Here is a 72,089-nt window from a genome sequence, read left to right as displayed (position 1 = left end):
TTGCCATAGTTCGACTGAGGAAAGGATTATATATCAATATCTGAGTAATTCATCATATGTCCTTCCTGATTCCCTTCCTTCCTAGCTCTGAAATAGCTGTTTTAGCTGATCTAATGAAACAGCATGACAACTTTGCTGTTCTCTCACACAAAATTATTTCTTTTTAACAAACAGACAACGCTTTTAATTTATAATAATAATTGGATATGTATTGATATAAGGAAGTCATTGTTTAGAAAGTCAAAAGTTTTAATGTCAAGTTTGATTATTTCTGACGTTTTGCTTCGTTCTGTAATATTTGAAATAATAGTAAATAAAATAACTACAATTTGAGGATTAATTGCAGTATTCTTTTGAAAATAATCGACTCTACTGAACACTATCTTGTATTAAAAATTAGGATAATGCTTTTACTTTAAAAAAAATTCAGGTGTCATAAACTCCTGCACAAAATTCACACAAATTTTGTTTTTTTACTTTTCTCTAATTGGTTAGATATAGCTGCACTGATTAAGTATAAGTAAACATTAGAGTAATATAATTACTCTATCTAACCTAAGAATCTTTTGTAAAATCTAAATGCATGAAGTATATTTCTTTATCTAGAAATCCTGCATTGGGGTGGAACCTCCACATATTGAATTCAAGAGAATAACATCTCCAGATTAAAACGTCCATGAGCTACGGCGATTCCTTCATTATCAGTTATAATACCAAGAATATATTAGATATATATTTGTACAATTTATATCCAAAACAATTAATAAATGTCGTCTTGCACAAACATTGAGTTGGTTCTCTTCAGAAATTAGCTAAAAAACTCATAATTATAAATATTCTCCGTTTAGTGCAATTTCCAATGAAATTGTGAAGAAAAATATTCCAATCTGATAATCATGTTTAGTAATAAATATCCTCCGGCAAAATTATAAGTAGAAATAGTTTTTCAAAAAAAATTAAACTTTAGCGGCTTAGAAGATTCAAACTATCAAAAATCAAAATGTATAAGATTCAGGATACCAAAAAAATATATCAATATTTAAAATTAGAAACCTGAATTATGTTTTTTTTTTTTTAATATCAATAAGCTGCTATATAAAGTAATCACGTGTGTTTTTTTCTTTGACTAGTGAAGAGTTAAAAAGAATAATTATTTAGGAGTACGAAGTGTAAGTATTTGTTTTACTATGTCATTTTTTGGTTCCTTTTTTTTTGTAATAATCTTTTATTAATATTATCGAAAAATAAAAATTTATTTTTTCAATGTTTATATTAATACAAGTATTTTAAGCAACTTAATATATGTTTAAAATTATGTTGAATAACTAAATGAAATGCTACAAAATTTCAATCACTTAATCATAATCATTGTTACATTATTTGTCATGTAATTAAATATGTTAAAAAATGAATGGTTTTAATTAAATCTCCATTGATACTAATAGCCTTAAAGACTATTTTTCGTGCATTTCAATGATATAATATTGGATACAACATTTTTTCTTCCTTTTAAAATAAAAAAGTAAGATGTTTATCAAGTTTTTGAAATTTTATGTTTTCCTAGTTAGAAAAAATATTCCAGATTCACAGAAAAAAAATGTTATACTACTAAAAGTATTTTATTTTGAAAGTTTACATATTAGATAATTTCTATGCAGAAAAGATTTTCATGTTAAAGAAATAACACATTATTTTAAATGTAATGTCTTCATATCAGATCCTAAATAAATACTACATTAAAATAAATATTTTGTCAAATCAAAGAGTATATACCTAAATACCTGGTATATACGAATAAATGAGGACATGTAAATTACTAAAAAAAAAGCCTTTATATCAAATATAGAGTGTATTAATTGATGAATAATGTTATGGTTAGAATGGTGAACAGATAAGAAATTATTTTGTCGGTTATTGTAAAAATAGACCAAAATTTAATAGTCATAGATAAATACTTATTAAATTTATCTAACAGGCTATACCTAAATTGTGGGAAAATATAAAATAAATAATTGTTAACGTACCTAACATAATCTTTAAGATAGTGTCTAAATCGAACGCATAATATGTGCCGTAGAAAATATTCTTTATTGAATGAAAAAATTATGGCATATCTATAAATCTAGCAATGGCAACATTAGTTTTTCATTATTATATGGAAAGCTGCATATCATTTACAATTTTTAGTAGATTAAACCTCCGTTCGTGAACTGGGATATTATACACTTTGATATATATAAAACTGCTACTAATTCCTTTGATATTACATTTCATCATCAAAACTTTTTAGTTTACTCCTTAATTAATAAATCAGATTTTAGAAAATTCTTTCATTTTCTTAATAATCACTTTTTAGGACTTATTTGTATTTCACAATTTTTATTTGAGGTTGAGCTAATTAAATTACTGTTTTGTCTAAAATACGTTTCTTTTGGTTTATTCGACTTTTTTTTCTGTCTGAGAACTGAAATTTACAACAATAGTAATATATTATATACTTCTATATTTTTGCTATAAAAAACTGCAAACCCACATTTCAAAAAAGGTACAAAAACAGTTTATGGATGTTCTTAATGTCTCATTTCATTCTGTGTGGATCTTTGGCTGTAAGTGTACCTCATTAATAAAAAAAAAACCATCTTTTTTTGACCATGCTGTGAATGGTTAAGTAATCATCTTACAACTTTCTTAGACGATAGGATCAATATTTGTACAAGATAGCGGTCGTAGATAAACTTGTTGTTGTACGCTAGGAACGTTGAGTATTACTCCATAGCTAAATACGCAGCTACCCTGAATTCAACCTATTAATTTATGAAAAAAGGTAAACTCTGCAAGGATGTGAAAAAATTGCAACTGGCCTATGGAATAATGATAAATCATACGCCCCTTTTTCTAAACATAACATACACTTACTTTACGGTCGACGTGGACATTTTAACAATCAGTGCTCCCATAGAGATATTTAGGCTACTAATATTTTGGTAATAAGTAGAACAAACCTTTTTCTCAAATGTGGTTTACAAATAATAGGCAAGGGATTAAGTTTTGGCGTTGCCAGAGGCCAAAGTTTGGATAAGCATAATTCCTGACCCTGTTTATATTTAAAAAAAGGGTTGAGTGACCACTCATGAGTCACACGAAGCCCCATCTTTAGTCCTTAACTAATTACAAACCACAAATAGAGAAAAAAGAAACATTGTCGACCAAAAAACTTTTGTATTGAATGCTATCCTATTTTAATTTAGCGAAACCGGACAGAGGATTTATTCATCACTCCCAACTACTCACAACATTATGGGTGATTGATGTTACGTTGACATTTCCATACATCTAACACTTAGGGACAAATTTTCTGGATTCCTGAAAATTTAACTGGTACTCTTGGAACGCCCCAAACAGTTGATAGTAAATATTTTACAAAAAAGACACAATATATAATCTTTGCATACGCTTTTTTGATAGCTCAGTTAATTAAAAATAACTTTGATGTTGTTCAAGATAATATAACTATGAAAGAAAATTATTAAACTTTGTTGAGTCAGCAAAACATCTCCAAATGTTTTATCGTAAATAAATAACAGAATAAATGAAGTTTTTTATTGTTTTGTTTTTTTGTACTGAAGTTTAATAATGTATTTTACATTTAATAAACGGTGTAGGCGCGATCACTTATTCGTTTCTACAACGATACAAATTAGAGTCACAAAAAAAATTAAAAAAAATAATAATCTTTTTTTTGTTCATTCCAATATTTTATTGTAAAATATGTTTTAAAATAACTGACCATTTTGTCTTTCCTTCATACGTGTTTAAAATTGCGATTGTGCTAGAAGTAAACATAAACCAAAATTGGTAAAATTTTGGTTTTGTGTTCTACTTACCTAGTGGCAGTACCTTAATTAGGTTTTGCTGATTCAGACAAATAATTCTAATTTTTGAGGCAAACTCATCACTCAACAGTTTATAGTATATATGATTTAAGGATCCTCTCCATCATTTCAACACCGATTTTAACGTGTGAAAAACTTTAGAAAAGGACAAAATACAGATCGAATTCAAACTATTTTTTCTTTGGAGTAGGGGTAAGGGTTGTTGATTAGTTCTTAATTTTTTTTAATCAAGAATACATATTTTTCAATAAATATTTCCAATCACTTTTTTTAAATGCAAATCTTATTTTTGACAAAATGCTTTGCAAAATTACAATAAAATTCATTTTTTCATCTACACTTTATAAAATATAAGTGGTTACTTTTTTTGTCGAAATATGTCTTTTTACCCACCAGTCGATACAATACATCTAATTAAAAATTCGTGCCAACCCAATTATAAAAACCTAGGATATACAACATAAGAGTAAACATTGTAAATATGTAATGGTATAATTAATGTACACCTAACTCTTTGTAATACATATTTTAAATAGTTCAAAATGTTGTTTTATCACTTTGTAGTTGCATTGAAAATAATGCTCCAAACATGAAAAAATCGAATCATGCTTTCAGAATTTGATATGCTGACATGGCACTAACAACATTAATAATTACTATCAATTGAAGTCATTGGAAATAATAGTATTTTTCTAAGTCTTTTTATTTTATTTCAAGCCATAAGATGAATAAATATTATTATAAAAATCACATTCAAGCATGATAAGGGACGTATTTTGGGTATGGTGCAGGAGCTGGGGCTGGAGTAGTCTCAAACTGAACATCAGCAACGAATCCACTGTCTCCTTCAACGGTGTAGGTAACTGTCTTGATGCGACCATCGGGAAGAACAACCTTGTAAGATCCAGAAACAACACCATTCTCAGCAAGTTCATCAGCAGAGAAGTCAACACTGGATTCCTCATCGAGGACAGCGTAGTTGTAGGCATAGCTTGCTGGTGGAGGTGGAGGAGGTGGGGGAGGAGGGTAAGGATGGTATGGCTTGTATGCTGGAGGGGCAGGTGTGGTTGTAGTCGTCGTTGGTGGTGGAGGTGGGGGAGGATAGGGTCTGTAATAGACTGGTGCAGGAGGTGCTGGCCTGTCAGCCAAGGCACAAGTGACAGCAATGCATACAATGATAAATTTTCCAATCATTTTTGTTGATGAATCAATTGAGAACTGATGACTTATTGCTGTTTTACTACACGTATTTATAGGTATAATCCATTTATTTTAAGGCGTGTCATAAAAATACATGGCTTTTGGATCCATAAATAGACCTTTCATAACCAGTTTTCTTCTTTCATTTTGTTATTAATTCAATGTCGGATTATATCACATCCCTTGGACTTAATCTTTTTTCCTTCCTTATACATTTATGTTTGTATTACGATTAGAAAATATAGGCTTTCTATTCAGAAAAGCTAATTGATTCTATCGCATTTTCTTTAAGGGAATTTGTATTATTCTAATTTCAAATTATTATCATTCGTTATGATTATAAGATGAACAAACGATATAAATTTGAATAATAGAACAATTTTATTAAAAAAAAGATGCAATTTGTAATAGAAAAATACATATCATTCATTAGTATAATTCATCTAATAGATAAAATTATGGGCCATAGACTTATTAGTATAGTGTTTGAACTTCATTTCAATACATTACTGTATGCAACATAATAAAAAAGCTATATGGTTCCAAAAATGAAGCTAACTCGTTGTTTGCTGTGCTAAATTTTATGTATAATAACAATATGTTAACTTTATTATGTGTTTATTTATTAAAGATAGTGTAACTTGGGAAAAATATTTGTTGTAACAATCAAAACTTCGACTTTAATAATAAATTCATCAAAAAATCAAGTTTCACTGTGGAATGATCAATTGTATGCAAATTGCATTACAAAAATGATGATCTTAGGAACTGCAATTGAATATCTTCTTGATATGAAAATCGAAATTGCTTCACATTCTAAATGGTTCAAAACGGCAAGTCATTTCTTATCTTTCTACATCTCAAAGCATGGGTTTGTTGGAGATGTAGGGAAAAATTTGTACTTTATCGTTGAGTTCATTGTGAATTTTTATTTCTATATGTTTTCCGAAATAAAAGTAGATTCAAATATTTTAAACAGTCCACCACATACGTTACATCATATAAAATTTAACCTGAACATGAATATGATTGAAATTAAAGATTGAAATGTAAGGAAAAAAATGCTCAAAATTGAAAAAATAAAAAAAGGATCTTTGACGGCGTCCCTTTTTGTGACCGGTAAAAAAACACAATTCCTTTAAAAAAGTCTCATGTTCGAGAAAAAAAATATCGCTCATAGACCGAAAATAGCGGCGATACAAACGAAAATGTCAGAGTTATTTAATCATAATTATCCAGACAAGTAAAAATCTTTACATTTTTTGGATATTTTCTAATTTTTTGGTGTTATGTTAATTTGTAACTTATCTTGTAATTTATGCACTTATTTAGGAAATAAACAATTAATGACGATTACAAAAATCGAGTGTTATGGTCATTAGTATATTTTCTTTTGAAAACTTTTGACATTAAATAAGATCTACAAATTGTAAATAAAGTGGAGAAAAAGGGAAAAGAGTTGGTAAATAAAAATAATGATGACTCAGACTTAAAAAAAATTTACTAATTGATTTATTTATTATTACCATTTTACAATGCATTTTTTGGTCCATAAGTAGGTTTTTGTATCTTGAGTATAAAATTTTCCAACATAAGTTTTTCTGCTGATATAGGGATGGTAAAATCCAATTAACCTTATAGCTTATATTGAAGAAAATAAAGAATACAACAAATGGAGTTTAGTAAATTGTGTTTTTCTGAGAAGTTCCAGGAAATATAGATTTTGAAAGTACATTCTATCAAAACAATTTTATTTCGTCCCTTTGAAGAAATAGAAAACCTCTAATTTTCTAATTCATTTGTTTTTGTTCAATTTATTTATTTTATAATAGTGTTTTTTAAATTAAATTTTATTTTTTTTTATATAAAAATGTGAAACTGAGATAAATAAATAAATTATAATAAAAAATTGTTTTTAGTTTTAACAGTTTTTAATGAAAATACCAACGTATTAATACGATTAATCAATGGTAAAATTGATAAAATAGTTTTTACAATGAGTTGAAGGAAAAATAATATCGTTAACAACAACAAAGTAATAATAATATAAAAAACGATAACCAAAACAGAGTTATTTGAAAATTAGAAGAAGCCTATTTAAATTTTTCTAGGGGCAGACACCATATGAAAAAATGAGTAATAATTTAATTTTTTTACAGAAAGATGAAATAAAATTATTAAATTACTTTCTAAGCTAGTATTTTATCATAAGCGTTAATAACTACCATTAAAATACAATGAAAATAACGTAAATGGTATTCACATCCGAAGAATCAAAGAAAACTTTTCAAACATCAATGATTTATTCTTTGTGTTCTTGTAAATAAACTTTTTGTAATTTTTTTAATGGTTTATGTATGTCAGGGTTATAGAGACACTGTACTCTCTAACTATTATTACCTTTTCTTATTTGTCCCTAGACAATTCACCTCCTCATAATTTTTTATTATTTTATGAACGTTTATTTATTTAAATAAACACCAAGAACCAAAAATGTTTTTAAAAAAGAATTTCACAAATTTATGTATTAAATGTCATCCAGACAAAAATCTTGTAGTCTCGTCTATTATTAAAAGTGTATTACCTTTGACCATAGTCTGGTTTCATGTTTTTGTTTAAAAAAATATCAAAATAATCATCGCTTCTATAAATGCAGATAATTATTTAAAGACAATATTAGTGAATTATAGTGGATATATAGTATTTTAAGCAGTACTTCCTGCGTTATTAATGTTCCAATAATTGAGATATTGTTAATCAAATTTAAAAAAGCTTTCTATCCCTATTTATCTTTTGAAAGATATTACAAAGTGTTTTTATTAATTATGTGATCAGAAGTTTCTAATAAAATAACACTTAATTTTTGCCTGGTAAGTTTTTATTCAGTTCTAGAATTTATTTTTGGAAAAATCTAAAACTATTTTGTAAAACAAGGTAGATAATTTTAAATTTAGAGTACCTCAAGAATTGCATAAAAGTTAAGATATACTTATGCACTACGTAACAGATGAGTGTAAATAAGAAAAAAATAAAAAAATGTCGCCAAACAATAAATCACGGCGGCGAAAATAGTTTTTATGGGGAAAATTGTTTAATTTTTTGCTTTGCTATTAATAATCCAATGTTTCCTCAAACCCACTTTATTTAGGCATTCCAATAAACATAAAAATAAATTTGAATCATCTAAAATAACTTTTATTCATACAATTTCTACAATTTCATTGAATTTCTGAACTGAAAAAAAGTAATTTTATATTTACATTTGTACTAGTAAAAAGTGTATTAAAACTGTAAGTTAAAGCTCTATATATGTATAATGAAAGGCATTTGTGTATACCTTACACATAAATAGAGTTTGAGATTTGGATTGAAGATGAAACATGAGCTTCACATAATCTAGAAGCTAAAATAACATATAAAACTAATGTTATGTTAAAATTAGATTATTCAAACAAATGGAAATTATTTTTTTATTTTTCAAGCACAGAGAATAATAAATATAAACCAAAATTATGTTTAAGCGTGATAAGGGACGTATTTTGGGTATGGTGCAGGAGCTGGGGCTGGAGTAGTCTCAAACTGAACATCAGCAACGAATCCACTGTCTCCTTCAACGGTGTAGGTAACTGTCTTGATGCGACCATCGGGAAGAACAACCTTGTAAGATCCAGAAACAACACCATTCTGAGCAAGTTCATCAGCAGAGAAGTCAACACTGGATTCCTCATCGAGGACAGCGTAGTTGTAGGCATAGCTTGCTGGTGGAGGTGGAGGAGGTGGGGGAGGAGGGTAAGGATGGTATGGCTTGTATGCTGGAGGGGCAGGTGTTGTTGTAGTAGTCGTTGGTGGTGGAGGTGGAGGAGGATAAGGTCTGTAGTAGACTGGTGCAGGTGGTGCTGGCTTATCAGCCAAGGCACACGTAACAGCAATGCATACAATGATAAATTTTCCAATCATTTTCGTTGATGATTCAATTGAGAACTGATGGTTAATGAAGCTTGGACGTTGTCTTATATACTGTTATATATATCTCTATTCTTGCTCGTGTTAGAAAAAATGGGCGTACTTTTCTTAAAGTTGTTTCATACTTGTTTGATATGTAGTTTTTAATTTTTTAAAATTATATTTGACCGATTATATTTATATATTTATGTTTATACATAATTGTAATTTTTTATACTTACACGGTAAATATATAATTGTTTTATAATTTTTTGAAACAATAAACTTTGTTATTTTTAGACAAAAAAGATTTAAGATATATATTTAATTTTACATTAATTATTTTAATAATCATAAGATGGAAATTTCGAATTAAACAAATATTATGTAGAATATATATGTTTTGAAATGTATATTTAAGACGTATTTCCATACTCTATTCCTGTTTAAAAGTATTATTGACCTAGTTATATTATTTTTATATTCTGTCTTTAGATCATTGCTTAAAAATATATTTTTTTGCATGTGGTGTACAACAAGTTGATATTATATATATATGGTTAAATAAATTATAATTGTAAGAGATAAAAGGGTAAGAAGGGTTTATCAAAGCAGTTAAAATACTACAAAATACAAATTTAATGGTTCTTTATCATGAAAAAAAGGACTAATTCTTCATGTAAAAATCTTTTTCGATACAATCATTTTCTTGAAAAAATAAAGTTTTACATAAGGAATCAGGAACTTATACATATTTTCAGTCGTATAGTATTTATGTCTCAAATTATATTTGATATTTAACTTAAAATAAGGCACGATTTATTTCAAATAATCCACAATGTTTGATTTAATTAATGGTTTCATCATTGAAACGACATTGTATGTCTAAAATTATAACTAATTTATATAGAAAAATAAGAAAATAGTTATTCATCGAACATATACTTTTATAGTAAAAAAATATACAAAAATATTACATCAATAAAGAAATAAGTGAGATAAATATATATCAAAACTTCGTTATATAATATTAAATAAAATCGTTTTTGAAACCAAGGAAGTGCAGTTTCAAACGAAAGTGATTTTGATACCAACATGTTAATAAAGTTATAAGTAACTTACCAACAAAATACTGTCAACATTTGCTTTAGTGTCAAATAAATTACAACTATTTGCTAATCATAAAAAAATTACATACTTTTTAGAAGCTTACTTCTCAGTATAAGTTAATAACCCCAATTAAATTTCAGATCCTAAGTTATCTTAAAAAGTTGTTATTAAGGTAAAAATGACATGTACTTTGAACTGCAAATCAAATTTCTAAGTTCGATTATAAAAAGGCTACGATAATAGTTTTACAACAAATATATATTTTCTTCTATTTATATTTATGAAACTCTTTCTCATTAATGTACTCGCAACAAGCAATATAATAATTTGTGTTATATTAAATGAAGCAATCAACCAATTATAACTTTGATAAAATTTAGATTCTAGTTCATAACTTTTTGGTCCATCTACAATCTACATAGGTAAAAATATTTTTTACTTTCCCCATTTGATTTGCAAAAAAAACTCGTGGTTAAACTTTATACTAACTTGTTTCTCTAAAGAAAGATAACAATTTTTAAAAATGTACTGTTCATGTAGTCAACAAGAAACAACTTGCAAGCTAAAAAATGCTAACAATTTACATCCTTAACTACAAATTATGTCTTACCATAGTTCAACGCAAGATAGGATTATAAATCAATACCAGAGTAATTTATCCATATGTTCTTCCTGTTTCGGAAGAAACAGCATGAAAACTATGCTATTCTTTCACACAAAATTATTTATTTTTTACAAACAGACAATGCTTAGGATTTATAATAATAATCAGTTGTGTATTGATAAAAGGAAGTCATTGTTTAGAAAGTTAAAATATTTAATTTCAAGTTTGATTATTTGTCACATATTGCTTCCTTCTATCATATTTGACATAATAGAAAATAAAATAGCTACAATTTGAGCACTAATTGGAGTACTCTTTTTGAAAATATTCTTCTCTACTGAACACAATCTTTTATTAAAAATTAGGATAATCCTTTTACTTCCAATATTTTAACCCAATAAAAAAAAACTATTTTATAATAGCATTTCAATTAAATGTAATGATGGCGACGAAGAAGTGAAAATAAGCAGCATCGACATTTATTACTTTTTGTAAATAACCAGGATCAAAAACAAAATTAATTTAAAATTTTCTGAATTTGATATTAACGTGGGTTGTCATAACATATTATAACAATTATTTAGATGATATTACCTTGTTTGTGTAGAGCAATACAGTAAACTAACTAAATAATTTAATAAGGATGTAATTTATCTTTTTTTTAATTTCTTTGAAAAAGAAGACATTTATATTACGTCTCATTAATAAATCAGCTCCAGGAGTGGTGTTGAGATAATGAGATGTGTAATTTAGAATGAAAAAGAGGTAACTTAAAAGGAAACAGGAGAGAAGACCAATTGCACTAAGGGTTTAATTGGTAAAATTCCTCAAAAAATTTGTCAAGTTACGTAGTTTAATTTTCAATAACAGATAAGCTTTAATAATACCCATGCTTCGGTAGAAAAATATAAGTGGTAAAAAAAAATTCTAAGTGTCTTAAATTGACACAAATTTTTTTGTTTTTAACTTTTCTCTAATTGGTTAGATATAGGTGCACTTGCATTAAATTTACTCCATCTAACCTAACAATCTTTTGTAAAATCCGTATATATGAATTATATTTCTATGTCTAGAAATGATGTTTATGTCCTGGACATATTGAATTCAAGATAATAACTTCTCCAGATTAAAATTTCGATGAGGTACGGCGATTTCGTCATTATGAGCTATAATACCAACAATATATTAAATATTTATATATGTACAATATGTATCCAAAACAAGTTAAAGGTTGTTGTCGTCTTGCACACACCTTGAGTTGGTTCTCTTCGGAAATTAAATAAAAAATATCATCCTGATAAATTTTCTCCGTTTATTGGAACTGCCGATGAAATTGTGTAGAAAAATATTCCAATGTAATAATCAAGTTTGGTAATAGAATTTAGAAAATTGGAAAAACTGAGAAAAACAACCAACAACAGCATATATTTTATCGATGGACGATGTGGCATCTCATCAAATACTACCAAAGGAAAATTTTATTTAATTTATAATCAGCAGGAATATTTTATAAACCTTTGATCCTTTGAACACAAAAGATGAACACAAACACAACCCTTGCGTTTTGATTGTTATTGTTGTATATAAAAAGGTTAGGTATAATATAACTTTATAAACAACAAAATCGATTAATACAATTACAAGTTCGACAAAAAGTATACAGATGGAGAAAAAAATACTTCACAATTTGAACAAGCCAAAATAATATAGATTTTTACACTAACATGTCTAAATTGTGGAAAACTATATATATCACACAATTAATTATACCTAGGACATATCGTATTTTTAAACTTCAACGGCTTAGAAGATTCAAAATATCAAAAATCAAAGATTCAGAATTCGTATGAAACCAGTAATTTATATAGAGTATATTTTCCAAAGATCGAGCATTGTAAATTGTTGTTCATGACTCGAAGGTTCCTATGGAAAAGAAACATAATGATAAGGAACAAGTATCCGTAGAAAAAAATATTTATTGCCGTATTTCATTCGTTTATCATCAATAATTCTAACATCTAAAGTAATGAATATGATACAGTTTTCAATCTTCTATCCATTTAATTTATTGGAACTTTAATGTACATTGTTAAATTTGTAATGGCAAATGGGGGGAATGTATTTTTTAGTTATAGGTGTTACCATAGAAATATATTTTTTTCTTTAGTGCAATGCAAAAAAAATCATGTATGTGCTTTTGCATTAAATTCTAAACTGTTTGGTGGAGGAAATAAAAACAAGCATATGGAGGGTGTTAAAAAACAACAGTGATTGTTTTTTTGTTTTGTTTTTAATCACAGTGAAAGGATTAATTCAAGAATTTACTTGATACAAAAAGAACAGTGAAGAATGCGATCCAAACAATTGATTAATTTGCATAATCCATTGAATAGAACTTATTTGTTGATTGACTCTCTCTCTTTATCTTCTTTTACTTCAGTTTTTAGACTATAAAAATAACCTTTGAAAATAATAGTATGTTTAATTTTACTTATTCAAAAACTAAACATAAATTTTTTTTAATTTTTTCTATTTCAAGCATTTAGATAAATAATATGAACAAAAAATTATGTTTAAGCGTGATAAGGGACGTATTTTGGGTATGGTGCAGGAGCTGGGGCTGGAGTAGTCTCAAACTGAACATCAGCAACGAATCCACTGTCTCCTTCAACGGTGTAGGTAACTGTCTTGATGCGACCATCGGGAAGAACAACCTTGTAAGATCCAGAAACAACACCATTCTCAGCAAGTTCATCAGCAGAGAAGTCAACACTGGATTCCTCATCGAGGACAGCGTAGTTGTAGGCATAGCTTGCTGGTGGAGGTGGAGGAGGTGGGGGAGGAGGGTAAGGATGGTATGGCTTGTATGCTGGAGGGCAGGTGTTGTTGTTGTAGTCGTTGGTGGTGGAGGTGGGGGAGGATAAGGTCTGTAGTAGACTGGTGCAGGAGGTGCTGGCTTGTCAGCCAAGGCACAAGTGACAGCAATGCATACAATGATAAATTTTCCAATCATTTTCGTTGATGATTCAATTGAGAACTGATGGTTAATGAAGCTTGGACGTTGTCTTATATACTGTTATATTTATCTCTATTCTTGTTCCTGTTAGAAAAAATGGGCGTACTTTTCATAAAGTTGTTTCATACTTGTTTGATATGTAGTGTTTAATTTTTTAGAATTATATTTGACCGATTATATTCATATATTTATGTATATCCATAATTGTAATTTTTCATACTTACACGGTAAATATATATTTGTTTTATTATTTTTTGAAACAATAAACTTTGCTATTTTTAAGCAAAAAAAGATTTAAGTTATATATTTAATTTTAAATTAATTATTTTAAACATTATAAGATGGAAATTTCGAATTAAAAAAATATTATGTCGAATATATATGTTTTTAAATGTATATTTAAGACATTTTTCCATACTCCTGTTCAGGTCTTATAGTTAAAAAAATTATTGACCTGGTTATATTATTTTTATATTCTGTCTTTAGATAATTGCTTAAATATATCTTTTTTTTCATGAAGTTTACAAAAAGCTAATATTTATTTATATGATTAAATAAATTTTAATTGTTAGCGATAAAACGGTCAGAGGGGCCTCACAATTTTAATTCAAGGGAAGTTGTCCCTGATAAAGAAAAACTTGGTGTTGTCTTTCCTTTGTTTATCCTTCATCAGTTGTAATTCATATTCTAGAGCCGTTGAGGGCTGATACCCAGATGCCACCATTATATTGCTAAATATGGTGTTGTTGTTTTTTCTAATGGAAACTAGAGAATGAATATTGTCTGGGCTTTTTCTATTTAAAAATATATATATTTTTCAAAATGACACTGATACACATTTAAGTTTGAGACATTTAATAAAATAAGAAATTGCGATTTACGATTCTAAAATACAGTACCTTTCCATATTTTCCTAATATACCTCGTTGTAAAATGTTCATTCTAATTACATAATATACCAAAAGCTGTCATCAAAAACTTTGACTGATTTTTAATATAAATTTTACTTATTAAACGCATAATATTTGATGTATCATAATAAAAACAACTTCAAACAAAAATGGAGATACATATTTTTGCCCAATTTAGATATTTTTAAGCAGAATATATTTCAAATAGCTTGGACTTCATCTTTTATTCTGCTTTATTCATTTATGATTGTATTACATTTAAAAAATAAAAGCATTCTAATCAGAAAAGTTATTTAAATATACTTGAAGTGTAGTTTTTGATAATATATAATTATACTTTTGTATATAAATAATTATCATTTTTCCTTCCTACAGGATTTATTAGTATATGCATTCTTTATTAATATGTATTGTTGATTGTATTAGATCTTTTATAAAAAAAGTTGCATTATCTTAATATCAAATGAATCATGTTTTTTATGATTATGAAATGCACAAGTGATATAAATTCATGTAATAGAACAATTATTTTATAAATATATTCAATATGTAATACTAGAAAATATGAATACAAGTATTTCAGACGTCTTTTCATACTCCTCTTGGGCTCTGTATATCATAAGATCTTTTCTAACGGTTTATATGAATATATATTTTGTCTACGTTCCGTAAAAAAATTATGAATATACTAATTTAGGAGTAATACGTCATATTTATAGATAAACAAGTTTTTCCATTTTATGGGACACCCACGTGAATAAATATTCTTGACATTTTAAGAAATTTTTACACAAAAAACAGCTTTAAATAAAATTAGTTATGTTAATTTTTTGACAGTAAATTAGACAAAGACGAAATTTTTTGATCTGTAGCTCGATCCCACTCTGAGACATTGTATTTGAAAAAAATTAGCATTTTGTTGAATTTTGATTCGATATATCTCGTTTACCAAAAACTAATTGTTAAACATCTTTAAAAAGCTATCGGTATGCTTTACAATATTTATACATTTTTTTTTTAATTTTAAATTTTGATGAAAAATAACATCCCTGATTTACATTGTAAAACCATTTAAGAGAGCAACAAATGTATAGTTGGGACATTTATCATGTTAGGAATAATGATATAACATATAAACATTTATTGATGTAGTACAAAGAAAACAATATATAAATTTTAATAAATCACACCATTAATCCTAATATTCTATGAATATTATACTTTACAGTTTTTTTTATTTTATTTTAATTATAAGTACTTTTTTAAAACTCAAAATTATTGGCATTTTTTTTTAACAAATAGCTATAAATGTTTTATGTTTCCCATTAGCAAGATCAAAGCACCTTTTCCAATTGAATAATGGATTATATGTTTTGTGATTTTTAAAAAAAAGGTCACATTTAAGCTTCAATTTCAAGATAAAATGCTAAATATTCATATTTATTCATAGCCATAAGTAATTTTACTTTCAGTTTAAAAATTAAGCGTCATATTTAATTTGTTCTTCTTTTTTGAAAAAAATTTTATCATTTGAAAATGATCCATAGAAGTAATATAATGAAAAATAGTTATTTTTGAAATTTTTTTCTGATTACTAATCATCTATTTAATTTGCTTTTAGATACAAAATTATACCAAAATATATTAACATTAACCAAAAAAAATAAACTTGACACGTCTTTGACAAATATTTAAAAAAAAATTATGTTTGTTAAGTTGCATATGTGCACCAATAAATATTTATGGGTAAATAAGATAAAAAATATTTTTATATCTAGTTGCTTCACAAATTTCTTTTAGATAATTCTTTTAGACTTAAGCTATTTAAATGTAGGTCGTTATTATTTATTTTACCAGTCTCAAAACCTTTAAACAATTTAATAGTTTTTTATAGACATATCATGAAGAATAAACTTATTATCATGAAAAAATATTGTTCAATACAATCAATTTTTTGAGCAATTAGAGTTTAAAATAAGGAAACAGGGACATACACATTGTTTTAGTTGTATATGATTTATTTTACAATCTATATTTGATAAACCACCTACAATATTACACAATTTATATCAAATAATCTACAGAGGTTTGATTCATTCAATGGTTAAATCATTGAGACGACTTTCTATGTATAAAATTTAAAATAAATTCAACAAGAAAATGGACTTGATTAAAATTAGGAAAGTGGTGTAATTGATAGAAGTCCTACTCTGAAATAAGATATCGGATTCGTAAATAAATCCAACTCTGTGATGAAGACGTTGGCGTTTTAATTATTGATATATTGTAAAGCAATGGTCAACAAGTATGATAATCGATTAAAAGTACTGTCAATTTTATTTAAAAAATGATTTTTAATTATTTGAACATTTTAACTAGACATATAATACTCAAGAGTGCTACAATGGGCAAAAAATCTCGTGTTTAAACTTTATACTAACTTGTTTCTCTCAAAGAATGAAAAAAGAAAGATAACAATTTTTAAAAATATACTGTTCATGTAGTCAACTAAAAACAACTCGAATGCTAAAACATGCTAATGCTTTACGCGATTAACTATAAATTATTTCTTGCCATAGTTCGACTGAGGAAAGGATTATATATCAATATCTGAGTAATTCATCATATGTCCTTCCTGATTCCCTTCCTTCCTAGCTCTGAAATAGCTGTTTAGCTGATCTAATGAAACAGCATGACAACTTTGCTGTTCTCTCACACAAAATTATTTCTTTTTAACAAACAGACAACGCTTTTAATTTATAATAATAATTGGATATGTATTGATATAAGGAAGTCATTGTTTAGAAAGTCAAAAGTTTTAATGTCAAGTTTGATTATTTCTGACGTTTTGCTTGTTCTGTAATATTTGAAATAATAGTAAATAAAATAACTACAATTTGAGGATTAATTGCAGTATTCTTTTGAAAATAATCGACTCTACTGAACACTATCTTGTATTAAAAATTAGGATAATGCTTTTACTTTAAAAAAAATTCAGGTGTCATAAACTCCTGCACAAAATTCACACAAATTTTGTTTTTTTACTTTTCTCTAATTGGTTAGATATAGCTGCACTGATTAAGTATAAGTAAACATTAGAGTAATATAATTACTCTATCTAACCTAAGAATCTTTTGTAAAATCTAAATGCATGAAGTATATTTCTTTATCTAGAAATCCTGCATTGGGGTGGAACCTCCACATATTGAATTCAAGAGAATAACATCTCCAGATTAAAACGTCCATGAGCTACGGCGATTCCTTCATTATCAGTTATAATACCAAGAATATATTAGATATATATTTGTACAATTTATATCCAAAACAATTAATAAATGTCGTCTTGCACAAACATTGAGTTGGTTCTCTTCAGAAATTAGCTAAAAAAACTCATAATTATAAATATTCTCCGTTTAGTGCAATTTCCAATGAAATTGTGAAGAAAAATATTCCAATCTGATAATCATGTTTAGTAATAAATATCCTCCGGCAAAATTATAAGTAGAAATAGTTTTTCAAAAAAAATTAAACTTTAGCGGCTTAGAAGATTCAAACTATCAAAAATCAAAATGTATAAGATTCAGGATACCAAAAAATATATCAATATTTAAAATTAGAAACCTGAATTATGTTTTTTTTTTTTAATATCAATAAGCTGCTATATAAAGTAATCACGTGTGTTTTTTTCTTTGACTAGTGAAGAGTTAAAAAGAATAATTATTTAGGAGTACGAAGTGTAAGTATTTGTTTTACTATGTCATTTTTTGGTTCCTTTTTTTGTAATAATCTTTTATTAATATTATCGAAAAATAAAAATTTATTTTTCAATGTTTATATTAATACAAGTATTTTAAGCAACTTAATATATGTTTAAAATTATGTTGAATAACTAAATGAAATGCTACAAAATTTCAATGACTTAATCATAATCATTGTTACATTATTTGTCATGTAATTAAATATGTTAAAAAATGAATGGTTTTAATTAAATCTCCATTGATACTAATAGCCTTAAAGACTATTTTTCGTGCATTTCAATGATATAATATTGGATACAACATTTTTCTTCCTTTTAAAATAAAAAAGTAAGATGTTTATCAAGTTTTTGAAATTTTATGTTTTCCTAGTTAGAAAAAATATTCCAGATTCACAGAAAAAAAATGTTATACTACTAAAAGTATTTTATTTTGAAAGTTTACATATTAGATAATTTCTATGCAGAAAAGATTTTCATGTTAAAGAAATAACACATTATTTTAAATGTAATGTCTTCATATCAGATCCTAAATAAATACTACATTAAAATAAATATTTTGTCAAATCAAAGAGTATATACCTAAATACCTGGTATATACGAATAAATGAGGACATGTAAATTACTAAAAAAAAGCCTTTATATCAAATATAGAGTGTATTAATTGATGAATAATGTTATGGTTAGAATGGTGAACAGATAAGAAATTATTTTGTCGGTTATTGTAAAAATAGACCAAAATTTAATAGTCATAGATAAATACTTATTAAATTTATCTAACTGGCTATACCTAAATTGTGGGAAAATATAAAATAAATAATTGTTAACGTACCTAACATAATCTTTAAGATAGTGTCTAAATCGAACGCATAATATGTGCCGTAGAAAATATTCTTTATTGAATGAAAAATTATGGCATATCTATAAATCTAGCAATGGCAACATTAGTTTTTCATTATTATATGGAAAGCTGCATATCATTTACAATTTTTAGTAGATTAAACCTCCGTTCGTGAACTGGGATATTATACACTTTGATATATATAAAACTGCTACTAATTCCTTTGATATTACATTTCATCATCAAAACTTTTAGTTTACTCCTTAATTAATAAATCAGATTTTAGAAAATTCTTTCATTTTCTTAATAATCACTTTTTTAGGACTTATTTGTATTTCACAATTTTTATTTGAGGTTGAGCTAATTAAATTACTGTTTTGTCTAAAATACGTTTCTTTTGGTTTATTCGACTTTTTTTTTCTGTCTGAGAACTGAAATTTACAACAATAGTAATATATTATATACTTCTATATTTTTGCTATAAAAACTGCAAACCCACATTTCAAAAAGGTACAAAAACAGTTTATGGATGTTCTTAATGTCTCATTTCATTCTGTGTGGATCTTTGGCTGTAAGTGTACCTCATTAATAAAAAAAAAATTTTTTTTGACCATGCTGTGAATGGTTAAGTAATCATCTTACAACTTTCTTAGACGATAGGATCAATATTTGTACAAGATAGCGGTCGTAGATAAACTTGTTGTTGTACGCTAGAACGTTGAGTATTACTCCATAGCTAAATACGCAGCTACCCTGAATTCAACCTATTAATTTATGAAAAAGGTAAACTCTGCAAGGATGTGAAAAAATTGCAACTGGCCTATGGAATAATGATAAATCATACGCCCCTTTTTCTAAACATAACATACACTTACTTTACGGTCGACGTGGACATTTTAACTCAGTGCTCTCCCATAGAGATATTTAGACTACTAATATTTTGGTAATAAGTAGAAAAAACCTTTTTCTCAAATGTGGTTTACAAATAATAGGCAAGGGTTAAGTTTTGGCGTTGCCAGAGGTCAAAGTTTGGATAAGCATAATTCCTGACCCTGTTTATATTTAAAAAAAGGGTTGAGTGACCACTCATGAGTCACACGAAGCCCCATCTTTAGTCCTTAACTAATTACAAACCACAAATAGAGAAAAAAAGAAACATTGTCGACCAAAAAACTTTTGTATTGAATGCTATCCTATTTTAATTTAGCAAACCGGACAGAGGATTTATTCATCACTCCCAACTACTCACAACATTATGGGTGATTGATGTTACGTTGACATTTCCATACATCTAACACTTAGGGACAAATTTTCTGGATTCCTGAAAATGTAACTGGTACTCTTGGAACGCCCCAAACAGTTGATAGTAAATATTTTACAAAAGAGACACAATATATAATCTTTGCATACGCTTTTTTTGATAGCTCAGTTAATTAAAAATAACTTTGATTTTGTTCAAGATAATATAACTATGAAAGAAAATTATTAAACTTTGTTCGAGTCAGCAAAACATCTCCAAATGTTTTATCGTAAATAAATAACAGAATAAATGAAGTTTTTATTGTTTTGTTTTTTGTACTGAAGTTTAATAATGTATTTTACATTTAATAAACGGTGTAGGCGCGATCACTTATTCGTTTCTACAACGATACAAATTAGAGTCACAAAAAAAATTAAAAAAAATAATAATCTTTTTTTTGTTCATTCCAATATTTTATTGTAAAATATGTTTTAAAATAACTGACCATTTTGTCTTTCCTTCATACGTGTTTAAAATTGCGATTGTGCTAGAAGTAAACATAAACCAAAATTGGTAAAATTTTGGTTTTGTGTTCTACTTACCTAGTGGCAGTACCTTAATTAGGTTTTGCTGATTCAGACAAATAATTCTAATTTTTGAGGCAAACTCATCACTCAACAGTTTATAGTATATATGATTTAAGGATCCTCTCCATCATTTCAACACCGATTTTAACGTGTGAAAAACTTTAGAAAAGGACAAAATACGGATCAAATTCAAACTATTTTTTCTTTGGAGTAGAGGTAAGGGTTGTTGATTAGTTCTTGATTTTTTTAATCAAGAATACATATTTTCAATAAATATTTCCAATCACTTTTTTAAATGCAAATCTTATTTTTGACAAAATGCTTTGTAAAATTACAATAAAATTCATTTTTTCATCTACACTTTATGAAATATAAGTGGTTACTTTTTTTGTCAAAATATGTCTTTTTACCCACCAGTCGATACAATACATCTAATTAAAAATTCGTGCCAACCCAATTATAAAAACCTAGGATATACAACATAAGAGTAAATATTGTAAATATGTAATGGTATAATTAATGTACACCTAACTCTTTGTAATACATATTTTAAATAGTTCAAAATGTTGTTTTACCACTTTGTAGTTGCATTGAAAATAATGCTCCAAACATGAAAAAATCGAATCATGCTTTCAGAATTTGATATGCTGACATGGCACTAACAACATTAATAATTACTATCAATTGAAGTCATTGGAAATAATAGTATTTTTCTAAGTCTTTTTATTTTATTTCAAGCCATAAGATGAATAAATATTATTATAAAAATCACATTCAAGCATGATAAGGGACGTATTTTGGGTATGGTGCAGGAGCTGGGGCTGGAGTAGTCTCAAACTGAACATCAGCAACGAATCCACTATCTCCTTCAACGGTGTAGGTAACTGTCTTGATGCGACCATCGGGAAGAACAACCTTGTAAGATCCAGAAACAACACCATTCTCAGCAAGTTCATCAGCAGAGAAGTCAACACTGGATTCCTCATCGAGGACAGCGTAGTTGTAGGCATAGCTTGCTGGTGGAGGTGGAGGAGGTGGGGGAGGAGGGTAAGGATGGTATGGCTTGTATGCTGGAGGGGCAGGTGTGGTTGTAGTCGTCGTTGGTGGTGGAGGTGGGGGAGGATAGGGTCTGTAATAGACTGGTGCAGGAGGTGCTGGCCTGTCAGCCAAGGCACAAGTGACAGCAATGCATACAATGATAAATTTTCCAATCATTTTTGTTGATGAATCAATTGAGAACTGATGACTTATTGCTGTTTTACTACACGTATTTATAGGTATAATCCATTTATTTTAAGGCGTGTCATAAAAATACATGGCTTTTGGATCCATAAATAGACCTTTCATAACCAGTTTTCTTCTTTCATTTTGTTATTAATTCAATGTCGGATTATATCACATCCCTTGGACTTAATCTTTTTTCCTTCCTTATACATTTATGTTTGTATTACGATTAGAAAATATAGGCTTTCTATTCAGGAAAGCTAATTGATTCTATCGCATTTTCTTTAAGGGAATTTGTATTATTCTAATTTCAAATTATTATCATTCGTTATGATTATAAGATGAACAAACGATATAAATTTGAATAATAGAACAATTTTATTAAAAAAAGATGCAATTTGTAATAGAAAAATACATATCATTCATTAGTATAATTCATCTAATAGATAAAATTATGGGCCATAGACTTATTAGTATAGTGTTTGAACTTCATTTCAATACATTACTGTATGCAACATAATAAAAAAGCTATATGGTTCCAAAAATGAAGCTAACTCGTTGTTTGCTGTGCTAAATTTTATGTATAATAACAATATGTTAACTTTATTATGTGTTTATTTATTAAAGATAGTGTAACTTGGGAAAAATATTTGTTGTAACAATCAAAACTTCGACTTTAATAATAAATTCATCAAAAAAATCAAGTTTCACTGTGGAATGATCAATTGTATGCAAATTGCATTACAAAAATGATGATCTTAGGAACTGCAATTGAATATCTTCTTGATATGAAAATCGAAATTGCTTCACATTCTAAATGGTTCAAAACGGCAAGTCATTTCTTATCTTTCTACATCTCAAAGCATGGGTTTGTTGGAGATGTAGGGAAAAATTTGTACTTTATCCTTGAGTTCATTGTGAATTTTTATTTCTATATGTTTTCCAAAATAAAAGTAGATTCAAATATTTTAAACAGTACACCACATACGTTACATCATATAAAATTTAACCTGAACATGAATATGATTGAAATTAAAGATTGAAATGTAAGGAAAAAAATGCTCAAAATTGAAAAAATAAAAAAAGGATCTTTGACGGCGTCCCTTTTTTGTGACCGGTAAAAAAACACAATTCCTTTAAAAAAGTCTCATGTTCGAGAAAAAAAATATCGCTCATAGACCGAAAATAGCGGCGATACAAACAAAAATGTCAGAGTTATTTAATCATAATTATCCAGACAAGTAAAAATCTTTACATTTTTTTGGATATTTTCTAATTTTTTGGTGTTATGTTAATTTGTAACTTATCTTGTAATTTATGCACTTATTTAGGAAATAAACAATTAATGACGATTACAAAAATCGAGTGTTATGGTCATTAGTATATTTTCTTTTGAAAACTTTTGACATTAAATAAGATCTACAAATGGTAAATAAAGTGGAGAAAAAGGGAAAAGAGTTGGTAAATAAAAATAATGATGACTCAGACTTAAAAAAAATTTACAAATTGATTTATTTATTATTACCATTTTATAATGCATTTTTTGGTCCATAAGTGGGTTTTTGTATCTTGAGTATAAAATTTTCCAACATAAGTTTTTCTGCTGATATAGGGATGGTAAAATCCAATTAACCTTATAGCTTATATTGAAGAAAATAAAGAATACAACAAATGGAGTTTAGTAAATTGTGTTTTTCTGAGAAGTTCCAGGAAATATAGATTTTGAAAGTACATTCTATCAAAACAACTTTATTTCGTCCCTTTAAAGAAATAGAAAACCTCCAATTTTCAAATTCATTTGTTTTTGTTCAATTTATTTATTTTATAATAGTGTTTTTAAATTAAATTTTATATTTTTTTATATAAAAATGTGAAACTGAGATAAATAAATAAATTATAATAAAAAATTGTTTTTAGTTTTAACAGTTTTTAATGAAAATACCAACGTATTAATACGATTAATCAATGGTAAAATTGATAAAATAGTTTTTACAATGAGTTGAAGGAAAAATAATATCGTTAACAACAACAAAGTAATAATAATATAAAAACGATAACCAAAAGAGAGTTATTTGAAAATTAGAAGCCTATTTAAATTTTTCTAGGGGCAGACACCATATGAAAAAATGTGTAATAATTTAATTTTTTTACAGAAAGATTAAATAAAATTATTAAATTACTTTCTAAGCTAGTATTTTATCATAAGCGTTAATAACTACCATTAAAATACAATGAAAATAACGTAAATGGTATTCACATCCGAGAATCAAAGAAAACTTTTCAAACATCAATGATTTATTCTTTGTGTTCTTGTAAATAAACTTTTTGTAATCTTTTTAATGGTTTATGTATGTCAGGATTATAGAAACACTGTACTCTCTAACTATTATCACCTTTTCTTATTTTTCCCTAGACAATTCACCTCCTCATAATTTTTTATTATTTTATTAACGTTTATTTATTTAAATAAATACCAAGAACCAAAAATGTTTTTAAAAAAGAATTTCACTAATTTATGTATTAAATGTCATCCAGACAAAAATCTTGTAGTCTCGTCTATTATTAAAAGTGTATTAACTTTGACCATAGTCTGGTTTCATGTTTTTGTTTAAAAAAATATCAAAATACTCATCGCTTCTATATATGCAGATAATTATTTAAAGACAATATTAGTGAATTATAGTGGATATATAGTATTTTAAGCAGTACTTCCTGTGTTATTAATGTTCCAATAATTGAGATATTGTTAATAAAATTTAAAAAAGCTTTCTATCCCTATTTAACTTTTGAAAGATATTACAAAGTGTTTTTATTAATTATGTGATCAGAAGTTTTAATAAAATAACACTTAATTTTTGCCTGGTAAGTTTTTATTCAGTTCTAGAATTTATTTTTGGAAAAATCTAAAACTATTTTGTAAAACAAGGTCGATAATTTTAAATTTAGAGAACTTCCAGAATTGCATAAAAGTTAAAATATACTTATGCACTACGTAACAGATGAGTGTAAATAAGAAAAAAATGCCGCAGTGCTACTTTTTTTAGTCGCCAAACAATAAATCACGGCGGGGAAAATAGTTTTTATGAGGAAAATTGTTTAATTTTTTGTTTTGATATTAATAAATCAATGTTTCCTCAACCCTACTTTATTTAAGCATTCCAATAAACATAAAAATAAATTTGAATCATTTAAAATTATTTTTATTCATACAATTTTTACAATTTCATTGAATTTCTGAACTGAAAATGAGTAATTTTATATTTACATTTGTACTAGTAAAAAGTGTATTAAAACTGTAAGTAAAAGCTCTATATATGTAAAATGAAATGTATGTGTGTATACCCTACACATAAAGAGAGTTTGAGATTCGGATTAAAGATTAAACATGAGCTTCAGATCATCTAGAAGCTAAAAATAACATATGGAACTGATGTTATGTTAAAATTAGATTATTCAAACAAATGGAAATAATTTATTTATTTTTCACGCAAAGACAGGAATAAATATAAATCGAAAATTATGTTTATGCTTGATAAGGGACATATTTGGGGTATGGAGCAGGAGCTGGGGCTGCAGTAGTCTCAAACTGAACATCAGCAACGAATCCTCTGTCTCCTTCAACGGTGTAGGTAACTGTCTTGATGCGACCATCTGGAAGAACAACAATGGTTTAATTCAAGAATTTACTTGATACAAAAAGAAATGTGACGAATTCCATCCAAACAATTGATTAATTTGCATAATCCATTGAATAGAACTTATTTGTTAATTGACTCTTTCTCTCTCTCTTCTTTTACTTCAGTTTTTAGACTATAAAAATAACCTTTGAAAATAATAGTATGTTTAATTTTACTTATTCAAAAACTAAACATAAATTTTTTTTTAATTTTTTCTATTTCAAGCATTTAGATAAATAATATGAATAAAAAATTATGTTTAAGCGTGATAAGGGACGTATTTTGGGTATGGTGCAGGAGCTGGGGCTGGAGTAGTCTCAAACTGAACATCAGCAACGAATCCCTGTCTCCTTCAACAGTGTAGGTAACTGTCTTGATGCGACCATCGGGAAGAACAACCTTGTAAGATCCAGAAACAACACCATTCTCAGCAAGTTCATCAGCAGAGAAGTCAACACTGGATTCCTCATCGAGGACAGCGTAGTTGTAGGCATAGCTTGCTGGTGGAGGTGGAGGAGGTGGGGGAGGAGGGTAAGGATGGTATGGCTTATATGCTGGAGGGGCAGGTGTTGTTGTTGTAGTCGTTGGTGGTGGAGGTGGGGGAGGATAAGGTCTGTAGTAGACTGGTGCAGGAGGTGCTGGCTTGTCAGCCAAGGCAGAAGTGACAGCAATGCATACAATGATAAATTTTCCAATCATTTTTGTTGATGATTCAATTGAGAACTGATGGTTAATGAAGCTTGGACGTTGTCTTATATACTATTATATTTATCTCTATTCTTGTTCCTGTTAGAAGAAATGGGCGTGTTATTCATGAAGTTGTTTCATACTTGCTTGATATTTAGTTTTTAAATGTGTAGAATTATATTTGACCCATTATATTAATATATTTATGTATATACAAAATTGTAATTTTTTATACTTACACGGTAAATATATAAATGTTTTATAATTTTTTGTAACAATAAACTTTGTTATTTTTAGGCAAAAAAGATTTAAGTTATATATTTAATTTTACATAAATTATTTTAATTATCATAAGATGGAAATTTCGAATTAAACAAATATTATGTAGAATATATACGTTTTAAAATGTATATTTAAGACGTATTTCATACTTTATTCCTGTTTAAAAGTATTCTTGACCTGGTTATATTATTTTTATATTCTGTCTTTAGATCATTGCTTAAAAATATATTTTTTTTGCATGTGGTTGTACAACAAGTTGATATTATATATATGGTTAAATAAATTATAATTGTAAGAGATAAAACAGTAGGAAGGGTTTATCAAAGCAGGTAAAATACTACAAAATACAAATTTAATGGTTCTTTATAGACATATCATGAAAAAAGGACTAATTCTTCATGTAAAAATCTTTTTCGATACAATAATTTTCTTGAACAAATAGAGTTTTAAATAAGGAATCAGGGACTTATACATACTTTCAGTCGTATATGATTTATGTCACAATCTATATTTGATATTTAACCTAAAATAAGGCACAATTTATTTCAAATAATCCGTAATGTTTGATTTATTTAATGGTTTCATCATTGAAACGACATTGTATGTCTAAAATTATAACTAATTTATATAGAAAAATAAGAAAATAGTTATTCATCGAACATACACTTTTATAGTAAAAAAAATATACAAAAATATCACATCAATAAAGAAATAAGTGAGATAAATATATATCAAAACTTCGTTTTTAAAAGCTTACTTCTCAGTATAAGTTAATAACAGGAACTGTAATTAAATTTGAGATCCTAAGTTATCTTAAGAAGTTGTTATTAAGGTAAATATGACCTATACTTTGAACTACAAATCAAATTTATAAGTTCGATTATAAAAAGGGCTACGATAATAGTTTATATCAAATATATATTTTCATCTATTTATATTTATGAAACTCTTTCTCATTAATCTACTCGCAACAAGCAATATAATAATTTGTGTTATATTAAATGAAGCAATCAACCAATTATAATTTCGATAAAATTTAGATTCTAGTTCATATTTTTTTGGTCCATCTACAATCTACATAGGTAAAAATATTTTTTACTTTCCCCATTTGATTTGCAAAAAAAACCTCGTGTTTAAACTTTATACTAACTTGTTTCTCTTAAAGAATGAAAAAGAAAGATAACAATTTTTAAAAATATACTGTTCATGTAGTCAACAAGAAACAACTCGCAAGCTAAAAAATGCTAACAATTTACACCCTTAACTATAAATTATGTCTTACCATAGTTCGACACAGGGTAAGATTATTAATTAATATCCGAGTAATTCATCCATATGTTCTTCCTGATTCCCTTTCTCCTTAGCTCTGAAATAGCTGCCTTAGCTAATAAAATGAAACAGAATGACAACTTTGCTGTTCTCTCACACAAAATTATTTTCTTTTTACATATATAGACATTGCTTAGAATTTATAATCATAATTGGATATGTATATTTATTGATATAAGGAAGTCATTGTTTAGAAAGTCAAAAACTTTAATTTCAAGTTAAAAAAAAATAACTGCACTTTGAGCATTAATTGCAGTGCTCTATCTTGTATTAAAAATTAGGATAATGCCTTTACTTTAAAATATTTTAACCAAATATGAGGGCTATTGTATAATAGCATTACAACTAAATATATTGATGGCGACGAAAAAGTACAAATAAACAGTACATATTTTTATTATTTTTTGGAAATAACCAAGATCAATAAACAAAATTCATTTAAAGTTTTCTGAATTGGGTATTTACGTGGGCTGTCATAGAATATTATAGACAAGTATGAAACTCATGTTAATTGGTTTGTGTAGAGCAATACAGTAAACTTACTCAATAAGCAAATAAAGATATAATTTATCTTTTTCTTTAATTGGTTAGATGTAGTTGCATTTGCATTAAATTTACTCCATCTAACCCAGGAATCTTTTGTAAAATCCATATACATGAAGTATATTTCTATGTCTTGGAATTATGTCTATGTCCTGGGCGGGAACCTACGCATATTGAATTCAAGATAATAACTTCTCCATATTAAAATGTTCATAAGCTACGGTGATTCCTTCATTATCAGTTATAATACCAAGAATATATTCGATATATATTTGAACAATTTATATCCAAAAAAAGTTAAAGGTTGTTGTCGTCTTGCACAAACCTTGAGTTGGTTATCTTCGGAAATTAGCTAAAAAAACTCATCATGATACATTTTCTCCATGTATTGCAACTGCCGATAAAATTGTGTAGAAAAATATTCAAATTGAATAATCAAATTCAGTAATAGATAGCCTCAGGCAAAATTTAAAGTAGAAATATTTTTTCAAAAATTTAGAAAATTGAAAAGACTAAGAAAAACAACCAACGACGAAAGATATTTTATCGATAAACGATGTGGCATCTCATCAAATACAATCAAAAATGAAATTTTTATTTCATTTATAAATTTATGAATATTTTATAAGCCTTTGATGCCTTGACCAAAGAAGATGAACATGAACATAACATTGCGTTTTGAAGGTTATTGTTGTAGGCAAAACCCCTATAATACAACTTTATTAACAAAAAAATCGATTAGTACAATTATGAATTCGACGAAAAGTATACAGTTGAAAAAAAAAACTTCACAATTTCAACCAGCAAAAATGCTATTAATTTTTAAACTAACATGAATAAATTGTGGAAAACTACACATATCACACAATTTATTATACCTAGGATATATAATATTTTTAAACTTCAACGGCTTAGAAGTTTCAAAACATCAAAAATCAAAATGTGTAAGATTCAGAATTCGGATGAAACCAGTAATTTATATAGAGTATCTTTTCCAAAGATCGAGCATTGTAAATTGTTGTTCATAACTCGAAGGTTCATATGGGAAAGAAAAATAACGATAAGGAACAAGTATCCATAGAAAAAATATTTATTCCCGTATTCTGCGTTTATCATCAATAATTCTAACATCAAAAGTAATGGACATGATACAGTTTTCAATCTTCTATGCTACCAAATAACAGATCCATTTAATTTATAAGAACTTTAATGTGCATTGTTAAATTTGTAATGGCAAATTGGGGGAAGGTATTTTTTATTTATAGGTGTTACCATAGAAATATATATTTTCTTTTAGTGCAAAAAAAATAATGTTCGTGTTTAAGAATGAAGTTCTAAACTGTTTGGTGGAGGAAATAAAAAACAGCATATGGAGGGTGTTAAAAAAGAACAGTGATTGTTTTTTTGTTTTGTTTTTAATCGCAGTGAAAGGATTAATTCAAGAATTTACTTGATACAAAAAGAACTGTGACGAATGCAATCCAAACAATTGATTAATTTGCATAATCCATTGAATATAGCACATTTGTTGATTGAATCTCTCTCTCTCTCTCTTTCTTCTTTTACTTCAGTTTTTAGACTATAAAAAAAACCTTTGAAAATTATAGTATGTTTAATTTTACTTATTCAAAGAATAACAATACATTTCTTTTAATTTTTTATATTTCAAGCATAGAAATGAATAAATATATATCAAAAATTATGTTTAAGCATGATAAGGGACATATTTTGGGTATGGTGCAGGAGCTGGGGATGGAGTAGTCTCAAACTGAACATCAGCAACGAATCCACTGTCTCCTTCAACGGTGTAGGTAATTGTCTTGATGCGACCATCGGGAAGAACAACCTTGTAAGATCCAGAAACAACACCATTCTCAGCAAGTTCATCAGTTGAGAAGTCAACACTGGATTCCTCATCGAGGACAGCGTAGTTGTAGGCATAGCTTGCTGGTGGAGGTGGAGGAGGTGGGGGAGGAGGGTAAGGATGGTATGGCTTGTATGCTGGAGGGGCAGGTGTGGTTGTAGTCGTCGTCGTTGGTGGTGGAGGTGGAGGAGGATAAGGTCTGTAGTAGACTGGTGCAGGAGGTGCTGGCTTGTCAGCCAAGGCACAAGTGACAGCAATGCATACAATGATAAATTTTCCAATCATTTTCGTTGATGATTCAATTGAGAACTGATAGTTAATGAAGCTTGGACGTTGTCTTATATACTGTTATATTTATCTCTATTCTTGTTCCTGTTAGAAGGAATGGTGCGTGGTATTCATGAAGTTGTTTCATACTTGCTTGATATTTAGTTTTTACATGTGTAGAATTATTTTTTACTGAATGTATTTATATTTGTATAAATGGATAATTATAATTTTTCAAACCTACAAGGTTTGTATATATTTATTTTTGTATTATTTTTTGAGACAATAAACCTTTTTATTTTTAGGTAAAAAAAGATATACTTTATATATATTTAATTTCAAATTAAATTAATTTGGTCATCTTAAGATTGAAATTCGAATTAACAGTAATTATAATGTCACGTCGATTTTATCAGCCAAATTTCATTTTATCCCGACAAAAAAAAAAAAAAAATTTTAACTGTAATACGGATATTTTTAATACCTGCATCAATTTTTGGACATTCTGTATATATTTACTTTTTTGGTGGGGTTGTCTCAACAAAGGACTAAAATACTAAATAAAAACCAATCCTTTTTATATACAGATCAAAATGCTCTGGTACAATATAAATATTAATAATAAATATAATAAGAAATTATCACTCAAAAGGGATTAAGCGAAAATTTGGCACATAATTTATTTGACCGGAAAAACTAATTTAGTTTTGATTATTTGGATGTGTAGTTCAATCCAATTTTCAGTTTTGAGATCTTAAAGATAAAATGTTTGGAATTTTGATTCGATGTATGTCGTAACAAAGGCAATGATAGGCACATATTATTATAAATTGAAAATTTTATATTTACATAAATTATTACTTATAAATACCATTAAATTAGAAAATTCATTCTATGCAGTTATTTATATCTATAAAATAATAATGCAATAATTGAAAGGGAAATTGTTATCATTTAAAACAGGGAATTCATCATTTTATGGTCAACAATAAATAAAAAAGATAAGAAAAAGAAGACTATAGTAGCTCCCTTTATTACTTGGCTGTTTGACTATTGGAGATGATTTGTTTTTCAGAATACATATCAAAAATATTGCATCATTTAAATAGAAATTACAGAAATGAAGTACAATGCACGTAAAGATATTTTGAATATTCTTTCGGGTTTCAAATTTCGGCATTTCTATAAATCAAAGATAATCAAATTTACTATTTATTAGTGCATTGAATTGATTAGTTCCTATGGCCAATCCTTATCACTCAAAGCAGTAGTTGTTGTGAGCTCTTTACAAGTGTAAAATTATCTGAAAAATTACAATTAAGGTTGAACAATCTTTTTTTATATATTTTCAAACTACGTATAATCAAAATACTCTATGCATTACATCATGGCAAAACTTTTAATTATGAAACATTTTTTTTCATTTTCATGTATAGATTGTTTATACTATATTTTTAAACATAAGTTTTTATGTTTATTTTTTTGAGTAATCACAACATATATATAAATTTACATAAAAGTGAACGGGGATTATTGCAATAGGCCTTTTTTCAAAATAAAAAAATAAAAAATGAGACTGTAAAATATTAATTATAATTGTGGAAGATAATGCAGATTATTGGGAAAAAAATCTTGTATTAAGGTATTTTTGAGGAATAAAAATAATTATTTGAAATTTAAATAATGTAATAATAATGTCGTCAATTTTTTTGTTTTAACGTACCTTATAAATTTAAAAAATTATTTATTTGGTTATGAGTATATACTATTTTATCAAAATTCAAAACTATTTCAGAAACGATTAACTCAAGACTTATAATTACTTAAAAAACTATTTTTATTTTTAAAATAAAGAAATATATACCCAATAATATCTCGTAAATAAATTGCCTAGCGACACCACTAAGCAGATTAAGTATTTTGCAAAAATCAATAATTATACTTATATTATTTTATATATTGAGACTTCACAACAAACAATTATATCTCCTATGGAAAATCACTTAAAAGTGGTGTGAAATAAATGCAATACTGACCAATGATAATCAATATTACACTTTTTATGTTATAATATATTGAAAAGTAAAAATTATTTAACTTTCAAAGGATGAGTTATCAAATTTTCTCTCAAAAAAAAAAAATCTATTTTTCTCAATTTCACACGCAAACTTACTTTTTCGGCACAAATTCCACATATTACAGATCGCCTGCAAATGTGGTAAAATATTGGCAGATATATATTTTGCATTGTTTCAAACAATCGTAAAATGTTAAGTTATGTAGAAATTGGACGTGTCATAAGCATTACTTAGACATTTATGAAGATGATACTACCTTTTTTTGTGTAGATTAATACACTTAACCAACATAATTGCCAAATCAGGATGTAATTTCAGTTTTGCTCTAAATTTAAAAATGTTTTAGTATTGAAAATAAAGAAAGAAGACGACGGTTGAAGTTATAGAAGACTATAAATTGTTGAATGCAAAAAAAATGTCGATTTACGTTTGTTAGCTAAAAAGACGGATAGGCCTTTATGATAGATAACATATTCTGTTGACACATTATAAAGGTTAAGATTAAAAGTCATGCTTTAGAGAAAAAAAAGGAGTGACAAGAAAAACTATTCTATATGTCATAATTTTCTAGTCAGAAAAGTCACAAATGACAATCTCAGAGGGTGTCTGACAACATTCTCAGTTATAATAACCATAATGTATTATCAAAATATTTTTACAATTAATATTCAAAAGAAGTGAAAGACAGTAATATTACAATTTTTTTAGCTCAACCTTAATCTTCGGAAATGACCTTAAAACTCGTATTAAACAGTTATTCCATTTATTGGGACTCCCAATGATATTTTGTAGAAAAATACCCCAAACTATTAAAAAGTTCAGTAATTGGTATATTTTGACAAAATTTCGAATTAAAGTTTTTTTTTTTAATTTATGAAATTGTAACGAATGAGAAAAAGAACAAAAGACGATAATTATTTTATCGATAGACGATGTGGCATCTCATTAAATACCCTCAAAAGGGAAATTGTTATTTCATCTACGGAGAACAGAAATGTTTCATAAACCTTGATTCTTTAACCACTGAAGATGAAGACAACCTTTTAAATTATGAAGAGTTAAATAAAATTAGTAAAAACCAGCAATGCAATTTGTTTAAATTTTATATATTTCAAGCATTGTGATAAATAAATATTAAGTTTAAGCGTGATAAGGGACATATTTTGGGTATGGTGCAGGAGCTGGGGCTGGAGTAGTCTCAAACTGAACATCAGCAACAAATCCACTGTCTCCTTCAACGGTGTAGGTAACTGTCTTGATGCGACCATCGGGAAGAACAACCTTGTAAGATCCAGAAACAACACCATTCTCAGCAAGTTCATCAGCAGAGAAGTCAACACTGGATTCCTCATCGAGGACAGCGTAGTTGTAGGCATAGCTTGCTGGTGGAGGTGGAGGAGGTGGGGGAGGAGGGTAAGGATGGTATGGCTTGTATGCTGGAGGGGCAGGTGTTGTTGTAGTAGTCGTTGGTGGTGGAGGTGGAGGAGGATAAGGTCTGTAGTAGACTGGTGCAGGAGGTGCTGGCTTGTCAGCCAAGGCACAAGTGACAGCAATGCATACAATGAGGAATTTTCCAATCATTTTTGTTGATGAATCAATTGAGAACTGATGACTTATCCCTGTTTTACTACGCGTATTTATAGGTATAATTTATTTATTTTAAGGCGTGTCAAAAATATCACTCATGGATATCTTGTTTTTTTTATCATTTTTTTTTTTTTTTTTGATTCAATTGAGACTTATTTAATGTAACTTGGATTTAATCATCTATATTGATTTATTCAAAATGTCTGTTATATTAATAGAAATTGTTTTCAAGAGTATGTCCATCCTTCTTTTTCTTAAAATAATTATCAATAGTCCTGAGAGAAATCTGTAACCATTGATCAACGTCTCTCTGGCTTGATCCAATCTCTATCATGCTGAAAGCCTTTGTGCCCGGTCTCAAAAAAGTGATATCTTACCATTTATGATATTGAATTTCAGCTAATGTCCTGTGGTATTTGATTGTATGATTGTGTAAGCCAAATTTCATTTTATTCCGTATAAAAATATATTTTTTTTACTATAAAACGGATATTTTTAATACCATGATTAATTTTGGGACATTCTATATATATGTATGTTTTTTTGGGGGATTTCTCAAAAATGATTAGAAACAAAATAAAAACATATCTTTTTATATACAGATCAAAAAGCTTTGAAACAATATAAATATTAATGATAAATATAATAAGAAATTATCACTCAAAACGGATTTGGCAAAAATATGGAACATAATTTATTTGACCGGAAAAATAATTTCGTTTTGATAATTTGGGTGTGAAGTTCAATCCAACTTTCAGTTTGGAGGTATTAAAGATAAAATGTTTGGAATTTTGAATCAATGTCGTAAACAAAGGCAATGATAGGCAAATATTATTATAATTTGAAAATTTAATATTTAGCTTAATATATATTTACATATTTGGTGTTTTCAGAAATAAAAAAATCTTAAATCATATTGTCAACATTTAAATTATACAACCTGAAATGTTTTTAATAGAAAAATGGCATCGTAGTTTTTAACAGAAATACAATTAATATTTTAGTTAAATTATTGTTTTTGGTGAGAAATAAATCATATAATTTATAATTCATGAGCAAAAATAGAACACAGCAATGGTTGTTGAATCATAGAATTTTGTTTACTTGATAACAATAACAAAATTAAAATCATTATTACTTATAAATACCATTAAATTAGAAATTTCATTCTATACAGTTATTTAGATCTATAAAATAATAATGCAATAATTGAAAGGGAAATTGTTATCATTTAAAACAGGGAATTCATCATTTTATGGTAAACAATAAATAAAAAAGATAAGAAAAAGAAGACTATAGTAGCTCCCTTTATTACTTGGCTGTTTGACTATTGGAGATGATTTGTTTTTCAGAATACATATCAAAAATATTGCATCATTTAAATAGTACAATGCACGTAAAGATATTTTGAATATTCTTTCGGGTTTCAAATTTCGGCATTTCTATAAATCAAAGATAATCAAATTTACTATTTAGTAGTACATTGAATTGATTAGTTCCTATGGTCAATCCTTATCACTCAAAGCAGTAGTAGTTGTGAGCTCTTTACAAGTGTAAAATTATCTGAAAAAATTACAATTAAGATTGAACAACCTTTTTTTATATATTTTCAAACTACGTATAATCAAAATACTCTATGCATTACATCATGGCAAAACTTTTAATTATGAAACATCTTTTTATATTTTCATGTATAGATTGTTTATACTATATTTTTAAACATATGTTTTTATGTTTATTTTTTTGAGTAATCAAAACATACATATAAATTTACATAAAAGTGAACGGGGATAATTGCAATAGGCCTTTTTTCAAAAAAAAAAAAAAAAATGAGACTGTAAAATATTAATTATAATTGTGGAAGATAATGCAGATTATTGGGAAAAAAATCTTGTATTAAGGTATTTTTGAGGAATAAAAATAATTATTTGAAATTTAAATAATGTAATAATAATGTCGTCAATTTTTTTGTTTTAACGTACCTTATAAATTTAAAAAATTATTTATTTGGTTATGAGTATATACTATTTTATCAAAATTCAAAACTATTACAGAAACGATTAACTCAAGACTTATAATTACTTAAAAAACTATTTTTATTTTTAAAATAAAGAAATATATACCCAATAATATCTCGTAAATAAATTGCCTAGCGACACCACTAAGCAGATTAAGTATTTTGCAAAATCAATAATTATACTTATATTATTTTATATATTGAGACTTCACAACAAACAATTATATCTCCTATGGAAAATCACTTAATAGTGGTGTGAAATAAATGCAATACTGACCAATGATAATCAATATTACACTTTTTATGTTATAATATATTGAAAAGTAAAAATTATTTAACTTTCAAAGGATGAGTTATCAAATTTTCTCTCAAAAAAAAAAAAAATCTATTTTTTCAATTTCACACGCAAACTTACTTTGTCGCCACGAATTCCACATTTTACGGATCGCCTGCAAATGTGGTAAAATATTGGCAGATATATTTTTTGCATTGTTTCAAAAAATCGTAAAATGTTAAGTTATGTAGTAATTAGACGTGTCATAAGCATATCTTAGACATTTGTGAATATGATACTACCTTTTTGTGTGTACATTAATACACTTAACCAACATAATTGCCAAATCAGGATGTAATTTCACTTTTGCTCTAAATTTTAAAATGTTTCAGTATTGAAGATGAAAAAGAAGACGACGGTTGAAGTTATAGAAGACTATAAATTGTTGAATGCAAAAAAATGTCGATTTACGTTTGTTAACTAAAAAGACGGATAGGCCTTTATGATAGATAACATATTCTGTTGATGCATTATAAAGGTTAAGATTAAAAATCATGCTTTAGAGAAAAAAAAAGGAGTGACAAGAAAAACTATTCTATATGTCATAATTTTCTAGTCAGAAAAGTCACAAATAACAATCTCAGAGGGTGTCTGACAACATTCTCAGTTATAATAACCATAATGTATTATCAAAATATTTTTACAATTAATATCCAAAAGAAGTGAAAGACAGTAATATTACAATTTTTTTTTAGCTCAACCTTAATCTTCGGAAATGACCTTAAAACTCGTATTAAACAATTATTCCATTTATTGGGACTCCCAATGATATTTTGTAGCAAAATACCCCAAACTATTAAAAAGTTCAGTAATTGGTATATTTTGACATAATTTCGAATCAAAGTTTTTTTTTTTTTAATTTATGAAATTGTAACGAATGAGAAAAAGAACGAAAGACGATAATTATTTTATCGATAGACGATGTGGCGTCTCATTAAATTCTATCAAAAGGGAAATTGTTATTTCATCTACGGAGAACAGAAATGTTTCATAAACCTTGATTCTTTAACCACTGAAGATGAAGACAACCTTTTAAATTATGAAGACTTAAATAAAATTAGTCAAAAACCAGCAATGCAATTTGTTTAATTTTATATATTTCAAGCATTGTGATAAATAAATATTAAGTTTAAGCGTGATAAGGGACATATTTTGGGTATGGTGCAGGAGCTGGGGCTGGAGTAGTCTCAAACTGAACATCAGCAACAAATCCACTGTCTCCTTCAACGGTGTAGGTAACTGTCTTGAGGCGACCATCGGGAAGAACAACCTTGTAAGATCCAGAAACAACACCATTCTCAGCAAGTTCATCGGCAGAGAAGTCAACACTGGATTCCTCATCGAGGACAGCGTAGTTGTAGGCATAGCTTGCTGGTGGAGGTGGAGGTGGGGGAGGAGGGTAAGGATGGTATGGCTTGTATGCTGGAGGGGCAGGTGTTGTTGTAGTAGTCGTTGGTGGTGGAGGTGGGGAGGATAAGGTCTGTAGTAGACTGGTGCAGGAGGTGCTGGCTTGTCAGCCAAGGCACAAGTGACAGCAATGCATACAATGATAAATTTTCCAATCATTTTCGTTGATGAATCAATTGAGAACTGATGACTTATCCCTGTTTTACTACGCGTATTTATAGGTATAATTTATTTATTTTAAGGCGTGTCAAAAATATCACTCATGGATATCTGGTTTTTTTGATCATTTTTTTTTGTTGATTCAAATGAGAATTATTTAATGTAACTTGCACTTAATCATATATTGATTTTTTTTAAATGTCTGTTATATTCATAAAAATTGTTTTCAAGAGTATGTCCATCCTTCTTTTTATTAAAATAATTATCAATGGTCCTGAGAGAAATCTGTAACCATTGATCAACGTCTCTCTGGCTTGATCCAATCTCTATCATACCGAAAGCCTTTGTGCCCCAGTCTAAAAAAGGTGATCTCTTACCATTTCTGATATTGAATTTCAACTAATATCCTGTGGTGTTTGATTGTATGATTGTATAAGCCAAATTTCATTTTATTCCGACTAAAAAAAAATTTTTTTTTACTATAAAATGGATATTTTTAATACCATCATCAATTTTGAGACATTCTGTATATATGTATGTTTTTGGGGGGATTCTCTCAAAAAATGATTAGAAACTAAATAAAAACATATCCTTTTTTGAACAGATCAAAAAGTTTTGATACAATATAAATATTAATGATAAATATAATAAGAAATTATCACGAAAAATGGATTTGGTGAAAATTTGGAACATCATTTATTTTAGCGGAAAAACTAATTTTGTTTTGATAATTTGGAGGTGTAGTTCAATCCAATTTTCAGTTTTGAGATCTTAAAGATAAAATGTTTGGAATTTTGATTCAATGTATGTCGTAAACAAAGGCAATGATAGGCAAATATTATTATAACTTGAAAATTTAATATTTAGCTTAATATATATTTACCGAAATGGTGTTTTCAGAAATAAAAAAATCTTATATTATATTGTCAATATTCAAATTATACAACCTGAAATCTTTCTAATAGGAAAATGGAATCTTAGTTTTTTAACAGAAATACAATAAATATTGTAGTTAAATTATTGTTTTTTGGTGAAAAATAAATCTTATAATTTATAATTCATGAGCAAAAATACAAAAAGGCAATTGTTGTAGAATAATAGAATTTGGTTTACTTGATAAGAATAATAAAATTAAAATCATAATTACTTATAAATACCATTAAATTATAAATTTCATTCCATACAGTTATTTATATCTATAAAATAATAATGCAATAATTGAAAGGGAAATTGTTATCATTTAAAACAGGGAATTCATCATTTTATGGTAAACAATAAATAAAAAAGATAAGAAAAAGAAGACTATAGTAGCTCCCTTTATTACTTGGCTGTTTGACTATTGGAGATAATTTGTTTTTCTGAATACATATCAAAAATATTGCATCATTTAAATAGAAATTACAGAAATGAAGCACAATGCACATAAAGATATTTTGAATATTCTTTCGAGGTTTCAAATTTCGGCATTTCTATAAATCAAAGATAATCAAATTTACTATTTAGTAGTGCATTGAATTGATTAGTTCCTATGGTCAATCCTTATCACTCAAAGCAGTAGTAGTTGTGAGCTCTTTACAAGTGTAAAATTATCTGAAAAAATTACAATTAAGATTGAACAACCTTTTTTATATATTTTCAAACTACGTATAATCAAAATACTCTATGCATTACATCATGGCAAAACTTTTAATTATGAAACATCTTTTTATATTTTCATGTATAGATTGTTTATACTATATTTTTAAACATATGTTTTTATGTTTATTTTTTTGAGTAATCAAAACATACATATAAATTTACATAAAAGTGAACGGGGATAATTGCAATAGGCCTTTTTTTCAAAATTAAAAAAAAAAAAAAATGAGACTGTAAAATATTAATTATAATTGTGGAAGATAATGCAGATTATTGGGAAAAAAATCTTGTATTAAGGTATTTTTGAGGAATAAAAATAATTATTTGAAATTTAAATAATGTAATAATAATGTCGTCAATTTTTTGTTTTAACGTACCTTATAAATTTAAAAAATTATTTATTTGGTTATGAGTATATACTATTTTATCAAAATTCAAAACTATTTCAGAAACGATTAACTCAAGACTTATAATTACTTAAAAAACTATTTTTATTTTTAAAATAAAGAAATATATACCCAATAATATCTCGTAAATAAATTGCCTAGCGACACCACTAAGCAGATTAAGTATTTTGCAAAAATCAATAAATATACTTATATTATTTTATATATTGAAACTTCACAACAAACAATTATATCTCCTATGGAAAATCACTTAATAGTGGTGTGAAATAAATGCAATACTGACCAATGATAATCAATATTACACTTTTTATGTTATAATATATTGAAAAGTAAAAATTATTTAACTTTCAAAGGATGAGTTATCAAATTTTCTCTCAAAAAAAAAAAATCTATTTTTCTCAATTTCACACGCAAACGTACTTTGTCGCCACGATTTCCACATTTTACAGATCGCCTGCAAATGTGGTAAAATATTGGCAGATATATTTTTTGCATTGTTTCAAAAAATCGTAAAATGTTAAGTTATGTAGTAATTAGACGTGTCATAAGCATATCTTAGACATTTGTGAAGATGATACTACCTTTTTGTGTGTAGATTAATACACTTAACCAACATAATTGCCAAATCAGGATGTAATTTCACTTTTGCTCTAAATTTTAAAATGTTTCAGTATTGAAGATGAAGAAAGAAGACGACGGTTGAAGTTATAGAAGGGTATAAATTGCATTAAAGTTATAGAAGGGTATAAATCGTTGGATGCAAAAAAATGTCAATTTACTATGGTTGACTAACAAGACGGATAGGCATTCATGATACAAAACATAATCTGTTGACAATGACAATCTTCACATTCTCAGTTATAATAACCATATTGTATTATCAAAATATTTTTACAATTAATATTCAAAAGAAGTGAAAGACTGTAATATTACAATTTTTTCTAGCTCAACCCTTTTCTTCGGAAATGACCTTAAAAACTCATTTTAAACAGTTTCTCCATTTATTGGGACTCCCAATGATATTCTATAGAAAAATACGCCGAACTATTAAAAAGTTCAGTAATTGGTATATTTTGACAAAATTTTGTGCAAAGTATTTTTTTTTTTTATGAATTTGTAACAAAATAGAAAAAGAACAAAGGACGATAATTATTTTATCGATAGACGATGTGACATCTCATTAAAGAATATCAAAAGGGAAATTGTTATTTCATCTACAGAGAACAGAAATGTTTAATAAACCTTGATTCTATAGTCACTGAAGATGAAGACAACCTTTTAAATTATGAAGAGTTAAATAAACTTAGTCAAAAACCAGCAATGCAATTTGTTTAATTTTATATATTTCAAGCATTGTGATAAATAAATATTAAGTTTAAGCGTGATAAGGGACATATTTTGGGTATGGTGCAGGAGCTGGGGCTGGAGTAGTCTCAAACTGAACATCAGCAACGAATCCACTGTCTCCTTCAACGGTGTAGGTAACTGTCTTGATGCGACCATCGGGAAGAACAACCTTGTAAGATCCAGAAACAACACCATTCTCAGCAAGTTCATCAGCAGAGAAGTCAACACTGGATTCCTCATCGAGGACAGCATAGTTGTAGGCATAGCTTGCTGGTGGAGGGGAGGGGGGGAGGAGGGTAAGGATGGTATGGTTTGTATGCAGGAGGGGCAGGCGTGGTTGTAGTCGTCGTCGTTGGTGGTGGAGGTGGGGGAGGATAAGGTCTGTAGTAGACTGGTGCAGGAGGTGCTGGCTTGTCAGCCAAGGCACAAGTCACAGCAAGGCATACAATGAGGAATTTTCCAATCATTTTTGTTGATGAATCAATTGAGAACTGATGACTTATCCCTGTTTTACTATGCGTATTTATAGGTATAATTTATTTATTTTAAGGCGTGTCAAAAATATCACTCATGGATATCTTGTTTTTTTTGATCATTTTTTTTTGTTGAATCAATAAATGAAACTTGTACTTAATCATTATAATGTTTTTTTTTCTTCATCCTACTAAAAAAATTTGTTGTTCTATTTTTTTAAAATATTTTAAACTTACTGAAAGTGCTAATATTATAACATTACTGCGTTTTTGAATTATTAACATTTTTCACACGGACAAGATTTTTAAAATATATTTTTAATTAATATACTTTGATTGATTTTATCCTATTTTCTAAGAGTAAAGGTGTATTATTTTAATCTCAAATTATTTTACTTCATTACGTATATAAGATGAATAAGGGATATCAATTTGATTAATATAATCAGTGTACTTTAGATATATTCAATTTGTAATATAAACAAATATTATAAACGTCTTTCATACTCCGATAGAACTTGCAAAATTAGAAGATGTTTTTAAATTGTTTAATCTTATTCAATATTCTTGAGTAATAAAATTATGAATTTTAACTTGATTAAAATTTGGCATGGAAGTTTTTTCACAAATTTTTGAAATTTTGGATAGGTAGCTCTATTTAATAATGTGTCTTGAAGACTAAAGATAAATAAATTGCAATTTTGAGGAATTTTTGATGACATACAGGATAGGGCAGCAAAACATGGCCTGGTCATTACTGTTGTAAGTTTTAGTGATTATTTTTTTTATATTAGTTTTTCACCATCCTTTTTATATATAAAAATTATACTTATCACACAATCATTTCATCATTACGAGCGAGCAATAAGCAAAAAGGCAGTACATCTGAGACCTCTAAGATACTTTAGTTGAAATAATACATATTACGGAAATAGTTAATATTTAAAGGTGACTGGTTTTTAAATTACATTGGGTTACCTCACCTAATATATGGCCCAACAATGGTTCTTGGCGTTGTTAACTCTGATGGAAAGAAGATGCCTCTGTTTTTTTCAAGGCTAGACAGAAAATTTGCCAAGAGGCCTACTAAAATGTGCTTACGCATACCAACTTGCCATGGCTGAACTCCAACTACCCGGAGGGTAACCACGTGTGGAATCAGGACGGCACCCCATCTCATATGTCCACCAAGTGCCAAAAGTTATGTATATACAATATGGCTTGATTGTGGTCCAAAGAGATATGGCCCCTTTACTTACCAGATCTGAACATACGGGACTTTTCCATATAGGGCACTTTGGAGAGGGAACCCAACAATATCTAATACCAAATATGGACTCACTGAAGTCCTCCATAGTGGCTTCATTGGACAATTTGTCAAAGGGAATATGTCATCAACTCCTACATGGCCTTCAGGCGATATGTAAAGACTGTGATTGATAATCAAGGTGACCATATTGAGTGAAAAAGTTTGAGAAAATCTTGTCTACATATTTTGTTAACATCATTTTTGCCTATTATTGAAAATATCAAATTATTGATGTATTTCTAAATCCATTCTAGAGTCCACGTGCTGTTGCCCTACCCTGTGTATCTCGTAAACCAAATCAATTATAGGCAGTCTAATACATCTTCGAAAAATTAGAAAAAAAAAATTCTGTTTCATTTGTTTGTTATTAAATATAGAAAAAAACGATGGCCCTGTTTTTTCGCTTAAAATATGTAAAGTATATAAGCTTTTTTTTATATTTAAACTTATTGAGATAAAACCTATATGATTTTTAAAAAAATAAGTGAAGAGTGAGAAATTCATGGAATTAGGAATAATGGTGTGATTTACTTTTTATCCATTGTTTAAGGAAAAAAGGTTTCATCGAACACATACTATTATTTGAATATGTTATAAAATTACAAGAAGTACACAATAAATAAAGTTATGTTTTTTGTAGGTCAAACATTTTTCTAATTTTATGAATTTTCCACTCTAGATTATTTTTTTTTATTTTAAATTATAAGAACTCTATTAAGGTTGAAAATTACTTTAAACTTTTTAGCAGAGAAAAACTTAAATGTTAGATGTCTTTCATTGACATAAAATTATTGACAAAAAGTCATTCATACACTTCAAAATTACAAAATTTATTTCATAATAAAATGTTCAAATATTCATATTTATACATAAAAATTAATAATATTATTTCATTTTTAAGAATTATATGACGTTAAACATAATTATTGAATTTCTAGTTGGAACACAATTTTTGTGTTGGTAAATAGGTATATAAATACCTAAAAGTACTTAATTATTTTTAAACAATTCTAAAACCTGAGGTTCTTAAATTATTATTTATTGAAAAAGGACTAATGTTTATTTATGATACTATTATAAAGATAAAAGTTAATAAAATATAGTGTGAAATAATAATTCAAAGCAGATGAAATATTATAAATACAGTTTTAATTATTGGTTATAGAATATTATTAAAAGAGATGTCTATTTTTAAATGGAAATTCTTTGTCGAGAATGTAATTTCCTTGAATTTAAAGGGTTAAAAAACTCAACAAGCACTTATAAATATGATGAAATGTGTAATATTATACAAACTGGTTTCTTAAATCCAATAAAAATACAGTTTCAATCGGTATACCAATAGTAAAATGAATAGGTAATATCTATAAATGGTTGGACAACATGATAAATAAAATATACTTAATATTTGAATTACAGTGTTTTTTTACTGTTCAGAACCGTACTCATCAGTTTCTTCAAAAAAAAAAACTCCAATAAAATGTGAAATCTTAACTCGTTTAAATAATCTTGTAGTCCAAACTCTTTTTTAAATTTTGGTTTTGATTACCAAAAAATTTGATTTACTCAAGGATTAAATAATTGAGACGACATTTTATATATTGGTATATATTTATTAATAGTGCCACAAAGAAATAAAATATGGAATCCGTAACTTGATCAAACTCAGAGTATTTATAATTTAATTTTGGAAGAACTGAAAACTATTTGGTGGAAAAAAATATAGTTTTGGTTTATTTCATGTCAACTTTTTTTCAATTTAAGGCATGATCATCTCCGATGTTGATGATTTATGTAGGTTTGGCTTTTCTGCATAAAATAAGAGAGTGAGTGAAATATTAAGGTCGTTTTAGGCCCTCTTAAAGTTGTACTTAATGCATTGGACCAGTGTTGATTAGAAGGACATTATTGTGCTCAAAGTGGCCCAATTAAAAAAAAAATACGTCAAAGGATGCATACAAACACAAACTGTCACTTATCGGCTACTACCAAGCATAAAAATTGATTTTGTAGAACATTTATCATTATATGTTTTCAATCATATCCAAAATTTAGAGTATTATCTTAATGGGATAACTTCCAAAAAGAGCATTAATTAGAGTAGGTAGAGCAGCCTTTATAGTATATTGGTATAACTATTAATAGGTATCTTCAAAATGCACGTATCAATTGAAATACAATACTGCATTTCCATGTTTTAATTATTTAATGTGTAACAAAACTATGTGGGGAGTCAAAGTACATTGAGTACGTAATTTCCTTGTTATAAATACTAACTCTATCATAGTGTCAATTTTATTATTTTATAAAAATCAAAACTTTCAATGGTATTAGGTATATTAAAATCCTAATTTATATGCTAGTGGGGCAGGTGTGGTTGTAGTCGTCGTTGGTGGTTGGAGGTGGGAGAGGATAAGGTATGTAGTAGACTGGTGCAGGTGATGCTGGCTTATCAGCCAATGAGCATGTGAGAGCAATGCATAGAATGATAAAATTTCTAATCATTTGTGTTTATGAATCAATTGAGAACTGATGGTTAATGTAGCTTGAACTTAGTCTTCAATACTGTTATATTTATTTCTTTTCCTTTTCCTGACAGAAGAAATATGTTTGGAATTATATTTGACCGAATAATTTTCATATTTGTGTATATACATCTTTATAATTCTTCATACCTACAAGGTGTTTATCAATATTTTTCCCTACAGTAAACCTTATTATTTGTAAGTAAAAAAGAGTTATCTTATATATTCTCTGATTGGGGTTAGAGGAGGTGGGGGAGTAGGGTATGGATTAGGGTTCCAAAAAAATCACTTTATGTGAAAAATTAAAAATATGAGGCCTCAAATACGATTGACAAAATTTGATCAATTTCTATAAATATTAAGGATAGTTCAACAACGGCTCTGTAGTTTTGAATTTTTACATATTTTGGGGAAATGTTCTTCTGATAATGTTTTTTAAGAAGTGGCAGCAATTTCATTAAATTTTTTTATATTTTTCATTTCCTTCAAATGTTCAAATTTTGTATATATCAAAAGTAACTAGGTAACCATGATCAGTATTTAAACACCAAGTGTTAGATAAAATTGGGTAAATTCGGACACTCTGCTTGAAACCATGTATATTAAAATATTTGCTTCATCACGAGAAAGTGACTCTATAGGTGCAAAATGTTCCATGCATTTTTAATATAGATGTCTGATTAAAGGTCAAACGTAAATTTCTCAGTCAGTCCAAGAAAGAGTTGTCGGTAAATTGAATGAATTACATATATATTTCAATTTGATATCTTGTCATATATAGCGATAAAGCTGGGTTTCTGGTAATGGAAGAGTTTATCCAGAACATTCTTCGTGCAAATAGAGGATCAATACTAGATGCGATCAAAATTGCAATAAATACTTTCGTTTCATTTTCTGTGGTGACGAAATCCGCTTTTCCCTTATAGTTGGCATAAATATTTGTCTGATTAACATGAATTGTCCATAAATCCTTATAAAAACAATTCCAAAATTTAAACAGTAAATAAGTTTCTATCGTTCTAATAATTTACCTCAGGAAATCCCAAGTCTTTGGGGGGTGATAGAAGTCCCATAAATCCATTCAGGAGTCTTAAAGCTATTTCTATTCCAAATTTTATAAGATTTACCATCATTGTCATTGGTTAGCTTTACATCAGATAAAACAACTTGACATTGCCAGTCAATTGCCTCCCAGATAAATTGTCCACAAGTCGACTTTCAGCCTCATCAGAAGAGTCTTCATCAGTTAACGAGCTAGGATTATTAGGCGACTTATATACTTTTGCATCACATTCTTCTTCTTCTAAGATTGTTAGAAGGCATGTACATTTAATATTTACGTGTAATAGCAAAACGAACCATATATGGTACAGTATATAAAAAGTTAAAAATAGATCGAGAAATACTTTTCTTGGGAAGCCATTTCTAGTAATTAAATGTATGTGGTCTTTTTAAAGTGACATCAAAACACAGAATGAAGCTCAAGAGGGGTGTTAGTCATCTTAAATAGTTTCTACATGATTAGTGTACTTTCACATATAAAAAATTTGATAAATTTCTAAACCTGACATAAGATTTTGACACAATATTCAAAGATACACTAATGTACCATATATGTACCGCTAGGAGGATCAGTATTTTAATATTTTGAAAATATATTTGTACATATTTATAAATATACAAAATCATCTTTTGTCATACTGATAGGATTTAAAAATATTTATTGTTTTTTATAAATTTTGATATATTTTTTAGTATAATTTAACAATAATATTTTCAAATTATTATTATTTTTTAAGTGAAAGTGATTTTATACTGTAATCAATAGGTAATAAGTGTACAAATAGTAAAAAAATTATATTAGGTATATATTAGGGTGATGCAGTTGTCCCAACATTATCAGAATCAGCATAACTTAATTTTGGTACTGTAACTAGGTAAGTAGAACACAAATACAAAATTTAAGCATATTAGGTTAACGTTTACTACTAGCACAATAACAATTTCTAAACGTGTATGACAAAAACTTGTTTTTATTGGTTTTATACAAATATGTTGATAAATAACATACTTTTATAATCTTATAGAGCTTATTGACTAATATTACTAATAAACTATGCTTGCCTTGTGATTATAAATATGTCAATCAATAATACCAACTTGAAACAAAAAAATAATACTCATGTATTTGACGCATGTACAAGTAACTGTGTCTGTATTTGCGTTCGACCGACGTTGTTGTAGTACTATAGAAATACCATCTGATTCAAACGATCATTTATAATTTACAGGGGGGGAACTGCAGCAATGTAAATGTGCTTACTTTTCTAGTTAGAAAATAAATACAATTTTGATATTCTAAATTTATTTTATATTAAAATGATAATTAATAAGAAGAAAATAAAGAAAGGTTTTCCAATTTTTATTTTATGTACTGCATTTTAATTATGTCTATTATATTTAATAAACAGTCTAGACGCGATCACTCATTGTTCTGTAGTATCAAGGAAATTAGACTCACAAACAAAAATTTTAAAACATCCTTACCTTTTTTTGTTTATAAAAATATTTTATTGAAAAAAGTTTTGCTTGGTACGTGTTTATAAATTTTAAATTGTGCTAGTGGTAAACCTTAAAAAAATTTACTAATATTTTGAATAAGTATTTTACCTGCCTAGTTATAGTATTAAAATTAAGTTCCACTGATTCTGACAATGATTTATAATTACGGGGAAACTGCATCATCTTAGTATAAACGCCTATATTATAACGTTATATAAACAAGTATTTCAGACGTCTTTCCATTCTCCTATTGAGCTTTCTAAATCTTAAGATATTACTTAATTGTTACCATTGATTTCTTTGATCTTTTTAACAAAATAAAATTTTCTAAATAGATGTACAGGATGTATTTGGATTTAATTATAAATATTATTGATTAAAATATAATTTTTAAAACATATTAACTTTACCCTTTTAATAGCAATTATATTGTTTGTGCAAAATAGTAAAATGATTCAACTGGTAAAAATTAACAATTACTTCATAACTTTTTTCTTTTTGCGAAATCTTTGGACTGTTTAATATTCCCAAAAGATTTTTTGACAACGTTTTAATGAATGTAGTAAAATTAAGCAAATTATTTAGCGCAGTATATTATACAAAAATTTATTTCTTTTGTTTCAAAATTGTTATCAAAAAACAAATTTTATAGAACTAGGACTTAATTCCAGTTCGATAAACAGGGTATCATATCAATGACAAAAGTCATATAAAAATCTGTAAAAGTTCCTGTTGTAAAATATTTGAGACTCCTATTGAATTGGTCTTCTTTGTTTGAAAATTTTCATAGATGATAATTACTTGAAGGGCAATAAGTTTTTGCAATGCAGTGTGGGTGGGACATTCAAATCTCTGTAATTGGCTTCTTAAGGTGGTTAAAAAGTTGACAAATTGTTGATTTTGGAATTGTTATTCATAACAACAGATCCTACAAGTCCCAATATCTTTGTCACCGCAACCAATAATTTATATCCAAATTTGACTGGTTTGTTTTGAATATACAGTTTACATCTATGACACCCATAATACGGCACAATTGATTCAACGGTACTTATATTTCTTTCTACAATAAAATTCTTCATTTAGTTTTTGCTCAGATACAATACGGTAATTAATTATTTCAACTCATCAAGCTCAATTCTATAATTGTGATTTCCTTTTTGAGCAGCGTACCTATTCTTTTCCTTGAAAAGCATACTCAACTATTTCGTCTACCATGATAAAATCAAATAATGTATTTGGAAACTCATGGACATTTGGAGTAGGAGCAAGATTGGGGCCATGAGTAAAAAATCATATCATTTTGTATGTCTTGTTACAGCCACTCATTTTTATACTTTCTTCTTTTTTTGCCTTCGGTTCATGGGTATATTTGGCTTTGAGGGAGAGGACCTTTCCGTTTTATGAGAAAATCATAAGTACGTAAGTTCTCCTTATGTTGTTCTTCGTCATTACATATGGATCTGTTATAATTCTTCACCAAGAGAGACACTTGTGCCAAGAATTGATTACTTTCTAAGTTATTCATGTTTGGATCGGCTGGATGAATATATTACTCACTCTTCCATTTTCGATACTGAGATCATTTTGTCAATTTCATCAAAATATTCCAAAACCAGAAACATTTTTTTTTTTCCAATAGTCCATAATAATAGAATGTATTGATAAACACAAATGTTGTAATATACTTATAAGTTAGGTATGTTACACAGTCTAAAAAAAGCATAATATGAATTTGAAAAAGGACTCTTACGTTGTGCATGGAGTGTTTCTTTCCACTACTATACTTTATTATAAGACCACAAAGTACTCTCCCACCACTTTTGTCCTCTAATACTTCACTATGAACGTAGACATAAAAATTCAATTATGAATAAAACTTGTACCCTCCTGTTACCAACTTCAGCTTAAATTGACGCTCGAAAACATTGATTTTTGGAGCTTATGCTGTTTGTATTTAGAAAATTTCTTTTTTGAAGAAACAATATAGATTATAATTAATATAATTTTTTATATTAAAAATTAACATTTATCATATTTAAAAAATCAATTGAAATTTGTATAAATAATTTTTCGTTTCCCATAAACATTTGTAAATATCAATTACACAATATAATACTTTTTAGATAAAAAAAACTCAATTATTGGGAATTGAATACAATATAATTAAATATCAATCTGAAATTTAAAGTCGTATGTTTAAAAAAATATATAAATAAAACCGATCAAAGACATGTTAGTAAAACTGAAAGTGGGAAGATATGGGAAATTATAAATATTATTTCCATGGAAAATCATCTATCTTCAAATCATATTACCTCAATTGTTTAGTTATTAAAATAGTAGCTTGGTTTTCTATTTAGGGGGCTTTAACTATTTTTTGAACTACAGTTGACTGTAAATACATCTAATAACCTGTAAAAAAAGAAAAGAAGTATTTTATTGTACACATGCAAGTAAATCATATGAAACTTTCAAATAATGTTAATAAATAAATAATTTCAGTACAATTTAGTTTTAATAATTTAATATAAACCAATTATGTTAATTCATTTTATAAACACAAATGGAATGTTTTACACAAATCAATCTCGTATAAAAGTTAAAAAATCATTTAAAACGCAATTTTGATATTATGATTTTACAACAAAATAATAAGACTTATTATACAAAGAATATTTTCAACTTCTCTTTAACTACAAAAAATTATTTGATTGATTACCGTACAGTGTTATAACTTTTTTATTTAATGAAAATTTTTTATATTTAAAGCAATAATGATATTCACAAAAATATAAAATTGAAGCAAAAGTTGAAAACTTATAGTTTTGTCATGTCATGTGTATATTTGTCATTCAAATTTTTTCTTTAAATATATAAATGGTAATAATTAAATATTTTTTAACAAACTCTTTAAAACTAATGCAACTTTTAATTTTTAGTATCACTCCTAGGAATTAATATATACAATAACACGTGTGAATGTAAATTGAATTAAATGTAAATATTAGATACCTACGCAACATAAAGTAATCAAACATATGAATTGTGCAACTATCCAGTACTTTGTTTCTGAAATGTATATGAATTCATTATTTTACAATTGTATATAAGATAAATGAAAAGTAATTTTTTCAATTTTGTAGAAAAAAAATTACGGCTGTCACGTTTATTTTATAAGCCTTTTTCTACAAAAACTTTGTTTGTGTGACTAATTAATGATAGAAAAAAGTGCCATTTTAAATGAGTCGGTATGTAAATCATAAATAATTTATATTTCTTATTGATATCAAAGCATTTGAAAAAGGAGTAGAATTAGTTTGGATATCCTGGCTACCGAAAGAAACATCATCACAAGCCTGTTTCATTTTTAGGACAAGAGTACTCTAGTCTTGAGTTAACCCAGAAGAATATTCCTTTTAAATATCGGAATTATCTGGTGAAGTATCATCCTTAAGTTTCATTATGTTTCATCCATTATGTTTTTGGATGGACTCAATTCGTCATTATGGATTGAATCAAAGCTACTTTCATTTGACGAAAAATGAAGCATTTTCTGCGAATTAGAAAATATAGGCGAAGGAAACAAGGATTCGCTCTTGTAACTGTTCCCGATATTTTCACAACAAAGTATTTCAGGCCTCAATCACATCTTTTGTTACTATTGAACAGAAACATAATCATAATGTTAACTCGTTCATCACATTCTATTTGTGTCACCTAAACTGACAGAATCGAAAGAGAAACATTTTTTTTTCGAAGACTAAATATGTTCAAGATGGTTATAAAAGTAAGTTAAGCATTAGTTTGAATATATCGTTTAAAAAATATATATTTTTAACTAGTCACAGCCGCTGCAGAGACTAAGTAGACAATAATTTAACAATATATATATTTATGACGTCCTCACTATAGTGTTGAGAAATATTTTTCTCACACTCAGTGTGAAATATGTGAAAATTATAATTTATCAAATAATAATTTCCATTCATGGCTTAATGAAAAATGCGATTATTATGTTATTATGGTAATTTAAATTTGAAAACAAGCTTATGCAAAACAAAACATAAATAAGTTCACACCGTCAATAGTCCTCACCACTTCCACATAAGGCTCTATGAGAAATGGAAAGGGCTGCCTGTTGGCTTTTTGCTACCTCATGATGACAATATATATATATATTAGTTTTTTCTGCAAAAATTATGTATGTGTTTTAGGTCAAAAAAATAATTACTAAACCTTCCTATATCAATGTAAAAATTAACATTAATTTAAAATCCATTTTGGCTGGACAGACCTTTAGGTATAAAAACTTTCATAGTTACAAATATAAATTATTCAATTTATTTAGTAGACGACCTGAAGGGACCTAATTGTACACTTTTTGTATTACAAATCATTCATATTTGACAAAATATATTTTTGTCAAATATATATACTCTTTATTTGGTTTAAAGTTTCTGGTAGTATGAAACAAGAAAACTTTAATTTTCCAAAATTTAAACAATTAAAAACATATTTTTAAAAAAAATAGTTGTTTATTTAATATGATAAAAAAATCAAATTTACTTTTTATTTTATATAGCTATAGTTAAACAAGATTTTGTCCACAAAAAAAATGGAGTGTGTATTCTTTTGACACGCCCTCGTTACATATAAATATGTTGATGAAAGGTAAAAGAGTCATCAGTTCTCAATTGAATACTCAACGAAAATGATTGGAAAATTCCTCATTGTATGCCTTGCTGTCACTTGTGCATTGGCTGAAAAGCCTGGACCTCCTCCACCCGCACCAGTCTACTACAGACCCTATCCTCCTCCCCCTCCTCCACCCACTACTACTACAACAACACCTCCTCCACCACCACCAGCATACAAACCATACCAGCCTTACCCTCCTCCTCCACCTCCCCCACCACCACCAGCTAAGTATGCCTACAGCTACGCTGTCCTTGATGATGAATCTGGTGTTGATATTGCTGCTGATGAACTTGCTGAGAATGGTGCTGTTTCTGGATCTTACAAGGTTGTTCTTCCTGATGGTCGCATCAAAACTGTTACTTACACCGTTTTGGGAGACAGTGGATTCGTTGCTGATGTTCAGTTTGAGACTACTCCAGCCCCTGCACCTGCACCATACCCAAAATATACCCCATACACTGCTTAAGGAATTATGTTTCTTGTTAATAAATCTTTTATTTATTCTACAAATAAAGTTGCTTAAAAATATGATTCATGTAAAATTTTATTTCATACATAATTTAGATACATATGTATGTATATATCATTGACTTTGACAAATATACATTGATTCGTCTTTTGTAGGAAGTTGATAACTGCATCATATGTATATAAAACAAACAAAAAAAGTCTTTGAAAGAAAGTTCATAATTAGTACTTTGCATTTTAACAAGGTTATGTTTAATTATTATTGATATTTAATGAACTTTTTAGAATAGCATAAAGAAAGCCATTAAAGCATCAGCTTTTGCAGAATATTCTATGAAGTTTGAATAATATATCTCTCTCATATCTTTTCTGTCGATCTTGCAACAAAAGCACAAATAATAAGACATGTTATTACCATATTAACACAAACATTTAAAGTGTAATTTATTCTCTACTGGACAATGTTGTTACTTTTTATGCTAGACTTTTATTAAAATTCGGTCGGAAACTTTACGTCAGATCCCCAAAAGTCAAAGTTTCCGACCGAATTTTTTTGTCAGTATTGGTTTTTTATGATGTCCTGACATTGAACTATACATTGGTATTAGTTTTATTCATACTCCTTATGGTTAAAACACCCATCGAGAGGATTTTTTCATGGGTGTCTGCAGGCCAGACCCAGCAGGGGCGGTCAGGCTGACAAAAAATAATTCAACCTAAGTTATGTCAGGGGGTCAAACCTTTTTAACCTTATGGGTTAAAATCTTCCAAGGCAGGCTTTTGGGGATGGATGTTGACGTCCTTGCGTTGGCTCTATTATGAGTTACTCTGGTATGGCTGTACGTTTAGAATTTGGCTCCCCCGAAAAATACGTGTGGAATTCAAAAAAAATATTGATACTTTTTTGCACCAATTTATTATATAAACTTTGTATAATAAAGGTTTTGCAATATCGGCTGGATGAATATATTACTCACTCTTCCATTTTCGATACTGAGATCATTTTGTCAAAATCATAAAAATATTCCAAAACCAGAAACATTTTTTTTCCAATAGTCCATAATAATAGAATGTATTGATAAACACAAATGATTTAATTACTTATAAGTTAGGTATGTTACACAGTCTAAAAAAAGCATAATATGAATTTGAAAAAGGACTCTTACGTTGTGCATGGAGTGTTTCTTTCCACTACTATACTTTATTATAAGACCACAAAGTACTCTCCCACCACTTTTGTCCTCTAATACTTCACTATGAACGTAGACATAAAAATTCAATTATGAATAAAACTTGTACCCTCCTGTTACCAACTTCAGCTTAAATTGACGCTCGAAAACATTGATTTTTGGAGCTTATGCTGTTTGTATTTAGAAAATTTCTTTTTTGAAGAAACAATATAGATTATAATTAATATAATTTTTTATATTAAAAATTAACATTTATCATATTTAAAAAATCAATTGAAATTTGTATAAATAATTTTTCGTTTCCCATAAACATTTGTAAATATCAATTACACAATATAATACTTTTTAGATAAAAAAAACTCAATTATTGGGAATTGAATACAATATAATTAAATATCAATCTGAAATTTAAAGTCGTATGTTTAAAAAAATATATAAATAAAACCGATCAAAGACATGTTAGTAAAACTGAAAGTGGGAAGATATGGGAAATTATAAATATTATTTCCATGGAAAATCATCTATCTTCAAATCATATTACCTCAATTGTTTAGTTATTAAAATAGTAGCTTGGTTTTCTATTTAGGGGGCTTTAACTATTTTTTGAACTACAGTTGACTGTAAATACATCTAATAACCTGTAAAAAAAATCATTAGAACAAGATAAATTCAATATATTATTTTACAAAAGAAAAAATTCAGTCTATAAGCTTGCGATGTATGAGAAATTTAAAAACTGTTTAAGTTTGTAGCAATTATTTAAAGAATTAGTATATAGTCTCTCAACTGTATATTTCCCTTTAGCCAAAAGGAAACAAAAAATTTTAGACAAACTTTCTGTACAACTAATTTGGAAATGATCTTATGATATTCCTTAGATAGGGCAGAAAAATTTCCAAGCAAATAGGCTTCATGACTTTAATGGAAAAATGAAAACGTTTCGTGGCTAAACTAATTAAAACAAGCAGTTTTATTTACAAAATTATCCAGAGGCTTCAAAAAACAACAACAACCATTTTTGAGGAATATTTTAATTCTTTGTCATTCTTCCACATCCACAAAATGTACCCTTTCCATGTTATGATGATTGTATATCAAAACATCGCTAAAAGATTGAGAACAAATCTAGAAACTCATGATAATATTAATATAATCACAATAATAAAAAAAATGAGGACGTCAAAAAGTTGAAAATTATTATAAATAAAAACTAAATTTTAGATGAGCCAATCAAGAACCTAATCATACCAACATCAATATGTATTCTATGCAAAAATACAATTTTGTCCTTTATTATCTTTGAGAATATATATTGGTTTCATCAATGTATTAACCTTATTTTAAAATCCATTAAGATTAAACTACAGATTCTAATAAAAATAGCATGTCCTTTTTTTATGAAATTTTTTATCTGTACTATTTAAGTGGAATCGAATTCATCTATATACACTTATTGTATATATTCACTATATATTACAAACTAACATATAAAAATTTGAGTGAAATTGAAAATAGGCATGTATGATTTTTTTAAGTTCAAGATATTGACTTCCTGACCTTAATTATAAAAACTCATTCTGTTAGCTTATACAATTAAATACAACAAATCAATGAAATAATTATTTATTAAATAGTTATTAAAGTTGATCTATATTTTCAAAAACATTTCAAATACTGCGATTTTTAAATAGGGTAAGTGGCATGGAGGCCTAAACTCTAAACTGAATTACAAAAAAAAAGATTAAATTTGGTGATTTTTGGGTTGTTAACTAATATTAAAATATATTCCAAATTTGAAAAAAAAAAAATGGATAATGCTGTTTTTGAGTCATTGATTGAGCTTGAGATGAACACGATAATATTTCTTTTAATAATATTTTCTTCCCCACTAACAAGTATAATTTATTCAACCTAATAAATAATATTAGTTTTGTATGACCCACATCAAACAAAAAAAAAAAATGTAAAATCGAATAAAAAAACTATCTATGAATTGAAGAACATATCAGAGCCGTTCAGGAATAAAATAAAACTAAAAAATCTCAAAAGAATTATGGAAAGACGTATAAAATACATTCATTCTTCAAAGTGTTTTCATTTTTGGTTTATTCAAATTTCAATCACATGTTGATCATAAATATTAATTAGAAATAAAAGATATATTTAAATCATATATAACTTGAAAATGATGAGGTCTATTTTTTCGAGATCTAATAAGCAGTATATATAAACCTGTATTTACAAAGAATGATAATTATACATAAGTACATCAAATATAATTCTAAAATATTAAAAACTAAATATCAAGCATGTATAAAACAACTTTTATGAATAGCACGCCCATTTTTTCCGTCAGGAACAAGAGAATAAATAAATTTAACAGTATTTAAGACTAAGTCCAAGTATATTAACTATCAGTTCTAAATTGAATCATAAACAAAAATGATTGGTAAGTTCCTCATTGTATGCCTTGCTGTCACTTGTGCCTTGGCTGACAAGCCAGCACCTCCTGCACCAGTCTACTACAGACCTTATCCTCCCCCACCTCCACCACCAACGACTACAACAACAACACCTGCCCCTCCAGCATACAAGCCATATTATCCTTACCCTCCTCCCCCACCTCCTCCACCTCCACCAGCAAGCTATGCCTACAACTACGCTGTCCTCGATGAGGAATCCAGTGTTGACTTCTCTGCTGATGAACTTGCTGAGAATGGTGTTGTTTCTGGATCTTACAAGGTTGTTCTTCCCGATGGTCGCATCAAGACAGTTACCTACACCGTTGAAGGAGACAGTGGATTCGTTGCTGATGTTCAGTTTGAGACTACTCCAGCCCCAGCTCCTGCACCATACCCAAAATACGTCCCTTATCACGCTTAAACATAATTTTTTGTTCATATTATTTATCTAAATGCTTGAAATAGAAAAAATTAAACAAATTTTGTTGTTGTTGTTTGAGTAAGTTAATTTTAAAAATTAACTAATTGCCAAAGGTTATTTTTCCATTCTATAAACAGAAGTTAAGGAAAAGAAGGAGTCAATAAATCAATGCGTTAGATTCAATGGACTATATTAATGAATCAATTGTTTATATATATTTAGAAGTAGCTTAAAGACTCTAAAGTTTTGAAATTTTACGATTTTTTTCGAAAGAAAGGGTCTTGCCATGTATATCAACTAAACTAACATAGTAAATTTTGTAAAATAAATACAAAGTCAAAGAATTAATTTTTTTGCTAAAGTTTGGATCTAATAGATCAAAAAGAGCAATGAGACGCATAACTTGCATTTTTTACTATATGTTAATTTGTCTGCTCGTAAAATATGAATATTATTCTTATTTCCAAAAATTATGGGAATAGACAATTTATTACTTGAAGCAGACAAAACAGGTAAAAGTTCCATATATTTGATCTGGTACTGATTTTTTTAAAAATTAAATTGATTTAAATTGCCTAAGAAAAACAATTCATGTTATATATTTGAAACCTTCGTAATGGCCATAATTAAGAACTAGTATGTGATAGTTTTACTGAATAATTAAAAAATTTTTTTTACTTAAAATTTTTAAATTTTAAATCATTTAAAAGCAAGATTATTATAGGATAAACATAAAAATTACTAAAAATATCAAGGAAAAAAAAAAATTCAATAATCAAACTTTCACATAACTTCTATAATTTATTATTTATCTAAATTTTGAATAAACCCTAAAAAAGTTATAGTAATTTATATATTTATTTTTAAATGAAATTTTATAAGAAATTTTTTCATTGAATCAAGGACTTAAATGTTTTTATGATTTTATAAAACTTGGATGAGGAATTGGAAATTCGAATCATCAGATGGTAGTAGACCACTATACTTTTTAATGAGACTAACTCCACTCTCAGCAAGACTATTAAACAACTTTTAAATGAAAGATCATATCAAGAGGTATTTTAATTTCGAAAAAAACTCTGTTGAAACTTCCCCACTCTTCCATAAAAAAATATATATAAATCATATAAATAATGAATTAATTTGATTTAAAAATCAGCATATGGTCAAATATTAGTAAGAATTACCTGATGTATTTGTATTATTAAAATTTAGAAGTCATAATCATTCAAATGGTTGAATAATATATTAAATCCAAAATTTACAATACACAAACAGACCCATATATTATAATGGGTCTGTTTTTGTAGTATAAAGTGTAGGGTTTGTTGCAGATGTTGAATTCAAGGATCCTCCAACCCCTGCTCCATACCCCAAATATGTCCCTTATAATGCTCAAGTTTTTTTAATATAATTTTATATTGATTAATCGGGAAACAATTATATAATTTTATTTCGATTATTACATTTTATTGTACACATGCAAGTAAATCATATGAAACTTTCAATTAAGGTTAATAAATAAATAATTTCTGTACAATTTAGTTTTAATAATTTAATATAAACCGACTATGTTAATTCATTTTATAAACACGAATGGAATGTTTTACACAAATCAATCTCGTATAAAAGTTAAAAAATCATTTAAAACGCAATTTTGATATTATGATTTTACAACAAAATAATAAGACTTATTATACAAAGAATATTTTCAACTACTCTTTAATTACAAAAAATTATTTGATTGATTATCGTACAGTGTTAAAACATTTTTATTTAATGAAATTTTTTTATATTTATGCAATAATGATATTCACAAAAGTATAAAATTGAAGCAAAAGTTGAAAACTTATAGTTTTGTCATGTCATGTGTATATTTGTCATTCAAATTTTTCTTTAAATATATAAATGGTAATAATTAAATATTTTTTAACAACTCTAGCTCTTTAAAACTAATGCAACTTTTAATTTTTAGTATCACTCCTAGGAATTAATATATACAATAACACGTGTGAATGTAAATTGAATTAACTGTAATTTAAATAAATGTAAATATTAGATACCTACGCAACATAAAGTAATCAAACATATGAATTGTGCAACTATCCAGTGCTTTGTTTCTGAAATGTATATGAATTCATTATTTTACAATTGTATATAAGATAAATGAAAAGTAATTTTTTCAATTTTGTAGAAAAAAAAATGACGGCTGTCACGTTTATTTTAAAGGCCTTTTTCTACAAAAACTTTGTTTTAATTTTAATGTACAAAAAGTGCCATTTAAATGAGTCAATTAAGGTATGGAAATAATAAATAATTTATATTTCTCATTGATATCAAAGCATTTGAGAAAGGAGTAAAATTAGTTTGGATATCCTGGCTACCTAAAAAAACATCATCACAAGCCTGTTTCATTTTTTAGGACAAGAGTACTCTGGTCTTGAGTTAATGAGAATAATATTCCTTTAAATGGCGGAATTATCTGGTGAAGTATCGTCCTTATTTGGATAAAGAAATTTCATTTTTCATATGTTTTTTTTGTTTATCATTATGTTTTTGGATAAATTCGTCATTATGGATTGAATCATAAAGCTACTTTCATTTGACGAAAAATGAAGCATTTTTGCGAATTAGAAAATATAGGGAATGGAAACAAGGATTCACTTTTGTAACTGTTAGATATTTTGACAACGTTTATTTCAGGCCTCAATCAAATCTTTTGTTACTATAAAAAACATAATTTTAAATAATGTTAAATCATTAATTTATATTTCTCATTGATGTCAAAGCATTTAAAGTAAAATTAGTTTGGATATCCTTGAAAAAAACATCAACAAGCCTGTTTTTTTTAGGACAAAGTACTCAAATATTCCTTTTAAATGCGGAATAAAAGTATAAGTTAAGGCATTAGTTTGAATATATCGTTAAATGTTTTATATCAATTTTAACTAGTCAAAGCCTTTCATTTGACGAAAAAGATTTTCTAATTAGAAAATATAACGAAGGAAATATATATATTTTCACAACAATGATTTCAGGCCTCAATCTCACTTTTGTTACTATTGAGAAACATAATTTTTCATCACATTCTATTTGTGTCACATAAATACAGTGAAACATTTTTTATAATATGTTCAAGAATAATAAGTTTCCATTCAGTTTGGCTTAATGTTTAAAAAATATATTTTATGTTATTATGGTAATTTAAATCCATTCATGGCTTTGAAAAATGCAATGTATATATTTGAAAACAAGCTTATGCAAAACAAAACATAAATAAGTTCACAACGTCAATAGTCCTCACCACTTCCACATAAGCCTCTATGAGAAATGGAAAGGGCTGTTGGCTTTTTGCTACCTCATGATGACAATATATATATATATATTAGTTTTTTCTGCAAAAATGATGTTTGTGTTTTAAGTAAAAAAAATAATTACTTAACCTTCCTATATCAATGTAAAAATTAACATTAATTTAAAATCCATTTTGGCTGGACAGACCTTTAGGTATAAAAACTTTCATAGTTACAAATATAAATTATTCAATTTATTTAGTAGACGACCTGAAGGGACCTAATTGTACACTTTTTGTATTACAAATCATTCATATTTGACAAAATATATTTTTGTCAAATATATATACTCTTTATTTGGTTTAAAGTTTCTGGTAGTATGAAACAAGAAAACTTTAATTTTCCAAAATTTAAACAATTAAAAACATATTTTTAAAAAAATAGTTGTTTATTTAATATGATAAAAAAATCAAATTTACTTTTTATTTTATATAGCTATAGTTAAACAAGATTTTGTCCACAAAAAAATGGAGTGTGTATTCTTTTGACACGCCCTCGTTACATATAAATATGTTGATGAAAGGTAAAAGAGTCATCAGTTCTCAATTGAATACTCAACAAAAATGATTGGAAAATTCCTCATTGTATGCCTTGCTGTCACTTGTGCATTGGCTGAAAAGCCTGGACCTCCTCCACCCGCGCCAGTATACTACAGACCCTATCCTCCTCCCCCTCCTCCACCCACTACTACTACAACAACCCCTCCTCCACCACCTCCAGCATACAAACCATACAAACCTTACCCTCCTCCTCCACCTCCCCCACCACCACCAGCTAAGTATGCCTACAGCTACGCTGTCCTTGATGATGAATCTGGTGTTGATATTGCTGCTGATGAACTTGCTGAGAATGGTGCCGTTTCTGGATCTTACAAGGTTGTTCTTCCTGATGGTCGCATCAAAACTGTTACTTACACCGTTGAGGGAGACAGTGGATTCGTTGCTGATGTTCAGTTTGAGACTACTCCAACCCCTGCTCCTGCACCATACCCAAAATATACCCCATACACTGCTTAAGGAATTATGTTACTTGTTAATAAATCTTTTATTTATTCTACAAATAAAGTTGCTTAAAAATATGATCCATGTAAAATTTTATTTCATACATAATTTAGATACATATGTACGTATATATAATTGACTTTGACAAATATACATTTATTCGTCTTTTGTAGGAAGTTGATAACTGCATCATATGTATATAAAACAAAAAAAAAAGTTTTTTAAAGAAAAGTTCAAAATTAGTACTTTGCATTTTAACAAGGATTTGTTTAATTATTATTGATATTTATGAACTTTTTAGAATAGCATAAAGAAAGCCATTAAAGCATCAGCTTTTGCAGAATATTCTATGAAGTTTGAATAATATCTCTCTCACATATCTTTTTTGTCGTTCTTGCAACAAAAGGACAAATAATTAGACATGTTATTACCACATTAACACAAACATTTAAAGTGTAATTTATTGTCTACTGGACAATGTTTTTACTTTTTATTCTAGACTTTTATTAAAATTCGGTCGGAAACTTCCCGTCAGATCCCCAAAAGTCAAAGTTTCCAACCGAATTTTTTTGTCAGTCTTGGTTTTTTATGATGTCCTAACTGACATCATACTATACATTGGTATTAGTTTTATTCATACTCCTTATGGTTAAAACACCCATCGAGAGGATTTTTTCATGGTTGTCTGGAGGTCAGACCCAGCAGGGGCGGTCAGGCTGACAAAAAATAATTCAACCTAAGTTATGTCAGGGGGTCAAACCTTGTTAACCTTATGGGTTAAAATCTTCCGTGGAGTGCTCTCGGACTTTTTGGGGATGGATGTTGACGTCCTTGCGTTGGCTTTATTATGAGTTACTCTGGTATGGCTGTACGTTTAGAAATTGGCTCCCCCGGAAAATACGTGTGGAATTCAAAAAAAATGTTGATACCTTTTTGCACCAATTTATTATATAAACTTTGTATAAGAAAGGTTTTGCAATATCCTCATTCCAATAGTTTTTGCTACTTTATCTAGATCTCAAATAATCGTTGAATATGGAAATTGAAGTCTAAGAATTTAGAATTGACGTACAATTAAGAGGTCCATACTCCGCTTTAGTTTTCATAGCGTGCACAAAGAATTCATAATCTTCTGAATAACGGGTTTTCATAAATGCTAGACTTAAGTTATGTGTATTGGGTACGATATGTATGGAATTAAGAATATTTATTGACTGTCTATCTTTTAGGATTTTCTGGGTGCAAATACTCTGAGCAACCCAACACCAGACCAAGAAATTTGTTCAGAACATATTTCAGTACCCAGTTCGGATGAAGAAAATGATGAATAGTACAGCAATACAATATGGGCAAAATTTTAGACATGTAGATGAACGAGATCCTATTTAGGAGTCCCTCAAAGATTGGCCACTTCGAAAAACCTTCTTATTTGAGTATCCGATAACTGCATGGACAACATGCATATTTCATTTTTTTTAGATTATAATATTATTAAGAGTACGAACTGCAATTCATGTATTATATCAAAATGGCATATTTGCAATATATTTTATTAACACATTATTATAAATCATAAAAAATTTCGCCAAAGCCATCCTTCAAAAAAGTTCGTCAATTTTGGGCCGTTTAACCTACTCAAAGTATTTCTGTGTCCACAAAATTACAGTCAGATCTCAATTGGATCACCTTCACTCAGGACTAGAACTAGAAAAGTTCCTAATTGTCATCATAGTAAATTTTGTCTTATTTATGATGTATTATGTACATATATTAATTTTTACAGGTTTTGTAATACATATAAGTCTATTGTACTTTTTCAACTTGTATTATTGTAATATATACTCGCATTTGTGTGGGTTTTCCTTGTTCTATCCTATTTGATCATAATTAGGTTGGATGTATAGCGTGAATTTTATAATTTATTAGTATTCATGGTTAAAAATAATTTTAATAAATGCATTTACTTGTTGAAATTTATTATCATTTTTTGTTAATTATATATAGACTCATTCGTCTTTGAAACTTAGTAATAAAATAAAGTATTATAGAAATTAATATAAAGGGAATTGTTTGTTAAACTATAATCGTATTAAATTGCTAATTTACACCATAATTAATATGGTTTTTTCAAAAAAGAAAAAGAAAATACTTCAAAAATATTGTGTAGATCTTACAAACATATTTCAGAAAATATTTCCAAAAAGCATTCGAGCCTTTGTTGTGACAATTTCCTTTGTTACTAAAGCCTAAGAACAGTTTTGTTCTGGATGTAGAAAAAATCTCCCCCGAATAAAAAATAATGACTAACATTAATCTACAATATCAACGCAGTAAATTATTAGCTCACCTGAAGATTTATGAGTTGCAACAAATGAAACATCTTCTACAGACGACGAAGTGTTTGAGAAGAGAACTGAAATTTAAAGTTCATTGCTTGTACTCGGAGAAATTCTATTAGATCTACGAAAAACTGCCAAGTCTAAAAACTATGCTCAAACTCAAAAGAGAACAGAGTAAAGGTAAATGTAAAAATGAGACATGACTTCATTCCTGGTCCCAGTGTGATATATAGCCCCAGTACTCTATTACGTCAGAAAAATTGGATGCCTCAAGTCATTAGGGTACTCCAAAAGAAATACCAGCAGTCAACAAATACCGTACGGGTATAGATACTGACAATATTCGCTGCAACAACGAGTGTTAGAGCAATGATACAGTATTTTAGCCACTCACAACGAATGGCATTACAGGCAAAGAAATTGATTAACGAGAGAGCTATGTGAGGATCTCCTAACCAAAAGAAGGGAAAGGAAATTCCAATTGATGTAGTTAATGAAGTTGTTAAATTTTATATTTTTGATTAATCAAGCAGAAAATTACGGTGGAAAGAAGACTGCGCCGTTGTACGAAAACAGACTGGTAAAATTACAGTACCGAACTGTTAATTTTGAAGAATTTAAGAGAAGTATTGCCTAATTTGAAGGAGAGTAATGGGTTCTTGATTGTGCAAATGGGACATACAGTACATGAGTTTGTAATATTCATCAAAACGTAAAACTTATGATCCTATAATTGAGAATGCCGGAGATAACGGAATATCACTTCTGCCGTTATATATTATCGTATTTAGTTTGTAATCCTACATTACCCTATTGTTTCATTCGTGAATGTGAAAATTTCTGGATAACTGACTTAGTCAAGGTTAAATTGCTCGTCCAGTTTGAGGAAAATGATGAATGACAATTTCATCAGTGGATAGGTCAGAGCTTACTAGTAGAGTAATTTCAATTAGTCGACTATAATTTTGAATATATTAAAGGTCACCTTCAACATACAGAACGACGAGTAAATACTTGTAATAATGGTAGCAAAACTCGCCCGTGTATACAATAAGAAAAAACGACAACAATATCAAAATGAGACATATTAAAAAAAAAGGAATATAAATGATGCACGGAAACACCAATATAACTAAGACAATGTTACGACTTTGCTATCCAATACATGACTTTATTACTAATGCACAGAGTAATTTTCTGAATAGTAAAAAATTTGAAATTATTGAAGGTGGATTAATTGTAATTGTAGATTTTTTTGAAAATTAAAGCTTTGTTGTAGAGGAAGCTGCTGAAGGTTTTCATTGGAATTCCTCACAGGCAACAATAACCCTTGGGTCTTTTACTAAAAAAATCTGAATATTTGTCATGATTCATTTACAATTATTTCCGACTACAACTGCGATGATGTAGTTTTAGCATATCTGTTCCAGCGCAAACCAATAAGATATTTAAAGGTCATGTTCGTATTTATAAAATAAGATGAATTACTTTTCTGACGGCAGTACAGGTAAATACAAAAATTGTAAAACATTTTTAAACCTGATATGTTACAAAGGGGATTTTTATATCCCTGCTGAGTTGTATTCTTCCCAACTAGTCATGACTTTATTTATTATTTGAAACAGACAGAATAGGTAAAAGTCCATATATTTTATTTGGTACTGATTTTTTTAAATTAAATTGATTTAAATTGCTTAACAAAAAAAAATCACGTTAATTATTCGAAATTTTCGTAATGGCCATAATTAAGAACTAGTATGTGACAGTTTTACTTATAAATTTAATTTTTTTTTACTTAAAGTGATTAATTTTTAAATCATTTAAAAACAAGATTATTATAGAATAAACATAAGAAATACAAAAATGTCAAGATTTTTTTTTTTTTTTCAATAATGAAACTTTCACATACTTTCTATAATTCATTATTTTTCTAAATTTTAAAGAAAGTCTAATAGAGTTATAGTAATTTATATATATATTTTTTCAATGAAATTTTATAAGAAATTTTTTCATTGAATCAAAGACTTAAAATTTTGTATGATTTTAGAACACTTGGATGAGGAATTGGAAATTTGAATCATCAGATGGTAGTAGACCACTATACTTTTTAATGAGACCAACTCCACTCTCAGCAAGACTATTAACAACTTTTAAATGAAAGATCATATCAAGAGGTATTTTAATTTCGAAAACAACCCTGTTGAAACTTCCCCGCTCTTACATAGATATATGTATATATAAATCATATAAATAATGAATTAATTTGATTTACAAATCAGCATATGGTCAAATATTAGTAAGAATTACCTGATGTATTTGTATTATTAAAATTTAGAAGTCATAATCATTCAAATGGTTGAATAATATATTAAATCCAAAATTTACAATACACAAACAGACCCATATATTATAATGGGTCTGTTTGTGTAGTATAAAGTGTAGGGTTTGTTGCTGATGTTGAATTCAAGGATCCTCCAACCCCTGCCCTATACCCCGAATATGTCTCTTATAATGCTCAATTTTTTTTTAAATATAATTTTATATTGATTAATCGGGAAACAATTATATAATTTTATTTTGAATATTACAATTTATTGTACATATGCAAGTAAATCATATGAAACTTTCAATTAAGGTTAATAAATAAATAATTTCAGTACAATTTAGTTTTAATAATTTAATATAAACAGAATAAGTTAATTCATTTTATAAACACGAATGGAATGTTTTATACAAATCAGTCTCGTATAAAAGTAAAAAAGTTATTTAAAACCCAATTTTTTACAACAAAATAATAAGTGTTATTATACATAGAATATTTTCAACTTGTCTTTAATTAAACAAAAATTATTTGATTTATTACCGTACAATGTGAGACTTTTTAATTTAATAAAAAAATTTAATATTTAAAACAATAATAATATTCACAAAAGTATGAAATTGAAGCAAAAGTTGAATATTTAAAGTTTTGTCCTTTTAACTATGATTGAGTGTATCTTTGTCATCCAAATTTTTTTTTAAATATATAAAATGGTAATAATTAAATATTTTTTAACAAATGTAGCTCTTTAAAACTAATGCAACTTTTAATTTTCAGTATAACTCTTAGGAATTAATATATTTAAAGTGATGTGTTGTGAATGTAAATTGAATTAACTTCACTTTAAAAAAAATTAAATATTAGATACCCACGCAACATAAAGTATTTCAAACATGTGAATTGTGCATCGATACAGTACTTTGTTTCTTAAATCTATATGAGTTTATTTTTTTACAATTGTCGATATGATAAATGAAAAGTAATTTTTTCAATTTTGTAGAAAAAAATGACATCTGTAATTATTAAACTGTCACGTTTATTTCATAGCCCTTTTACTACTAAAACTTTGTTTGTTTGACTAATTTATAGTAGAAAAAAGTGCATCTTCCATGAATCTTTTTCCATTTTCTTTCTTTTTTCTTAAGTGTCTTTTAATACAAATTTACCCTTAATACAGTTAAAAGATTCAAATCTTTTAAAAACTGCCAACCACACATGTAGAAAATAAATGATTTATCGGACATATTGTGTCCCTTATTCTTGTAAATTGTCCCAGTTCTAAATATCTTTGAAAAGAGTCATCTGCTTCAACTAACTGAATTAAGCACGTGCAGAGAGGTCAAGAGTAGTATGCTCGTAGTATCATGGATAACATAGTAACAGTGTGTCCTCTTCATCAGGCCGTTCTAAGGGTAGTTCCGTAAGATCTTTAAACCCAGCTTCAGGTGCTTAATCCGAAAATGGAGAAACTTCAGTAACAAATTCATAAAGACAGACACTCAGTCCACATCAATCAACGGCTTTACGGTTAGGTTGACCAAGTAGAAGTTTTGGAGGAAGGTAGTTTAGAGTTCTAAGGATTCTTGTGTCCTGTTCTGTTTCTTGCTCTAATGCATGAAGCTGAGTTCCTTTTCTTAAGCTTTTGGGAGTTCAGAATGGAGTTACTGGACGAGGGAGTACAAATGAGTGAGGAGGTTTTGTTCCTAACAAAGCTGGCGAAAATGTGTCTTCACAACTCATATCGACGGTAGAACTATCAATTTTAAATGAGTCGGTATGGAAATCATAAATAATTTATATTTCTCATTGATGTCAAAGCATTTGAGGAAGGAGTAGAATTAGTTTGGATATCCTGGATACCGAAAAAAAAATCATCACAACCCTGTTTCTTTTTTAGGACAAGAGTACTCAAGTCTTTATTCCTTTTAAATATCGGAATTATCTGGTGAAGCATCATCCATAAAGGATAAAGATGAACTTCATCTCCTTTTTTGTTTACCATTATGTTTTTGGATGGACTCAATTTGTCATTATGGATTAAATCAAAGCTACTTTCATTTGACGAAAATATCTGCGAATTAGAAAATATAGGCGAAGGAAATAAGGATTCGCTCTTGTAACTGTTCCTGATATTTTCACAACAAAGTATTTCAGGCCTGCAATCACATCTTTAGTTACTATTGAACAGAAACATAATCACAATGTCAACTCGTTCATCACATTCTATTTGTGTCACCTAAACTGACAGAATCGAAAGAGAAACATTTTTTTAAGACTAAATATGTTCAAGATGGTTATAAGAGTAAGTTAAGAATTAGTTTGAATATATCGTTTAAAAAATATATTTTTAACTAGTCACAACCGCTGCAGAGGCTAAGTAGACAATAATTGAACAATATATATATGAAAACAAGCTTACGCAAAACAAACCATAAATAAGTTCACTACGTCAATAACCCTCACCACTTCCACATAAGCCTCTATGAGATATGGCAAGGGCTGCCTGGTGGCTTTTTGCTCCCTCAAGACGACAATATATATATATATTAGTTTTTTCTGCAAAAAAAAATCATTACTAAACCTTCGGATATGAATGTAAAAATTAACATTTATTTAAAATCCATTTTTGCTGGACAGACCTTTAGGTATAAAAACTTTCATAGTTACAAACATAAATTATTCAATTTATTTAGTAGACGACCTCAAGGGACCTAATTGTACACTTTTTGTATACCAAATCATTCATATTTGACAAAATATATTTTTTAGCATACATATACTCTTAATTTGCTTTAAAGTTTTGGGTAATCTATAACAAGAAAACTTAAATTTTCCAAAATTTAACAAATTAAGAAAATATTTAAAAAGAGTTGTTTATTTAATAAGATGAAAATATCAAGTATTTACTTTTAATTTTATATAGATATAGTTAAACAAGATTTATGTCCACAAAAAAAATGGAGTGTGTATTCTTTTGACACGCCCTCGTTATATATAAATATGTTGTTGAAAGTAAATAAAGTCATCAGTTCTCAATTGAATACTCAACGAAAATGATTGGAAAATTCATCATTGTATGCCTTGCTGTCACTTGTGCAATGGCTGAAAAGCCTGGACCTCCTCCACCCGCACCAGTATACTACAGACCCTATCCTCCTCCCCCTCCTCCACCCACTACTACTACAACTACACCTCCTCCACCACCACCAGCATACAAACCATATAAACCTTACCCTCCTCCTCCACCTCCCCCACCACCAGCATACAAACCATATAGCCCTTACCCTCCTCCTCCACCTCCCCCACCACCAGCAGCTAACTATGCCTACAGCTACGCTGTCCTTGATGAAGAATCTGATGTTGATATTGCTGCTGATGAACTTGCTGAGAATGGTGTTGTTTCTGGATCTTACAAGGTTGTTCTTCCTGATGGTCGCATCAAAACTGTTACTTACACCGTTGAGGGAGACAGTGGATTCGTCGCTGATGTTCAGTTTGAGACTACTCCAGCCCCTGCTCCTGCACCATACCCAAAATATACCCCATACACTGCTTAAGGAATTATGTTACTTGTTAATAAATCTTTTATTTATTCTACAAATAAAGTTGCTTAAAAATATGATTCATGTAAAATTTTATTTAATACATAATTTATATACATATGTACGTATATATAATTGACTTTGACAATTAGACATTTATTGGTCTTTTGTAGGAAGTTGATAACATCATCAAATAAATACAACAAAAAAAGCAAAAGTCTATTTAAGAAAACCTCAAAATTAGTAATTTGCAATGTTCTTGGACTTTTAAGGGATGGATGTTCTAGTTCTTGCGTTGGCTCTATTATGAGTTACCCTGGTATGGCTGTACGTTTAGAAATTGGCTCCCCAAAAAAATGCGTGAGGTTTTCCAAAAAGATGTTGATACCTTCTTACACCAATTTATTTTATAAACTTTGTATAAAAAAGGATTTGACAATTTTCTCATTCCAATAGTTTTTTCTGCTTTTGTTTGATCTTACACAATTGTTGAATAAAGAAAATTGAAGTATAAGATTTTATGATTGACGTGCATTTAAGAGGTCTTTGCTCCACTTTAATTATTATTTCGTGCACAAAGAATTCATAATCTTCTGAATAACGGTTATTTATAAATCTTAGACTTCAGTTATGTGTAGTGGGTCCAATATGTATGGAATTAAAAATATTTATTGAGTGTCTATCTTTTAGATTTTCTGGGGGCAAAGGCTCTGAGCAACCCAACACTAGACCAAAAAATTTCTTCAGAACATATTTCAGTACCCAGTTCAGATGAAGAAAATGATGATTAGTACAGCAATATAATATGGGCAAAATTTTAGACATGTAGAGGCGCGAGAGCCCGTTTGGGAGTCCCTCAAAGTTTGGTCACTTCGAAAACCTTCATACTTGAGTATCCCATAATTCCATGGACAAAAAGCAGATTTCGTTTTTTTTAGATTAAAATATTATTAAGAGTACGAACTGCAATTCATGTATTATATCAAAATGGCATATTTACAATATATTTTAATAACACATTATTATAAATCATAAAAAATTTCGCCAAAACCATCCTTCAAAAAAGTTCGTCAATTTTGGGCCGTTTAACCTACTCAAAGTATTTCTGTGTCCACAAAATTACAGTCAGATCTCAATTGGATTACCTTCACTCAGGACTAGAATTAGAAAAATTCCTAATTGTCATCATAGTAAATTTTGTCTTATTTATGATGTATGATGTAATATATTAATTTTTACAGGTTTTGTAATACATATAAGTCTATTGTACTTTTCTAACTTGTATTATTGTAAGATATACTCACATTTCTGTGGGGTTTCCTTGTTCTATCCTATTTGATCATAATTAGGTTGGATGTATAGCGTGAATTTTATAATTTATTAGAATTCATGGTTAAAAATAATTGAATACTTGTATTCACTTTTTGAAATTTATTTTCAATTTTTGCTAATTATACATAGACTCATTCGTCTTTGAAACT

General features: G+C 27.8%; 9 protein-coding genes and 4 pseudogenes across 9 annotated transcripts; 4 read left to right on the top strand and 9 right to left on the bottom strand.

Annotated features, from left to right (window-relative positions):
• Positions 1-4,577: 4,577 nt before the first annotated feature.
• Positions 4,578-5,102, bottom strand: LOC121129402 (larval cuticle protein A3A-like). Its single transcript, XM_040725125.2, has one exon. The coding sequence runs from the start codon at positions 5,085-5,087 to the stop codon at positions 4,647-4,649; it is 441 nt and encodes a 146-aa protein (XP_040581059.1). The 5' UTR covers positions 5,088-5,102; the 3' UTR covers positions 4,578-4,646.
• Positions 5,103-8,549: 3,447 nt separating this feature from the next.
• Positions 8,550-9,069, bottom strand: LOC121129401 (larval cuticle protein A3A). Its single transcript, XM_040725124.2, has one exon. The coding sequence runs from the start codon at positions 9,048-9,050 to the stop codon at positions 8,610-8,612; it is 441 nt and encodes a 146-aa protein (XP_040581058.1). The 5' UTR covers positions 9,051-9,069; the 3' UTR covers positions 8,550-8,609.
• Positions 9,070-13,258: 4,189 nt separating this feature from the next.
• LOC121129400 (larval cuticle protein A3A-like) lies at positions 13,259-13,792 on the bottom strand (annotated as a pseudogene).
• An 8,011-nt stretch (positions 13,793-21,803) lies between these two features.
• LOC121129399 (larval cuticle protein A3A-like) lies at positions 21,804-22,328 on the bottom strand. Its single transcript, XM_040725122.2, has one exon. The coding sequence runs from the start codon at positions 22,311-22,313 to the stop codon at positions 21,873-21,875; it is 441 nt and encodes a 146-aa protein (XP_040581056.1). The 5' UTR covers positions 22,314-22,328; the 3' UTR covers positions 21,804-21,872.
• Positions 22,329-25,506: 3,178 nt separating this feature from the next.
• Positions 25,507-26,713, bottom strand: LOC121129398 (larval cuticle protein A3A-like; annotated as a pseudogene).
• Positions 26,714-30,484: 3,771 nt separating this feature from the next.
• Positions 30,485-31,023, bottom strand: LOC121129396 (larval cuticle protein A3A). The gene has a single exon (XM_040725118.2). It carries the CDS (start codon positions 30,987-30,989, stop codon positions 30,546-30,548), a length of 444 nt encoding a protein of 147 aa, XP_040581052.1. The 5' UTR covers positions 30,990-31,023; the 3' UTR covers positions 30,485-30,545.
• A 3,131-nt stretch (positions 31,024-34,154) lies between these two features.
• On the bottom strand, positions 34,155-34,637 carry LOC121129393 (larval cuticle protein A3A-like). The gene has a single exon (XM_040725115.2). The coding sequence runs from the start codon at positions 34,628-34,630 to the stop codon at positions 34,190-34,192; it is 441 nt and encodes a 146-aa protein (XP_040581049.1). The 5' UTR covers positions 34,631-34,637; the 3' UTR covers positions 34,155-34,189.
• Positions 34,638-38,062: 3,425 nt separating this feature from the next.
• On the bottom strand, positions 38,063-38,562 carry LOC121129392 (larval cuticle protein A3A-like; annotated as a pseudogene).
• Positions 38,563-41,916: 3,354 nt separating this feature from the next.
• LOC121129391 (larval cuticle protein A3A-like) lies at positions 41,917-42,444 on the bottom strand (annotated as a pseudogene).
• Positions 42,445-53,508: 11,064 nt separating this feature from the next.
• On the top strand, positions 53,509-54,059 carry LOC139904719 (uncharacterized). The gene has a single exon (XM_071893401.1). The coding sequence runs from the start codon at positions 53,526-53,528 to the stop codon at positions 53,976-53,978; it is 453 nt and encodes a 150-aa protein (XP_071749502.1). The 5' UTR covers positions 53,509-53,525; the 3' UTR covers positions 53,979-54,059.
• A 3,538-nt stretch (positions 54,060-57,597) lies between these two features.
• On the top strand, positions 57,598-58,112 carry LOC121129228 (larval cuticle protein A3A-like). Its single transcript, XM_040724936.2, has one exon. It carries the CDS (start codon positions 57,613-57,615, stop codon positions 58,051-58,053), a length of 441 nt encoding a protein of 146 aa, XP_040580870.1. The 5' UTR covers positions 57,598-57,612; the 3' UTR covers positions 58,054-58,112.
• Positions 58,113-61,942: 3,830 nt separating this feature from the next.
• On the top strand, positions 61,943-62,484 carry LOC139907159 (uncharacterized). The gene has a single exon (XM_071893343.1). It carries the CDS (start codon positions 61,970-61,972, stop codon positions 62,420-62,422), a length of 453 nt encoding a protein of 150 aa, XP_071749444.1. The 5' UTR covers positions 61,943-61,969; the 3' UTR covers positions 62,423-62,484.
• Positions 62,485-70,102: 7,618 nt separating this feature from the next.
• Positions 70,103-70,685, top strand: LOC139904728 (uncharacterized). The gene has a single exon (XM_071893291.1). It carries the CDS (start codon positions 70,120-70,122, stop codon positions 70,621-70,623), a length of 504 nt encoding a protein of 167 aa, XP_071749392.1. The 5' UTR covers positions 70,103-70,119; the 3' UTR covers positions 70,624-70,685.
• Positions 70,686-72,089: the final 1,404 nt, after the last annotated feature.

This window comes from Lepeophtheirus salmonis, chromosome 14, assembly GCF_016086655.4.
Source record: "Lepeophtheirus salmonis chromosome 14, UVic_Lsal_1.4, whole genome shotgun sequence".
NCBI classification, from domain to species: domain Eukaryota; kingdom Metazoa; phylum Arthropoda; class Copepoda; order Siphonostomatoida; family Caligidae; genus Lepeophtheirus; species Lepeophtheirus salmonis.
Note: the sequence above shows the minus strand (reverse complement) of the source record. Positions and strands in the feature narration are given on the sequence as shown.

Bases quoted from the DNA above. Each gene is read 5' to 3' on its own strand.
- LOC121129402 (XM_040725125.2), bottom strand. From the start codon at position 5,087: ATGATTGGAAAATTTATCATTGTATGCATTGCTGTCACTTGTGCCTTG.
- LOC121129401 (XM_040725124.2), bottom strand. From the start codon at position 9,050: ATGATTGGAAAATTTATCATTGTATGCATTGCTGTTACGTGTGCCTTG.
- LOC121129399 (XM_040725122.2), bottom strand. From the start codon at position 22,313: ATGATTGGAAAATTTATCATTGTATGCATTGCTGTCACTTGTGCCTTG.
- LOC121129396 (XM_040725118.2), bottom strand. From the start codon at position 30,989: ATGATTGGAAAATTTATCATTGTATGCATTGCTGTCACTTGTGCCTTG.
- LOC121129393 (XM_040725115.2), bottom strand. From the start codon at position 34,630: ATGATTGGAAAATTCCTCATTGTATGCATTGCTGTCACTTGTGCCTTG.
- LOC139904719 (XM_071893401.1), top strand. From the start codon at position 53,526: ATGATTGGAAAATTCCTCATTGTATGCCTTGCTGTCACTTGTGCATTG.
- LOC121129228 (XM_040724936.2), top strand. From the start codon at position 57,613: ATGATTGGTAAGTTCCTCATTGTATGCCTTGCTGTCACTTGTGCCTTG.
- LOC139907159 (XM_071893343.1), top strand. From the start codon at position 61,970: ATGATTGGAAAATTCCTCATTGTATGCCTTGCTGTCACTTGTGCATTG.
- LOC139904728 (XM_071893291.1), top strand. From the start codon at position 70,120: ATGATTGGAAAATTCATCATTGTATGCCTTGCTGTCACTTGTGCAATG.